The sequence below is a fragment of the Dysidea avara genome, chromosome 11 (genome assembly GCF_963678975.1).
Source record: "Dysidea avara chromosome 11, odDysAvar1.4, whole genome shotgun sequence".
Taxonomy (NCBI): domain Eukaryota; kingdom Metazoa; phylum Porifera; class Demospongiae; order Dictyoceratida; family Dysideidae; genus Dysidea; species Dysidea avara.
In genome coordinates, this window is record NC_089282.1 from 24001645 (window position 1) to 24072277 (window position 70633).

A 70633-nucleotide genomic window follows, 5' to 3' on the forward strand; every position below is an offset into this window, starting at 1 on the left:
TTTAAATTCAGATCCGACCATACTTTTCACTGTATAGGGTTTCTGACGACAAACCTTCCGAACCAACTCTTCCCAGTGAGTAGGTATGTATACCACAGCTGTGTCCTTTTTCTTCTCAATGTGACTAAAGTCACGGTCATTTGGAAGGTAGGTGTGGCCTCTGACGAGGAATTTGTGGTCGATTTGGCTAAAGCGACCCTGCACTATTTGCCAATTCCAGAAGCATATCATTTCAAAGTTTTTGTTTTGCCCAAAACAACTGTCTGAGTAACAAGTAAGCTTCTTCACTTGAAGTGGGAGATTGGATATGTACTGCATTAGACAAGAACAAATTTCATCGGCTCCTCTCTTGGCAACTAGTTCACTCCACATATACATTGTAGCAGAATCAGTTGTACAGTCATGAACACCGAAGTTGTATTCCCATAACTGACGTAAATAAAACATAGAGTTATGAGTGAAAGTAGGCACTGGCAGATTTTGCATCATATCAAATGTGATTATCGTACTATTACTTGCTTTTTTTACAGCTTCTTTGTCCTTGTGTAATGATTGGTACCCTTGACCTGCCGTTTCTTGGTGAGTTGCTAGTTCCTTTTGAAGACATTCCCTTTCTTGGTTAGACATCGCATTTCGGGCTGCCATATGTAGCTGATCACAGATTTCACAAGTGTCAGAGCGTGGGAATCCAAATCCCAGATTAAACTCTTCATTAAAGATTTTTCGATAAAGCCACTCTTTAACCTATAGCAAAAAAGAAGTGTGTATACTGGTAAGCAACAAAGTACGTAGGATACTCAATAAAGTGACTTACATGTGGCTTTGATTCAGAATCTTTAGCTTGTGGTTCATATTTGTCCAGATACATATCATACATCCGAGAAATACTAAGCTCTGCTGGGAGGAATTCCTTTCCTTTGTTTCTTGTGAATGAATAATGACTCTCTCTTCGTGGAATGGAATTGATGTGCTCACGCACTTTGGCCTTCCATTCTTCCTGAATTGCATGCGGACGATTTAAATGCCTCCCTCGTTGATCTCCAGCTATTAAAACTCCACTTAAGACTTTCTCCGTAAGATTTTCTACTCGACGTTTTCCAATAGCAAAGAGGTCACAAAATGATTTCTTGCACACTCGTACCATCCTTCAATCCAACATGATAAACAATAGTATTTGTCCGGCGTGTTGTCGCGCTTTCATTTCGCGTGTGCCTCTTTACTTCCTCCTTGCTAAGTAAACCGAACAGGTACTTATTTTGTTCATCATGAGCGCCCAGCTCGTAAAACTCAGTAAACAATCTTTGTCGCTCTTCTTCGTCCAACTTCCGACCGCATTGATACTGGCACCTGCACGTTAAATCCCTTATAGTTTTCAAAGGCTGAAGCGCACCACAATACGTTTGGTAGGTCTTTCCACTATCTTTCGATAACTTTATTTTCTTCCTTTTCCACTCGGATTCGAAGCGCAAACGTTTCCTTCCGCGCTGTCTAGACAAACTTACGGACGCCATCTTAACTCGTTTGAAATTTTTGCTCACGTGATACCATGCGTTTTACGTAAAAATTTATTACCTTATCGATTGAGTTTGCGCACGAAATTTTGTATAGATGTTCTCTGATACTTGAAGTTTGTTTCGCACAACAGAGTAGAAAAATGGTAAAAATGTCACTTATCCCCTTTTTCCACTGAGGTCTTCAATTGAGGTCTGTGCATTACCCCATAGATATATTATATCTATGATTACCCCCAAATTAATTTAGATGATGGAACACGTGATCATGCCTTCGATGCTTTCTCTAGATATAGGAGGTCTAGGTCTTGTGCTGACTATGCTAACTACAAGACCAAACGTAATATAGTCAAATGTAAACTTAGAACTGCCCAAAAGTCATACGAACAATCACTTTTAAATAAATTTAAGTCCAACCCAAAAGCCTTCTATTCCTACGTTAAATCTAAACAAAAGGTTAAGCCTAGTATTGGCCCTTTAGAGAAGACTGATGGCTCTTCCACTACCAGTGATGAGGAAATTACTGATGTTCTCAACAGATATTTTGAGTCAACTTTTACTCAAGAAGATCTATCGTATATTCCAGCGCCTCCTTTTAGATATGAAGAATCTATATGTGATGTCAACATATCTGAGTCTATTGTATTGGAGAAATTGAGTACTCTGAAAGATAATAAGGCTCCTGGTCTAGATAGCATCCATTCTTATGTTCTCAAGGCTTGTGCCCATACACTTTGCACTCCTTTAACCATGCTATTCCATCAGTCCTTGACTAGTGGAGATCTCCCTTGCGAATGGAAGAAAGCCCACGTAATACCAGTATATAAGAAAGGTTCTAAGTTTAAGGCTACCAACTACAGACCAATCAGTCTGACATCTACTGTGGTTAAAATTTTAGAATCTATTATTCGTACAGAGTTATTTGACTTTCTTTTAGAAAATAACATTCTTAACCATCAGCAACATGGTTTTGTGTGCAACAAGTCATGTTTAACTAATTTGTTGGAAACCTTTGAAGACTGGACAAGTGCGGTGGACCAGGGTTATGGGGTTGATGTGGTATACCTGGATTACAGTAAGGCATTTGACTCTGTACCACATCGTAGATTGATTTCTAAACTTGAAGCATACGGTGTGCGTGGAAACTTGTCCCTGTGGTTATCCAATTTTCTCACAAATCGTTTTCAGAGAGTAGTGGTTAATGGGTCTCAGTCAGATTGGGTTAATGTTCAGAGTGGAGTACCTCAAGGTTCAGTCTTGGGTCCCTTATTATTTATACTGTATGTCAGCAATGTGCCTGACCTCATTGAGAGTAATTTGAAGATGTTTGCAGATGACACCAAGATATACTCGGTCATTAAATCTTTTCATGACAGCCTTAAACTACAACATGATATCAACAAGTTAATGCAATGGTCAAGTGTTTGGTTGCTTAGATTTAACGCAGCCAAATGCAAAGTAATGCAGATTGGTAACTCTCTTCCTGCATCATACACCATGTACAATGGCACTACAAATGTATCTACTGACCTAGAACTAGTGAACGAGGAGAAGGACCTTGGAGTGTGGTGCACAAGTGATCTCAAGCCATCTCTACACTGCCAAAAAGCTGCGGTCAAGGCTACACAGGTTCTTGGGCTTATTAGGCGATCTTTTAGAATTGACTCTACTGATATGTTTATATTTCTGTATAAGATGTATGTTCGACCGCATTTGGAATATTGTGTGCAATCTTGGAGTCCGTACTTGGCCAGAGACATCGACACCCTTGAAAAGGTTCAGAGACGTGCAACTAAACACCTTCGCGGATTAGCCCACTTGACTTATGAAAGCCGTCTTGAAATTCTGGATCTCTATTCTCTGTATTGCAGACGTCAAAGGGGTGATATGATTGAAACATATAAGATACTTAAACGACATTATGACTTGGACCCATCTACATTTTTCACTTTAAATACTGCTACCACCAGGGGCCACTCTCTTAAGCTTTTTAAAGAAAGATCAAGATTACTTGTTAGGCAGAACTTTTTTACAAATAGAATAGTCAATCTATGGAACTCCTTACCTGACTTTATCATTTCAGCACCAACAGTTGCAACCTTCAAGCTGCGCTTGGATAATTTTTGGAAGCAATCTAGATATGGGCACCTTCAAAGGCCTGCGGCCTAGCCTGGCAAGTTAGCTTGCCTTGGCATCTACAAGCCCATTAAATAATAATAATAATGATCCGCAGTCCGTTGATCCGTGTTCCGCAAAATACATATCCCCGTTCCCCGACCCTTACTTCTGCTTTTAGCAAAGGGGCGGGTGGCTCCAGACTAGGGTGATATTTGAAATGAACGAGAGCCTTTATAACTTCTCAAATCCCACTTCAATGGTTGCAGAAACGAGCCGCTTCAGTTGTAGTTTACTTACGTGAGCCGTCTAGATCTAGAGACCAGCTTATAGAAGGAGAATATTACAAGAGCACTACAGCACCGAGACAGCGAGATCGCCAAAAATTGTCTAACGCACATAAAAATATTTCGAGTAGACTACACGCATAGATCTGTGAGCAGGATGATTGCGCTACTTATTGCTGCAGTTGGTTGTTTGGCCATTCTGTGGCTGTGGTATCGACATTATTACGAACCTTACTTCGTATTGAAACGTTCGATTGGTTTGCCTGGTCCGACACCTGAAATATTTTTTGGGAACTCTCGTCCCATAGTTGACAAAGGATGGATAGAATGTACGAAACAATGGAGTGAGCAATACGGACCAACGTATTTGTATTTTATTGGTATGCAACCAGTGATTTTCACCCAAGATGTCGATATTATCCATTCAGTTTTTGTAAACAAAGCTAGCCATTTTCTTGAGAGATCTAATCAACCTTTTATCTTTTCTGATAGTGGGAAACCGAATGGAATTGGTGGTGTGTGTTTACAAAGGTACGAGTGCATGTGTGCACAATCAATACTTATGACTAGTCATAAACCCAGCTTGTTCAGGGTTTCATAGTTGAATTGGGATTTAGTCTCACGTTCATGCATGCACAGAGGTGTATCCAGGATTTTTATAATGGGGTTTCTTAACTTACGATCAGTTATAACAATATTCTAATAAAAGCACAATTGAATTATTTTTGATAGTGGGACTTACAGTAAAAGTCTTAAGGATTATATTGTATTTGTACTCTCTAGCTAGATAGTATTAATAATTTTATTAATTGCACACTTACTAAGGCAAGTTATTTTATAAATTGATCTGTTGTCAAAGAGAACCCCCCTCATGCATCCTTGACGGATACCATTTGGTGAGGTGTAGTAAGCAATATCCTATCCAACAAATGGATAGAACATCTAATACTAAAAAATGATACAGTTCATCATAGCGGATCTATAGTTTTGTATTTTAGAAATGAATGTTATAGTTACCAGTTTTATACAAGGTGCTTCAGATACATTATTGTTGTACTGCACAATAAGGAGATTTCACTTACACACGTTAGATTCTAATATTCAAGTCATAAAATAATTGTTCAGTAGAGCCCACTAAGCTAACAATTTCATTTAGTAACTGATTGGTACAACACAATTTTAGTGGCATTAATGGCTGACAATACTGTGCATTACTGCAGCAACAGCAAGGTAGTCACAATGTAAGAAATGTTTAATAATATTTGCAAGTTTTATTTAATTGTGGTATTGATCTGATACCAATACATATACAGCATAAATTACATCCAACTCATATCAAAACTATTGTACGCATTTTGTCAAATTTGTTCTTTATAAATTTATTATGTTATAATATTATTTTCCTAGGCCAGATTGACTAGCCTTGCCTACCACCCTCAGCACCAAAGAGGAGAGGTGCTGAACAACTGCAAAAAAGGACTTCAAACTGTCCCTAGGACCAGCAAAGTGGCCCATTTCCGGAATGCATGGGCGCATGCGAAAATATGTTTATGAAGTACTATTGAAATTTATCTGCCTATGTAATATAAAATGCATTACAATTAAATGTCTGACCAGTGAGACCTCAGCTGAATGGCAGCAGTACCAAAAAGTAGCACTTTGGAAAGTCTGAATTTCATGTCCCCATTAAAATATACAGAGATATTAATACAAATGTTTGACTCACAAAGCATGGCAAATTTTAGCACTATGTAGGTAAATTTCACACCAAACAGCTGGTAGAGTACTCCAAATAATGCTATCTGTGATTATGGGGATTTCCCCAAGTGTGATTCAAAATTGTCATAATTTTAGAGTAGTGCGCAACCGTCAATAAAATGTATGGCAGTAATTTCCGATCATTTGGACTTTGACATACTAAGCAAGTTCTATCCGGTGTAATTGTGACTAAAGTGTATTGAACAAAAGAAAGCTAAAGGTTAGGTGATGATATTTTCGTCCGTGATAGATGGAAACTAATTTGGAAGGAGTTATGAGAAGTTGTATGTTTAAAATCTGTGTTTTGTGTACAAAATGTGCTAATAGCTACGCGTATTTTATTTTTTGGGGGGAAATTCGTAAATTAAACAAGTTTTAATATACTATCAAGAGTTAATCCTCTCCCTATTATTAACTCTTGGGACTATCATCAACTATATAAGGTCTTCAGCCTTAGTGTTTACACAAAGGAGATTGGTCACACCGACACAGTACATGTACAAACAACACCCCCAGATCCCAAAGCGGAAAATTTTTACCCTATGCAACACCGCACTGATAGCTACCATGTATTCTAATGCACTAATCTTACATCCATACCAGAGTCTCACATTCAATTAACAACATGGTTTCTGCAGGTTCAACACATCTATTGTAACGGCAGCTTTGCCCGCCTTTCTGAAAGGCCAGCCTCGATTTGGATGGAAAACACGCACACTTCGCAGGACCAGTTCATCAACTGTACATGGCCTTGTCCATCAAAACACACGGCACTTACAGTATTGTTAATCAATCAATGTTGGCATCAACACATCGACTACTGCTTATGTTGTCTCGGCGTATTGCACATTCCGTATTCTTTGAGTGAGGGTCTCGTGGTTGTATACGCATGCGTTGTTGCAGGATAAAAAATGGCTAAGTAAAAGTTGGCCCAAAAAAAAAATTCGCCCTACGAGGTGATAAAGTGTTAAATGTACCAAGTTTATTTTCTCGAGTCTATCACACTAGATCGATCTTTGTACGGCAGTGTAGTCTATTTTTTAGTCAGTCAGGCGGATCAGTCACAAGCTTACAAGTTCTGCTAGCAAGAAAGACAGGTGGGATCAGTTTCATACAATACGTGGCATTTGATTTCGCCGAGTGAAGTGAGTGAACGTGTCAACCTGTCAGCAGTGTGCTAGGACTGCAGCAAAAGCTGTGGGCCTGTGGCTAACGTAAAGTAATTTGTATTAACACTAAAATATTAACAATATAGCTCTATAGGACTGGATGAATTTGTTGGAGTACAATTGTGGCACGTGCGATGATGCTCGACGAATTATACCTCCATTGAATCATTGATACGTGATAAGCAAGTACTGAAATAGTTACGTAGCTAGTTGTGTAAGCTGTAATAATACAACACCGTATGTTGGCTAGCCCACCATTGGGTCATTCGCCCTTTTTGCAATCACGAATAATTTTGAGCGTTTCGTGGGGGCATGCCTGCCCCTCCGTCGTGTTCTGGCTAGCTACGCCCCTGGCACAGATTGTTGTCACCTTTGTTTACTAGAAAGAAGGTGATGCAAATGGGTCCACTGGTGGATATTTGCTGTACAAGAATGATGAAAAGACTGGACGAGCTTCTTCATGATAATGATACAGTAGATGTTTACAAGTTGTTTGGTGATTTTGTAATGGAGACTATATTGACAATAGCTTTTGGCCGTGATTTGGACAGTCAGTCAAACCAGGGTAAACGATTATCAGAATGTCTTGGTATGCTGGGAGGTAAGACTTCCAAATGGGGAGTGATTGGTGCGTCTACATTAATGTCACATGCTAGTTAGATAATCTTGGTGCTTCGAGCGTTACTAAAGAGATCACCAATTGGGAAAAGTTGGAATTACGTGATGAAAGTAGCTGTGACGATGGTTGATGAAAGGTGTGCGAATAAAACTAAAAGAGCAGATGTGCTTCAAGGAATGATGGAGTGAGCAAAGATGATGCGACACTTACTAAGCTAGAAGTTGATGCCAATGCAAAGTTTTTCTTGTTTGCTGGCCATGAAACTACTAGATTCACTATTAGCCTGACTTGTTATTGTTTAGCAACTAACCACAAAGTTCAAAAGAAAGCTTTTGATGAAATTGATAAATATTTTTCTGAGAATTCTGGTGCAAGTTTATACGAAGCAGTTGAAAATATTCCTTACCTTGAAATGGTTGTGTTGGAAGCACTGCGACATTATGTTCCTGTGAAAGAAGTTCGCCGCAACTGTGTTGATTCGTGTGCTGTAAGTGATAATCTGGTAATACCAAAAGGTACTCTTATTTATGTTCCTATACATAGTATAAACTTTAATCCAGATTACTGGTCTAATCCAGATGCATTTGACCCAGAAAGGTTTGACCCAAATATTGGTGATTACAATGCGGAAGGTTTTTTGAGCTTTGGTGCTGGACCCAGATTATGTCTAGGAAAAAGATTGGGCTTATTGAATACGAAAATGGGCGTAGTTTCAATTTTGAGAAAATACCGGCTTGATTTAGCAAATGATACCAATATTGAGATTGATTATACTGGAATGACAGCATCTCCCAAGTATGGAGTAAAACTAAAATTGATTCCGCGTTAATTGAATCTGATATCCACTATCACGACTGATGTGTGCTTGTATTTTATATATCTATATATGTAGTTGTATTGTACCATGTGCCTATGTGGTACTGTAGACTGATTTGTACTTGATACATATTTTAGTAACTTTTTTGTAGTTCTAGAACATTCTAAAATGTGTGCTGTGTGTAATACTTTCAGAGTGTGATTAGAGTGAGTTATAAGCTTATCAACCACGATCATTGTCAATCTACTCCAGCAATCCCTTCTTGTTTCGTAACAATCCCTATAAAATTTAATTTTTTTAGTATGTCTAGTGTATGCACTTATTTCCAAATCTACACACACAATTATAACAGATTCATCAGAATAATAAAGATTAACCTGAGTAGTACTGAGATTATTAGCTATATAGACACTTTATTGCATTTTTTTTTTTAAATTTTATTTTGTAATCTGTAGCTAGTTTGGTACAAATTAAGAGTATTGACACCCTGATTTATGAATGCATGCACAACACTCATTCCTATGAGCCAAGCCATTGCACAGCTATTGCCATACTTCAGTACAAGATTATCGCCTCAGCCATTCTTGTCATATTTGGTGTCTTAGTGCTGCCACGATACAGAAAAACTCTATATCATATATCACCAAGGTTTATTATGCAGTATGGTATCAAGACACACGGTAGTGTGTCGTGCGGCCCAAGTAGCCGGCGCGCCACACCGTGAGTATATTTACAGGAAGAAAGTAAACGCGATTTTCACACCTTTGTAGCTCCGTGATTCCTTATCCTATTAAAACCAAAGTTGCTACAGAAATGCCGGCGAGGTAGGGGAGTCCACATACCAAATTTGAAGAAAATCGCTCCAGCCATTTCCGAGATACGAGCGGCCAAAGTTTGGGTTTTTTTTCTTCGTTTTTTTCTTCTTTTCGCACACTTTGCAAAATCCCCAATAAAACACGAATGCGTGCTTGGATCGGGCTGAAATTTGGCACACTTAAAGGGCTCATTAAGGCGAATCTCAGTACCAAGTTTGGTAGGAATCCGATGAACATTCACGGAGTTATGACCGATTATCTGCGTAAAATAAGGTCGAAGGTCTGTCACGCCCACAGGGTAAACCGCTTGAAGGAATGAGCTGAAAATTGCTATGTAGATGGAGTAACTATCGTAGGAGTGCCTTTTTTCTGGTTTGAAAGGAATCCAGTTAAAGGCTATCGAGATATGACACAAAACCCAACCTATGTCACAATTACGCGATCGACTTTTATGAATAAAAAAACTATTAGTTTTCACGCCTACCAGCCAAACCGCTTAGAACAGTGAGCTGAAAATCGGTGTGTAGCTGGAATAATTATCATAGAACGTCCTTGCAGTAGTACAGAAGAATCGGATTACAAACCACTGAGTTATGATTCCAAAGCCAACTACGTGTAGCATATGCAAGATCGAGATACTCTAATAGAACAGTCACCCTAATAAAGCATTCAGCTACGTTTATAACTTACTCCATTATAGAATTTCTTTGGCATTGCAAGTTATTCTGTAGGGAGTTCAGCTACAAACAGTTAATCTTATAGACAATTCAGCTACAAGCAAGTCATCCTGTAGAGAGTTCAGCTACAAATATGTTGCTGTAGAGATTCAGAACATTATAAGTCACACTGAAAAGAATTCAACTATAAACAAGTCACCTTGTAGAGAGTTCAGCTACAACAAGTCACTCTGTAGAGAATTCAGCTACAAATAAGTCACTGCGTAAAGGGTTCAGCTACAAAAAAAGCTACCTAGTAGAGAGTTCATCTAGATCAGCTACAAACAAGTTACTTTATGCAATGTTCAGCTACAAGTAAGTCACTCTGTAGAGAGTTCAGCTACAAAGAAGTCACTCTGTAGTACAAACAAGTCACCGTGGAGAGAGAGTTCAGCAACCAATCAAAAAACCACCATGTAAAAGAGTTCAGCTATACAAACAAGATATAACTCTATAGAGAGATCAGGTAGAAACTTAACAGATCACACTGTAGAGAGTTCAGCTAGAAACAAGTCATCCAGACTGGGTAGAGAGATAAACTAGAAAACATCACCTTGTAGAGAGTTCAAATCACCCTGCAGATAGTTCAGCTACAAACAAATCACCCTATAAAGAGATCAGCTAGAAGAAGTCACCTTGTAAAGAGTTTAGCTACAAAGAAACTACTATGTAGAGAATTCAGCTATGAACAGATCATCCTGTCGAGAGTTCAGCTAGAAACAAGTCATCCTGTAGAGAGATCAGCTAGAAGTTACCTTGTAGAGAGTTCAGCTACAAAGAAACAACCATGTAGAAAGTTCAACTGCAAACAAATCAAACTGTACAGAGTTCAGCTACAAACAAATCAACCTGTAGAGAGATCAGCTAGAAACAAGTCACCCTGTAGAGAAATCAACTAGAAGAAGTTACCTTGTAGAGAGTTCAGCTGCAAACAAACCATCATGTAGAGACTTCAGCTGCAAACAAATCATCCTGTAGAGAGTTCAGCTACGAAAGGATCACCCTGTAGAGAGTTCAGCTAGAAACAAGTCATCCTGTAGAGAGATCAGCTAGAAGAAGCTACCTTGTAGAGAGTTCAGCTACAAAGAAACCACCATGTAGAGAGTTCAGCTGCAAACAAATCGAATTGTAGAGAGTTTAGCTACCAACAAATCACCATGTAGAGAGTTCAGCTAGAAACAAGTTATCCTGTAAAGAGATAAGCTAGAAGAGGTTACCTTGTAGACTGTTCAGTTATGAACAAACCATCATGTAGAAAGTTCAGCTGCAAACGAATCACCCTGCAGAGAGTTCAGCTACGAGAAGATCGCCCTATAGAGAGTTCAGCTAGAAGAAGTCACCTTGTAGAGAATTCAGCTGCAAAGAAACCACCATGTAGATAGTTCAGCTGTAAACAAATCATCCTGTAGAGAGTTCAGCTACGAACAGATCACCCGGTAGAGTTCAGCTAGAAACAAGTCACCCTGCAGAGAGATCAGCTAGAAACAAGTCATCCTGTAGAGAGACCAGCTAGAACAAGTCACTTTGTATGTAGAAAGTTCAGCTAGAAAAAAAAATCACCCTGTAGAGAGGTCAGCTACAAACAAATCTCCCTGTATAGAGATCAGCTAGAAGAAGTTACCTTGTAGAGAGTTCAGCTACAAAGAAACCATCATGTAGAGAGTTCAGCTGCAAACAAATCACCTGTAGAGAGTTCAGCTACAAACAAATCACCCTCTAGAAAGATCAGCTAAAAGAAGTCACCCTGTAGAGAGTTCAGTTACAAAGAAACCACCATGTAGAGAGTTCAGCTACAAACTAGTGACCTTGTAGAGACATCAGTTACCTTGTAGAGAGTTCAGCTACAAAGAAACCATCATGTAGAGAGTTCAGCTGCAAACAAATCACCTGTATAGAGTTCAGCTACAAACAAATCTCCCTGTAGAAAGGTCAGCTAGAAGAAGTCACCTTGTAGAGAGTTCAGCTACAAAGAACCATCATGTAGAGAGTTCAGCTGCAAACAAATCACCTGTAGAGAGTTCAGCTACAAACAAATCTCCCTGTAGAGAGATCAGCTAGAAGAAGTTTCGTTCAGCTACAAACAAATCACCCTGTAGAAAGATCAGCTAGAAGATGTTACCTTGTGGAGAGTTCAGCTACAAAAAAACCATCATGTAGAGAGTTCAGCTTCAAACAAATCACCTGTAGAGAGTTCAGCTACAAACAAATCTCACTGTAGAGAGATCAGCTAGAAGAAATTACCTTGTAGAGAGTTCAGCTACAAAGAAACCATCATGTAGAGAGTTAAGGTGCAAACAAATCACCTGTAGAGAGTTCAGCTACAAACAAATCTCTCTGTAGAGAGATCAGCTAGAAGAAGTTACCTTGTAGAGAGTTCAGCTACAAAGAAACCATCATGTAGAGAGTTCAGCTGCAAACAAATCACCTGTAGAGAGTTCAGGTACAAACAAATCTCCCTGTAGAGAGATCAGCTAGAAGAAATTACCTTTAGAGAGTTCAGTTACAAAGAAACCACCATGTAGAGAGTTCAGCTGTAAAGAAATCACCCTGTAGAAAATTCAGCCACAAACAAATTGCCCTGTAGAAAGATCAGTTAGAAGAAGTTACCTTGTAGAGAGTTCAGCTACAAAGAAACCATTCTGTAAAGAGTTCAGCTGCAAACAAATCACCTGCACAGATTTCAGCTGCAAACAAACCACCCTGTAGAGAGATCAGCTAGAAGAAGTTACCTGTATATTGTTCAGCTACAAACAATTCACCCTATAGAGAGAGCAGCAAGAAGAAGTCACTTTGTAGAGTGTTCAGTTACAAAGAAACCACCATGGAGAGTTCTGTAATAAATATATGTATTATATATATAATTTGTACATTTACTGATAAAATCAGAAATATTTAAAGTACATCTACTTCATCTTTTCTTCTTCCTGTAGTAAAGAAAAAAAAACATAGGTTAAAAAAGTCCCAAAGCTGGCCTATGGGCCGGCTTTGGGGTATACAAATACAAAAAGAAGTGAAATCTAATCCAAAACAGCCAGCTGTAAAAAAAAGTGTGCGGCCCTCAAAAAGGCTATGGTGAAAAAAGATGTGAAATCCAAGGTGGCGGCCAAGAAATGGCTGTGATGGTAGGTTAATGGTAAAAATTTTAATAACAGCAATTTAGATGAATTTTTTGCCAAGACCAAGCGGCACAAAAATTCACCTGAATTGTTGTTATTAAAATTTTTACCATTAACCTACCATCACAGCCATTTCTTGGCCGCCACCTTGGATTTCACATCTTTTTTCACCATAGCCTTTTTGAGGGCCGCACACTTTTTTTTACAGCTGGCTGTTTTGGATTAGATAGAACTAACTGTAACAATTGCAAGACATAATCCTCATTGTACGTTAAAACTTTAGTTGAATGTTTACCACAAATAAAAGTTACTCAGGTTTTAAGTACATTTTACTACCGTATAGCTGGAAATTCTCAAGGGACAAAATTTTCACAAATTCCGTGAGTAATGATAGCTTTGTGAAAATATAATTGTGAAATGTTTCAGGTTTATGCACATAGTAATTACCTTACAAAATCTATTTTTGTGAATTAAAAAATGCAAATGTCAGAGTTTGCACAGTTTCGCGAAAGTTTCATCCCTACAAAATATCCCACTATGTGGTACGTTGAGACAAGTAACTGGCATTGCATGGTTTACTTTGAGGTTGGCTAGTGATCACTACTAAACCATCAACACATCTATATAATATAGAGCTGAAAAGCCGTCTGTCTACATTCCTTTGACATCAGACGATTGTCTCGCCAACCGATGCATGTATTGAAGCAGTTGCTGTGCCAGACAAAGCGCTTATCATCTAAGAACTACATGATGCTTCTAACTGCGTCATTCATCATTTACAGCACAATTAGTGCAAGGGTGTAGACAAAAATTCATTTGAATTCTTTCTGTAAACCACATTCAAGCCACAAATAAACAGCTTTCCAGTCAACTTATTAAGCTGGCCTTTAAAAACAACTTATAGGCTTATGTAAACCACAGATCACATTTGGTCAAAGTAGTAGAGTGTTTGACTTTTGAGTGTTTAGTTTCCAGTTTGAATCCAAGTGGTTTATTTTTAAACCAGGTGCATGCCTGGTTTACTGAAATTGTTTTCCGAAAAGTGTGTGTATGTATGTATGTTTGTTTCTATATTTGTTTGTCTTTCCGCACACACGTGAGCAAAATGTTGTTCGCTGAAAACAACTTTTATGTGATAAATAAAGGCCACATAGAGCCTGTATTAAACTTCTGAGCAGGTAAGCTTTGGCTTAAGACGGTTAATACATGCTGGTTTGAAATACGGGTGAAATAAGTTTATAAGGACGCGGTGAAGGCCTTTCCCCACGGATGCCAAACAACCGAAAAACAACACAGCTGGCCTCCCAGGCTACCGGTATAACGAATTCCTTCAGGTTGAAAGGGGGTGTGCCCATATGTACGCAAACGAAAATAAAGAGCAACCCCGAGGCCCCACCTGGAAAATTTGCGTTAAAATGTTATAGATGAACTATAAACAGTTAAGAAGATATTCCTGTGCATTATTAGAGAGTTAAAGCATTTTGTTCGAGGTACGCCTCCTTAGCAGTGCTTAGCAACAGAATTACAAATTTTTTTTAAATTTTACGAAATACAAATTCTATATTTCAATTGTTTATGTCCAATAAAAATATTAATTTAGTACACTGTTAATTAATTCCATTTAGGTTTTTTAAAAGTAGTACGACATCAACTTACCTGACCTTTTTGGTTACAACTTTTTTTTTTGCTTCAACAACCCTTTTGGTTACAAGTTTTTCTTTGCTTCAACAATCTTTTTTTTGTTACAACTTTGAATTCTGTTTCGGCAACCTTTTTGGTTGCACCTTTTTTTTCTGTTAGATGTACTGCACGTACATGCCAACTATACCATTATTCTCTCACTGGACATTTGCTTACTTGTTTCAACCTTGTTTTTTTTTCTCAAGTGTTTTTGTCCTTTCAATCAATACAGCTTATACTTTACCGAGGAAGTGTTGAGGTGATGACAAGATCAGCTTTAGTACATTAATTACATTATATAGGCTAGCATTAATTGCTTCAGTGCTTTGGCCCATTTTTTTGTTTCACCTTATTGTTAGCTAAGTTAAGTAATTGTAGTCTCAAGTTCCAGTTTGTTAGGTTAGGTAATCCAAAGGCTGCAGCACATGTTGCTGTCATACCTTCAGTGCTGGTCACTGAAAGCTTTAATAAGTCATTAAGTATGCAGAAATTAATAACTAATGGCATGTAAGGAATGCACAGGTAACAGTCACAATAATCTATCACCTTACTTGAATGCATAACATGTGAAACTCCTGCACCATACCAGTAGTGCTAAAGGGCAATGTATACTGATGCTACATGCTACATTATGTACAAATTCATTTCTTTTCGTAGTCAGTAAGTCAAATATTATGTAGAATCTGAAATGGTATCATTACCTATATGGCCTGTATGATAGTTGCTAACATTGTGTTTATATTGTAAACACCTTTGTGGTAAACATGTGGAGGCTTAGCTTATGGAGTTACAGCCAGCTCACGTTCTTTAAAAGTGACATCACCATGCGTGCTACATAGTTACATGAATGGCACTGATGATTAATGCTTGGTTCCCATTGCTTAGTTAATGTGGAGATCGCTCTGCACATTTAGCGGACTTGATGAAATATGGGCTTGTATCTTTTTCACCTGTGAGTATTTTAACTAATTTGTACGCTGAGCACATGTCTCATGGCCATAACTAATAAGTAGAGCCTACTTTATCCAGTGAAACTGCTCTGCATGTACCAAAAGTAACCGAAACAAGGATCCCACGTGCACCCACTTCCATTTCCAATCCCAGTAAGTGTTATTGTATCCATGGTTATATTTAGCAGCATAACTACTATCAATGTATAAATATATTGTGGCAGCACTATAGTGTCCTTACTGAAAGCACACAGAAGATGCTATACTCACACAATGAGTATGCCATTCTTGTGGAGATGACATCTATTAGTATTATGGTTTTTAATTTTCATTTTAATTTGCATAACATTTGATTTTAACAATTGGTAACAGTGGCGAAGGAATAGCAGCAGGGGGTCCCACCCAGAAGGTATGTTTATCTTTCATGCTACTACATGTGATTACAAAATAAAACACGGTGCCTGAAATTAGCATTGTTGTTATGAAGTCCTTTGTCACATCATGTTTCATGTTCACAAAATGTGTGCATAATGTAGTGTTTGCTTCTTGGTTATATAAGCCTTACAAAGTGTTGGGCAGTTGAAAGAAGGGTTCTGGGAGCTGTAGTTTATCAATATCAATTTGCACATTAGAATACTTTATATCGATACTGAGGTGTCAGGGTTGAATGGGTTGAGCTTCTCTTTGAGATCACGAGATGTTTGATGACGCGTGACCAGCCTCCTCTGTAATGGAGTATATACATGACCAAAGTTGATTTGTATGTTGTCATTTTGCTGACGGACTCTACAACAGAACGGAGTTACTGGTGCTATTGAGCGGGACTATCTAACACATACTCTGACTCTCCTGAAGAGTGCAGTATTCAAAGATACAAGCATGATGACCATATATGGGCCATATAGTGACTTGCATTCAGGAGTTCAACAAACTTGCTGTAGCTATAGCCAAGGTATGTCATTGCAATACGTAGTGAGGCTAAAAATAATGATTATAAGTGAGTTCACATTTAATGGCCACCTGGTCACATCATTATAGTAACCATGTCTGTTAGTTCCCAAACATAACTAAAGTGTGAATACATCATGCAGACAGCAAGCAAACCCACTGTTGTCAACGTCTTCCTACATTATAACTTATACTATTGTCCTGTCTTAACTATTATAAAGCTATGATGAGACCTGTTATAGAATATGATGAGACCCCCACACGTCTACTAACATAAATCTCTTATAAGCAGTTCAATGATTAGCAGCAAGATTGTTTTATAAGGACTACTTTATAGATTCTTGAGTGTGTCATCTATGTTAGATAACCTTAATCTACCCACCCTAAAAACAGGAGGAACAGAGGTATATTACAAATGATGTACAAAATTACTGGTAACCTAGTCAGTATCCTAAATGATTTCTTAACTCCTATCCTACCTTTCTTGAGAAATGACTACGTATAAATACCAGAATTGACAGTTTTAAATTTTCTTCAGTTTTTCCCTTCAATGATTAAACTGTAGAACTCACTCCCCCCTAATATAGTCAACCCCCACTCACAATCAGTTTTGTACCCTCCCACCTGTGCCATTGTAATCACATTGATTTCTGCACAGTATATTTAAGTGTAAAATCATGGGGTCAAGCATAGGCATGAGACTATTATGCTCCAAAAATTGAGCATTATGCTTTTGAGCAGGGCTCAAAAATCACGTATTATACTTTTGAGAATTGCCCATTATCAAATAGTCTTGAATTTTTAAGCTGGTTGCTGTATTAGAGTATTTCATTTCAATGTAACTGCTTTATTAGAGTAAATAATATTCAGTGACTAGTTTCTGACTACTCTGTTAGAGTATCTCGATTTTTTGAGCGGAATTGTGCAATCTGCTGATTTTCCTACTGTTAAAGCTTTATAATCACCTCATAATGCTAGCATAATTCCTGATTCCCACACATACCTATTATGCCTGAAATTATGCTGGCATAATTGCCACATCCTTAGGTCAAGATACTAGAATAGCAGGGTAAAAAAATTGTTGATAAAACTTATCAGGGACCTCCATACCTAACAATCGCATCCTTAACCACTGATATTTTGGTTGATTAGCTCACTTTATAAATGAAGGTTCTGCTTATTAGTAAACTTCATTGATCTACCAATAGAATATTCTATGCATGTTCTATTACTAAAATGCTCTAACCAGCCTTACAGTTAATTCATTGGGTAGTCACTTCTATACAGTCTGTTGAAACACTTAAAGATTTAATCAAGCAATCAAGGGGCTTTTGTGTGTAATCAAGATGTCCACAAAACTGGTGATCAAGCGCCATTTAAAGTGAACTTGTAGCAACATGAAAATGTACTAATGATGAAAGATGTCTTATTTGGTTAAGATAATATATAAGTACAAGGTCCTAGACTCAAGGGTACATACAATGTACTGATAGTGGTCAGTACAGGAGCCCTGGCAAGACTTACACTATAATACAAAAAAAAAACATCAGCAGAAAAAGTTCACCTTAGGTGATCCAGGATACAGCAACGTGAGCAGCCTGCACAAACAGGGATCTTATAATTTTCTTCGTCACTTGACAAGCATTAGCTACTTGGGCAATTGTGTCTCAGGCAATCTCAGGGCATAAAATGGCCTAAACAATCAACAACTTTTACAGGTGATGATCCAGAATCAAGGCTCTCATTATGAAAGTGATCAAGATGAAATTTTGACCATCAAAATTCTTGATCCAGGTCACAAGTGTATTGACTGGAGGTATTGTAATAAAACATGCAATAGTTACAATACATTTATAACTCTGACTTCAAGAATCATCACTATGTCTGTATAAATAATAAGAAATGTGAGTAAAACCGGCTCTAGTGTCTGAGCATAAAACCTCCAGAGTTTCTCAATGTTGACAATAACCGTGTTTCTTATTCTGCTCATACTTATACACAAGGCATCATGTTATCAAACCTACATACTTACGACCAGTCCTAGAGTACACATCAGTGTTAGCTATGGTCACCACATCATCAGGTACATATTGATAAACTTGAGATGGTACAAATACAATCAGCAAGGTTTGTACTAAATAAGAAAGACAGATATGTTAGTGTTACTGATCATGAAATGATGGGTTTTTGGTAGTTTGCAAAGTAGAAGGACAAATACAAAGCTTTATAAAATAATATTGTTGACATAGATTTTGATTATGATATATATACTCATACCAGATACACATCATTATTCATGTGATCACTTGATGCAGCCTTACACAAGAGTGGATTTATATAAATACTCCTTTATGCCATCAGCAATCAGACTCTGGAACACTCTACCAAGAAATTTGGTTAATCAAAAATCAGTGAACAAATTTGATCAACCATATAGAGATGAAGCCATAGTGGTTGATCAAGTTAAGCTGTTTGTAAAATAGGACAGAAGTAGGACAGTTTATAAATATGGTGTTTGTACAGTACACATGTTTATATATTTTCAAAAATTACATATCACATAATGGGCTCAAGAACGTAAAGCCTTTGCATTATTTCAATTTTTATTGCTATATCAGTGGTACAAATCTTTTAAGGAAAGTGTGTGGGTGGTCAACAATGAACTTCATAAAATATTACAGAGCTTGATTGAGTACATGTCAGCTATAGCTATAGATTCATGATGGCTGACTTCACATTTCAGCAGTGTAACCAACATGTATTGTTCACTGATCTAACTATTTCCGCTGAAGACATGTTTCCAGCATCACCCTATACTCTACAAAATCATGCATAATTTCATTGATATCTCCTGTTGACTTATTCCCTATCATTTCTAACAACAAAGGCCACAATCAATCGTACCTATGGTAACACAAGGACAAATCAATATCATTTCCCCCAGGATCAATGGAATTCACTTCAACAACAATCACTAACAATTTTTAAGCATCAACTAGAAGTATTTTTGCTATCCCGTACAAAACGACAACCCCATAATATATAATTGATCACACTGTAATGAAATAATTAATGTATATTAAATGAAGGCTGCACATTTTTGGAAAATAAATACAATAATAGAAAATCCTTTAACTTTCAGTATCCTTTGAACTTGATACATTGATAAGAATAGTATTATGTGTTACTATGACATACTTGTCTATTTAATATTATACTTCAGTCTGAGTCAAGTGTAGAAGGAAGGTAACCGTTGATGGCTTGTCGTGTTCTACTCTTCATTGTTATAATTGCTGCCAGTGAAGTGACATCACTTCACTGCTCTGATCAACAGCTACATGCCAGTGCACGTGGTGATGATATTCCTAACCTCCAACAAGTCACTACCCTGCAATACTGCCTGGTTGATAATTGTACCATCATGACATGAAGATTGAGACTGGAGAAAGACTGGGTATAGTCTACACTGCCGATAGTCTACTTGTGGTTACCCCTAAAGATGGCCATACTTCTGTGGTGATTGCCAAGCAAGAAAAAGAGTTGCTATGCACTACGTTGAGTCCCATGCCCACTGATGGTAAAGCAGCTAGTTTTTTTGGTCAAATAGTGCTGTCTATAATAATAACGGATACAACGGTGGTGTTCACGTGTTGTTCAAAGAGCTGTGAGGCACATTTGGAATGCTACTGATGTTGTACAGTTTCTCGATCAGCTCAATGGCTACCATGATCACTGCTAAGCTGATAATGCATTACAAGGTAGCTGTAAACTCACAGCCTGTGTGTCAAATCACTATCAACACCTTCATGATCGCAAGCATGGCTATAGATAGTTTTGCCACCTGTGTCCTTATCCATCTTGCCTATATCATGCATTGCAATCATTGTTCCATACAGATTTCCAATAGAAGATCTAAATATGTCTTCAAGAGGTACATTGCTTATGTAGTTGGCTCTATAGGAATCTTCATTGGTGTGATAGTGGCTTACGATTTGATAAGCGGTTCTGGTAGGTTCACTCTACAGCCAGATGGGCACTGCATATTCTTCAATCAGAGCACTTGCATGTCATACTTGATCATGGAAGGCAACAATACCATCAATAAATTTGTCCAACTTGTAGCATTTGGTGTTTATCTATATTATTTTTGTAAACTCAAGAAAGCATTTCTGGGAAATATTCTCACAAGCTTTCGAATGTGGCCATTGGCATGGGAGCTACCATCGGTCTGTCTGAAACGATCTGGCTAGCCAGCTATGTTTACAATGACTACTACAATTAAGCATATAAGTGCAATGGGAGGTTTATTCTCATTTATCCAGCAATGTGTGATCACCATGTCCTTCATGTGTACAGATAAGATGTCTCAATTTTTCAAAGAATTCTTTTCAAGGAACCAAGGAGACTAACTGTGAATTGAGTAGATTTCGACTGCATTATTACATACACGTTTAGTTGTAGAATGTGTTATAGTACAGGAGCATACCTTCTATTCATACATTAATTGTTATACTTACTGTCCACTTAACAAGCTGTTTTAACCATTGTACCGCTGCAACCATTTAACCATTTATTTATTAATGCTGTGAGTATAATATCTCTGGAAACAGGGAGTCTGTCCGGTACTTCCAGATATTGTAGTCTTGTTAACTATCTACCATTTAAACCACACACCTGCACTCATAGGATATTTGTCATCAACACCTCACGATCAGCCTCGGCTTCAACAATATCCTACTCGTGGTGGGGTTTATCTATAACATATTTGAAAATGGTTTTCCAAAAGCATGGTGATTTTTGAATGATCAGTAGTACATGAATGGTATAGAACTCAATTTTAGATATGCTTATCTGTTAGTATGGAATTTAAGAAACCGTACGCATCTGATTACTGTGACTGAAAGCATCACGTTGCTTATCAAACATACTTACGACCAGTTCTTGAGTATACATCAGTGGTACGGTCACCACATTATCAGGTAGATATTGATATACTTGAGATGTGACAAATATGATCAGCAAGATTTGTACTCACATAGCTAAGATATACTAACTCAAATGATGGATTTCTTGGGTTGGTCTCGGTTTTCAAAGTAGAAGGATAATTAACAATATTGTTGACGTAGATTTTTATGATACACCATTATGATAATAGCTATATTCATACCATTTAATATACACGTGGTCACTTGGTGCAGCCTTATATACACGAGTATACATGTACACAAGAGTGGATGCATATAAATAATTCCACTAGAAAACCATCAATTATGAAATGATGAAAGTACATAAATTACAGCCATTACGTGAATAGGAGCGCGAACAGTCACTGGCAGTGTAGGGGTGTAGCTGTGTATCTATGCGGACATTGTAGATTTAGGCGCGCGCTAACTGGCGCTCGTATATTATAAGGGAGAATGGGAGAATGTGATTGTGGGTTTCTGTAGTCCGGCAACTGAAATTGTTCATTTATTGTTGACTAGGCTGTAGTTGACCTTTGCCTTTATTTGACCGTGGTCGCAGATCATAGTACAGTGCCTACAGAAGTGAAATCCCGTAGAGAGTCCCACGTGACTCACCCACCTGTCAAGGTCACGTGTACAGCTCCGTACAGATAAGGTATAGTGTATTAGGTTTTGTGATGCACAAATTGTAGCCTAGTTAATTCCCTCATACCCCCCTAGCTTTAACGTATTTAAAGGTAAGGCGGGGCAATTTCGTAGATAATTTGCTTTCGCGTTGATAACTTGTGATCAACACGATCAATTGCTACCAAAGTTGGATACAAATACCATGTGTTTATGTACTCTATGCATACTAAATTGTAAGTGATTCAGTGTATCTGTTAGGGAGATATGGCACAAAATACCTGGAGACGTCAAAAACCGCGTGGGGCAATTTCGTAGATTTCTATGAAGATCATCACCAATGCCAAGAAAACTATCTTACTTTGGTACGAAGCATACTACAGAGCAAGGTTAGTCCTAAAAGCAGCCGGATACTCTACAGTGCTGCATTTCTTGCTCAGTTGATTTCAACGCGCAATCATTCAGTTGCGTTGGTTGAGCCACAAATTAAGCTTGGTTTCGGAAATTGGTAGCCGCTAATTCTTAAAACTAAGCAGGTCGAAGTATTACAATGGCACTAATGATTAAAAGAACAACTTGGAGTGAGCTTTGATATGAAATAAAATTTTTGCAGCTAAATCGCGCTACACTGCTTCAATCAAACTGTGTTTTCAAAAAAAATGAGCAGAGCCAGAACCTACCGCTTTAGTGCAAGTTAATCCCCATAGCCTAACATATCTTCACCGTAAATGTTGACTGATTTGATAAAACCGATGAAAAGTTACAGCCCAGCAAATTTGAAATTACGAAATTGCCCCACCCTACCTTACTTAATTCACATGACAGGCACACCACACAAAAAGGTCCACTTTTCATCCAAAAACCTACCCAGTTAAAAGTGCTGGCTACAACCCTGGCATTCTGGTAGTCTTGTGTGGCCAGACCCTACTCTCCACATGGTGCTTACCGATTGAAGATAAACAAGTGCCTAATCTTCAATCAATAAGCAGAGAGTAGAGTCTGGCCACACAAGACTAGCATTCTGGGTTGCTCAAATGTTTACATCACTAAGGCAAACCATTGAACACATAACAACAGTATAGTCATCATGCTTGCTGTGATCACTTTGATCTGAAAACTAACAATCAAGTTCAATGGCTTTTGATGAAATCCATCCTATTATAACTGATAGTATTGAAATTCACAATAGTATTGCCACAGCAGTTCTAACCAAAAGTCAGTTGTAACGGTAAGTTATAGGCCACAACAAACTATCTAATAACAAAATTGGTGGTGTATATAGATAGCATTTGTCCTTTACTACATGTCATTAAGTGATTGTGGTCTCTTCACTCCAAACATCAATTGCTAATTGTACATGTTATACTGATATACCAAATTCCACGAATATTGAAAAATAGCTTACTTCATTTTAGACATGCTATCGCATTGTTTTGCATCATTTTTCTTGTCAGGCCACGAAAAGTTAATTATATGTTTCTGGTTCCCTTCCTGGTCATTTTTTTTTTGCTGAATGAATTGCACAATCACCATACAATAATTTATACCTGTTGAAGGTCACTCTTTTCTTATATAGATGCACTAATGTTATTTGTACTGCTGCTATGTCAAATGTAGTCAAAAAGTTGCAAAGAAAAACAAGCCTGGTCACCTGGTGAATTTTGGGGGATCTGTAGGACCAGAAACATATAATTTACTATGCATGGCCTAACATGGTTTAGTTATTATGTTATCATGTTTTTGACAACACAGAAACATTTTTCAGAGATGCATTTCACCTTTTGAAGCTATATTGAGTGAGTATGTGACCCACTTCATATGTCATCTGTCTGTAGGAGAAAAGAGATGCACAGAACACGTTAGTGATTCTCACAGTAGCAGCCATCTGTGCTCTTACTTGCTGTTCTGTTGCCATGGCATGTGACAGCTGGAACCATAATTTGTCGTAACAAAGACAAATATGCTGTTTCCCAAAAAGTCTACACCTTCATCACATGACTGGGTGCTTACTTCCTGTCAACACATCTGCTAAAAGGATCTGATTAGGTCATAATGACAGTTGTCAGTTTTTGTGGATGGGTATAAAAGCAACACACAGACCACCACAATGTTAATTCAGTGATGAAGTACCTTTTGTTGCTTACAACTGTTCTGGTGGCTCTGGTAGTCACTGGTCATTGCTACTACATTGGAGTTAGTCAATATGACATTACAGGACCAGCTGCTGAGATTAACATGGTAAGTAAATATGTGTGTGTGTTTATTTGTAGTGTACTTCTAAGGTGTATTATGTATGTGTGGTGTGATCAATGTACTGAATGTAGTGTTGTTCATGTTACACTCATCCTCATCTATGAGACAGGTACATCCTCCTGCAGGTTACTAGTCCTGCCCCAGGAGGATTTGTCTGCACTGACTCATAGTACCAGAGTAGTGCACAGGTGTCCCGGTGCTAGTTCACTGGCTGTGGTAGCATGGTAGCCAAAGACTTTACTTTTGTGTGTGTGTGTGTGTTTGTGTGTGTGGTGCATGCGTGCATGTGTGTGTGTGTGTGCTTCAAGGTAGTATAAAATATGTACACGATTCTGTCTCTCACCTATACAGATGGGTTATGCAAGCTTAGACCAAGTCACAGCTGGGATACACTTCAGGTTGTGGTGCAGAACATTCATAATTGCTAACAGTTTGTCCGGTCCACGAGTTGTCCTGGTAACTTTGGACACTCAGGCTGCAAGCCAGATCATGAAGATAGAGGTGAACACACAACAAACATCCACATGTAATATACACTCACTTTTACAGGTTGTGAGAAACTTACAAGCCACATATGGTAACCTGTACACTGATGACAATGTGTTGCTCAGTGGCACACACACACATTCTGGTCCTGGAGGGTATTGGCAGTATGTTCTGTTTGAGGTCACCTCATTGGGGTTTGTGAAGGAGAGCCTTGATGTGATTGTGGATGGAGTGGTGGAGAGCATTAAGATTGGTAGGTCATTATTTGTTGTCAAAATACCTCAGTAATTGGACCAACAAAGATGTGGTCTCAATAATGAGGTGGCCTACTTGAGATGGTCACTATAGTGAGGTGGCCTTATTAATGAGGTCATGAAGTACACTTTAGCTAATTTTGGGACCTACTTGACATGGCCATTATTCTTATTTCTGTGTATATAGCACACAACAACATGAAGAAGGGGTCACTGTTAACTAGCTCAGGAAGCCTCACAAATTCTAGCATCAACAGAAGTCCCTTTGCTTATGAGCAGAATTTGGACAAAAATGAGTGAGCTAAATTGCTGAAAAGGCAGGATATTGACCTGTTTACTGTTTATCACTTACCATAGTTACCCAACTGATGTTGACTACACTATGTTCTTGTTGAAGTTAGTCAGTGAAACAAATCAACCTCTTGGCTCAATAAGGTTTGATGTCATAGTCCAACAATCCAGGGTTCTGTCCTGAGTAGTCACCAAATTGAGTACTAAAGTACAGATATTTCAAGTTGTGCACAAGCACAACAGTGATATATTTTATTTAGTCCAAAGTTGTAGTTTTGGTCATTGTCAAGCAGTGGTGACCACTTTAGGCCACTGATGATAGTCAGAGCAGAACCAAATCTGGTGTGGCTGATAACTGATATTTCCTTTACAGCTGGTTTCCTGTCCATACCACAAGTATGAACAACACTAATGATTTAATCAGCGGTGATAATAAGGGGTATGCTTCCTACCTTATGGAGCAGCATATGAACAATGGAGCACTGCCTGGAAAGGTATTTCCTGAGTTTGTTTATGGTCTGTTATGTGGTGTGATCATTTTGTTGATCATTTTAGGGTTCGTTTGTGGCTGCATTTCCTCAGAGTCATTCTGGAGATGTCTCCCCTAACACTGCTGGTGCAAGATGTATTGACACTGGTCTCCCCTGTGATTATGAGACCAGTACTTGTAATGGAGAGGTGTGTGTATATGTGTGTGTGTGTGTGTGTGTGTTTGTGTGGTGTGTATACATGCTGGTGGTGTGGCTAATGGCAGCATCTCTGCATGATGGAACCTAGGAAAGGTCAAGAGTTCCCTCACATTGGCTTTGCAGGGCTTACATCCTGCACACATATGTCATGCTTTAGTGCAGAAGCCTTTGCTTCTGCAGATTAGCTTCCTGATCATGATCTGGATTCCCACTATTGACCTTTACCTATTCACCCTCCTGGGGGTCACCTCACCTGGCCTAGAGATAAGGAGGCTATATCACACCCGCTTGTCCAAGGATCAATCTTCCAGAGAATTGATCTCTGCTCCAACCCCCACACGAGATATCCACATAGGAAAGGACAATGAGTAATTGATTTACTCTGTGTGTGTTGTGTGTAATGCTGTGCATAAGTATAGTGTACCTATATACATCTTGTTCCCCTACATATACAGGCTGAGTTGTGTATAGCATTTGGTCCTGGTGTGGACATGGTAGACAGCACAAGAATTATTGGAGAGAATCAATACTACTTTGCCAGGGTATGCTCAACAACTAACCTACTACACACAACTCACATTATCATCACACAGACGCTGCTTGGAAATGCATCCAACTCTCTGTCAGGACCAGTCGATTCCAGACACGCCTACGTAGACATGACTAGTCTAACAGTGAATTTGGAGGATGGTACACAAGTATGAAACAATCTCACACCACCACATCAAATCTAGTGTAATATTTTAGGTCAAAACCTGTCCTCCTGCCATGGGTAGGAGTTTTGCAGCTGGTACCACTGATGGACCAGGAACTTTAGGTTTCAGTCAAGGTTGGGTACTGCTGGGTATTGTTGTATCTGTTGCTAATGTTTTGCTCATACAGCGGACACAGGCACGAACGCATTTTGGGATTTAGTCCGAGGTTTACTTAGTGCCCCAACCCCACAGCAAGAAGAATGTCATGCCCCAAAGCCCATTCTGCTCAACACTGGAGGGGTGGATATACCTTATGAATGGCAACCATCAATTGTACCTGTACAAATTGTACGAGTTGGACAGTTGTATGTTTTGGCTGCACCAGGAGAGTTTACGTAAGTTATTTAGTCTTAGAGCAATGTTAGTAGTTCTTGTCACCTTTGTAGTACAATGGCTGGCAGGAGACTCATTAACAGTGTTAAAAAGGTTTGTGCTAATATTTATGCATATTGTGAAGCCTGTTATGTGGATCGAGGATGCTTGAAGATGAATACACGTTGTCCTACATAATTTAGAGTTAAGGTCCCAAAGTATTCCTTATGAAGATCGGGCACCTTGATAATCAGGACACTTTTACTAGGTGTCCATATTACACAGGTTTCACTGTATCTTTACAGTTTAACATTACAATAATGTAATACTGTTTGTCTACTTGTTATTGCAGACACTGAGGGATAATGGAGTCACTGGAGATATCCATGTGGTTATTTCAGCATTAGCTAATACTTATGTTGACTACATTACTACTATTGAAGAATACAATGTCCAAAGATATGAGGGTGCCTCCACAATATATGGGCCACACACTCTATCTGCCTTTATACAGGAATTTAACAAGCTTGCAGCAGCATTAGCCCAGGTGCGTGCGTGTGTAGCGTAGCATAGTGTAATGTGTGTTTGTGCAGTAGTAGTAGTAGTAGTAGTAGTAGCAGTGTGTAGAGTATACGCACAGTGCTACATTCATTTACAGTATGTGGTGTTCTTGTAGGGTGTTCCAGTCAGTCCTGGCCCATCACCACCCAACTATCTTGATGAGCAGATATCACTGGTAACTCCAGTGGTGTTAGATGGTGTTCCCTTCCTAACAAGTTTTGGTGATGTCATATCTAATGCTCATTCAAGCTACAGTCGAGGGGTGAGTGTGACAAAATGCTATAAAGCCAATTCACAAGATCACCTACCTAAACCAGCCACCTCCCCAAAAGTGTCATTCGTGCACAACCACAGGTGTAATGTAGTCACTAAAAAGGAGTACTGAAAATTATTGCTTAATAAGATCTATAAGCTTAACCCAAGATTTGAACATGACTGGATTAGAATGGGTATCATGATATGTGCCTGTCAAATAAATGCGTCTTTGTTTATACTCTCCAGCCTTTTAGTAAACAAACTGTGTACCCCATGTCCTACATACATATCATGATTATTTTAATGTGAACTCTTTTTTTTTCATTTAGTCAACTGTCTTTGTGTCATTTTGGGCTGGCCACCCAAGAAATAACTTCATGGTAAGCTAGGTCGTGTAGCGAAATAATGGACTAGTGTATGTAAGCATGTTGTAGACAGGGAAAACATTCCTGGAAGTACAAAAGAAAAAATTGAATGGTGCCTGGGAAGTGCTGTACACTGATGCATCTTGGGAGACAAGGTTGGTATCCTAACTGTGGTCATGCTCAATAGAATATAATTGTGTTGTTACTTTACAGGTTTCGGTGGGTTCGTACTTTAGTCGCACTTGGACAAAGCAGAGTTGAAATAGAGTGGGATATTCCTAGCAACGCAGCTAAGGGAACTTACCGTATTAAACACTTTGGACACCGCAAACGTGTCAATTTCTTTGGATCCAGGATACTTTCTTACTCTGGTGTGTCGAGACAGTTCCAAGTTTATTAACAGAAAATTAACGTTCATAAAACTGCAGCTGATATTGTATATTTTCTATCACATTTTTGTAGTGCATGAAATTGCTGTGGTATCCATGGTTACTATCATTTTCAGTAATCTTATCGTGTATTTTCCGTTTACGTTGTCACGTGCGGCGTAGCGAGTTGAGTCGAGACTCGAGTTGAAGGATGGCGATACGCTATCTCCTTGCAATATTTGTTCTTGCTAGCGTGTCAGAGTCTTACTATGTCGGGGTGGGTCGCTATGATATTACAGGACCAGCGGCTGGGATTAACATGGTATGTATGGGACGTGTACAAATGATTTTAAAATAACTTGGTGCTATCGCTACAGATGGGCTATGCTAACCCTTCTCAGATATCGAATGGCATTCACTTGAGACAATGGAGCAGAGCGTTTATATTTGCTGAGTCGTCCAGTAGCGAGAGAGTAGTGTTCGTCAATATTGATGTTTGTATGACCACTCAGATAATGAAACTTGAGGTAAATCGTCTTTTAAAATGCTTGTCAAACACCATGCAGGGCTCCCTGGTTGCATATTTCATTGCTGATTAGGGGAATTGGAAATTCTATGATCCCTGAAAGCTTCAGTTTGATACTTTTTGTGTGTGCTTGTACATGTGTATGTTTGTGTGGCCAAGAAAGTCAGTGCAACAAATGTGTATCATTAGAATTATACCGTAGGGTAAGAAATTTTCGTGGGATACAGATTTTCATGGATTTCGTGGACATCTATCCACAACAATTAAATATTTGTACTGATGTAGAAGTTGTATGGAGATCGACATCTAAACCACACAAAAAAATTTCCGCAAAAATTGCCACATTTCTGCAACCCGCAAAATTACCATGAAAATTTCTTGCCCTACGGTACACCCTGTATACAGCACAATGGGTGACACTCCAGTACCAATGTTTGTCTGCTAGGCTGTTGTGTTAAACTTTTTGCTTGCACGCAAAATGATGCAGTCATCTACCTGTAGTTGTGCTGGTGAAGACCGAAAAATGTCCTACAGTGACAGACAAAATTTAATGTGTTCCTCAATGCCTTGAATTTAAAGTGTCTTGCTGAAAGGCTAACTAAGAATGACTCGCCTTACTGTTTATTATTTCTGCAACACAGTTGACCTTTAGTTATCTGGCTACTCCACTTCAATGGCTTTTCCCGTGCACATGGCACATCTTAGCAACACATGACAGTTAAGTCATATGATGTACTCAGCAGTTTTGATCATGAATGTTATGGGTCTGATATAATTCCCACATATCCAGGGGTTGCACAGGGGACCAAGTACACTTAACTTAACCCATTGATGGCCAAATTCTCCGAGATCACTAGCCGAATTGCCAAATCGCATCATATTAACCATCCAATACATAGAACCACTTAGTAACCATATATCTAAATACTCGCTATATACTAAGGATGTCGACTGTGTTGTTTTTGTTTACATAACAGTAACCACAAATTATCAAACAACAAACTCTAAGCTTCGGTAAAAATCAGCCCGAACAAACAATGGAATCCCAACTAACTATTTACTATGGTGTATCACACTCCAAAGAACTATTCTATGCAGTTTACTTACAGTGCAATCCATTCCATGGGTGATTTCTTCGTGATTTATCCCATTTCTGCTATTGTGCATGCATATCTGCACTCGCGTCCACCATGCCACATCTGGACCAACTGTCAACTTTACCTGTCTCCATTGATGTATAACACTTTCTCTGTTATCAGCTACTAGTTATCAATTCAAAGAACGATTTAATTCACCTATTATAAAAGGTTACACTTTATGCTATTACATAGAAAACTTGCACTAGTCTAGGAAGGATCTAACACAGGACCTCGATGGACATTTCCATTTCAGTACTAGTGCATCTTGCTATGAAACATGTTTTACAAGTTATAGCAAGGCTAAAGTTTATTCTATGACTGAGTTATGATGCCATGCCGCCATATGGCTGGCAGTGGCCATTAACGGGTTAATCTCACAGTTACATATATTCATAATACTTTAGCAACACCAGTCATATGACTCGTATCCACTCTAACATACTGTAAATACACTTCTTCATCAAAACTTTATTAAAATTTACTAGACTACAAGTTGTCTGGGATGAAGTCACCACCTGGTGTGGATTTTTTAGCTCCATTTTCATTGTCAAGACTCTAGTCCCTGCCATACAACCTTTGTACATTCCTAGTAAATCACGAAGGTAACGAAATAACCAAATACCAGACTTCAACTAAATCATTGGTGTGTTACTCAGTATTATTTCACTATCAGGTGGTGAAGAGGTTGAAGGCTCTCTATGGGACTACCTACACTGAGGACAATGTGTGTATTAGTGGTATACACACACATTCTGGTCCTGGAGGATACTGGCAGTATGTACTGTATGAGGTCACCTCACTGGGTTTTGTGAAGCAGAGTCTTGATGTGGTCGTGGATGGAATAGTGGAGAGCATTAAACTTGGTAAGTCCTCGATCTGATGTGGACTCCTTTAGACAGCTTATCCAACAGTGTTGTTAGTGGGATTTGTAGAGTGATCAACTAGCTAATTGTGTGGGAGGACAATAAATATACACAGCCTGCTATAGCCTTGCAGTCATACTTTTGCTAACAAGCACGCCTAAACAGTTTTAAAACAGTTACAGCAAATAAATGTTGTACCGCATTCACCGTTTACTTTCACCTGTTCATTGCCATCATTAATGATTGATTAATCGGCAAATTATTTCCGCTCCGTAACTGATACCGATACTTGTAAAATTAGCTAACATCGACTGTTAGCGATAATTCAACCGATTATTGGTCACTAGTGAATACGTATAATGAAAATTCTCTCTCAAAACAAATTTAGTTGTCATCAAAATTGAGGAAAGTTGTTTGAGTTGCTGAATCACTTCACAATTATTCAAAGTATTTTGAGGCACAAAATGAAAAGGTACTTACCTTACAACATTCGTACATAGTTCACACCAAGTTTCTATAGCTAACCCCTGTTATCCAAATACGTCAAGACTCTCTAACAGATTTCTGTGAGATATTGTCGTGTGGTATTGGGAATGAGAAATTATGTAAACTTCAAACATGTAGAAATGAGCTGGTGTTGTGATTGGTCTCAGTGTTATAGTCACTGGTGACATCAGTGGCACTGTTGCTAGGATACTGAGAGCTGGTAGAGTAACTGGCTTCACATTAGCAACTTGGTCACATGAAGGTGTTCGGATACTAAGTTGCTAAGTTGTATCCCAATTATGTAGAGCTTCATAGTGCCTAAGGGCTTCTGGTTTCATGTGGGATTAGTAGTGAAACCACTAGTGAGAAAGAGCAAGTATTAATGTTTTAGACATTGAGTATGTTAACTGTAGTATTGCTTGGTGCTACTGTAGCTCATCACAATATGAAGCAAGCCACATTGTTAACCAGTGTGGGCAGTCTGACTAATGCTAGCATCAACCGCAGCCCATATGCCTATGAACAAAATCCAGACAAGGGAAAGTGAGTAGTGTTATATCTTTTTTTCCGATCTTCCAACATCTCTCTAGCTATGATGCCAATGTTGACCACACGATGTTTGTATTAAAGATGATCGATAGCTCTAAGAACCCTCTTGGAATGATCAGGTATGACACACCAGCTCTGTTATTATCACCTTTAGATAATATTGTGACAGTATAATTCTGAGATAAGCCTCCCTAGGATACCTATTACAGTTTACTGCCCTAGATTATTTCTTGAAGCAGTTTAATGTTCATTTGTGCGTCTATAGTATAACTATATTGTCACATAAATGGCTCTTTTCTGTTCTTAGCACATCACTACCATACAGTTGTACAATGTGGTAGTGTTAGATAATGGTTTGGACAATAATAGGTTACATACAGAGGAGCTCCATTCAAACACTGTAATGGAACATGCATGTGTCTCTTGATGTATTCTGAACAGTCTTTTTCACATTGGGTATTGATGATGTACTGATAACTGTTTCATTACAATTTGTAGAGTTAACAGTTATCCTTCTCCACCCCATACAGCTGGTTTGCAGTTCATTGTACCAGTATGAACAATACTAATGGATTGATCAGTGCTGATAACAAGGGGTATGCCTCACTGCTGACCGAAATGAGCTATAATAAGGGGCAGCTCCCTGGACAGGTAGCTAACACCAACTTCTTCTACAGTGAAACCTGTGTAATAAGGTCACCCTATCAAACTTAAATTCCGCAATGTGTCATTTGTGTATATTTGCCTAGAGTAGCCACCTGTTTAATACAGTCAGGAATTTATATTTTGGTGACTGAAACAGACAGGTTTCACTGTGTATCAAAAACCTGTTTTACTGGTATAAATGGTAGGGAGAGTTTGTGGCTGCTCATTCACAAAGTAATGAGGGTGACGTATCTCCTAACACAAAGGGACCAATCTGTATTGATACTGGAAAACCCTGTGATTATAAGACCAGTACTTGTAATGGACGGGTGAGCTAACTGTAGTACGTTCTTTTTTATTGTAATATGTATATTCCTTGGGACCAGCTATTGTTTGTGTGTATGCATGCACACACTATTACAGTTATAATGAGGTTATCCTCTTTCAGAGGTACAATTGTATTGAGATGATAGACCTGTAAACTTTGTCCTTAGTGTACACAGGACAATCTGACAACATGTCTTTCTCTGTGTTACACTGAATTTAATACTGTTATTGTGTGTACAGTGGAACCTGTGTAACAGGTACATGTTGGGACCAACCTACAGTGTCCTGATTTTCCAGCTCGGTTTATGTACCTAGGGGATATTTTGGACCGTAACTAAGTGTCTGGATTATGTAGGTGTTCTCAAGTGTTGTCCACATTAACAGGTTCCAGTGTTATATGGGTGAACTTTCCTAAGTATGTAAGCATTTGTGTTCTTAGACAGTTGTGTAAGCATTGTTACTGCAATTTATTGTATTATTAGAATGAGAAGTGTATAGCCTCAGGTCCTGGCAAAGACATGGTAGACAGTACTAGGATCATAGCAGAGAACCAGTACTACTTTGGCAAAGTGTGTACTCCCTGAGTGTGTATAGTGTAGTGTGTGTGCATGCGTGTTGTGTGTGTGTGTGTGAGCGTGCGTGTGTGAGCATACTTGCATGAGTGTACACATGTGTTATTGCGTGTACGTGTGCGTGTAAACATGCGTGATGCATGTGTTTGATTGTGTCATGGGTGTGTATTGTGATGTCGTTTGTCACTATTGCAGACCTTGTTTGAGAATGCATCCAATCCAGTGTCAGGTCCAGTGGATTTCAAACACAGTTATGTGGACATGACTAAAGTGATGGTGAAACTTGAAAATGGCACAGAAGTAAGTAGAAACATTCACAATTAAACCTGAGCAGGTGGTTGATTTAAGTACATGAATCATATAAGTTCCCTCTTGTACAGTTACACTATTACCATGAAGTTTAATTTCAGTCTTTGTTGAAACTGTTCCTTAGCTATATTATACAAGTTACTAATATGGCAGATATTTTATTCAGCTACTTTGATGTATGATTGGGTACAGCTTGTGCCATGTTTGAGCAGTGTTTTGTATGGAATTGCTAGTAAATTATGCTGAGCAAGATTTCTGATGTATGGTGCTGTGTTTCAACAGTGCTTTTAACTTGTTGATTAGCTTGCTAATTAGTCATAGCAAAAGGTTTACACTAAAGTATCTAATAGAACAATCAATTCTGTCCCAGTGCAAACCATAATACTCTATTAGAACAATCAGTCTACTGTCAATGATGCAGCAGTCTTTGACATTGCACATTGTATTTTCTTAACTATACTACTGGTTTTGTTTATATGTTTTCAGGTGAAGACATGCCCTCCAGCTATGGGTTACAGTTTCGCTGCAGGCACTGTTGATGGTCCGGGAGCATTTAATTTCGAGCAAGGTTTGTATCAACTGCATTCCTTTGCTGTATGTATCTATAGTGGAGCCCTTAATGGGACCATAGACAAGTGTCCTGATTATCAAGGTGTCCTTATTAGTGAGGTGTCCTGATTTCAGAGGTCTAAATGTGTGTACACTAGTACAAATGGGACTATTGACAAGTGTCCTGATTATCAAGGTGTCCAGATTTCAGAATGTCATGCTTTATTTCTGTATTTGTATGCAGGAGACAATGGAACCGGGCATACGTTCTGGAACATAGTACGAAATCGGTTGCATAAGCCCGGCAAGGATCAGATAGAGTGTCACCACCCTAAGCCGATCTTGCTGGACATAGGCGACATGACAGTCCCTTACCAGTGGGCAGCAGCCATCGTACCAGTACAAATACTGAGGATTGGACAACTGTTCATATTGGGTGTGCCAGGAGAGTTTAGGTATGGAGAAAGGTTCACTGTGCAATAGTGTTACTGTGTTGTCCTGCAGCACAATGGCTGGTAGAAGATTAAGAGATAATGTCAAAAAGGTACTTAAATATTATTCATGTATGGCGTGAAGTGGCATCCTCTCTAATCTGAACTTTTGCAAAATTGCAAATGACCATTCAATTTGAGCTTTAATACAAATGGTACTTACTGCTAGAGTAGAAAATAGCTGAACAGGACTCTAATAGTATGGACCACATTGGACCCTTTATTATAGTGCTGAAACGATTATTCCATTACTTTACTATTCAGTCGGCATGATACCATTCGATTTTTTAACACACTATTCAAATAATTGTTAGCAGTTGGTACACTATATTCAGATGGAAAAACCGCCTTGAAACTTAAGATTGTGAATGAAGTGATGTATCTGTGCTGTAAAATTCTATTATAAAAAAGATAGAAATAGCTCTTATTTGCCTTGCTCCATAACAAAAGGTTTCAGTACTTATTCAATAGAAGTATAAGCTAAGTAATCGAATGTTTGGTCATTTTGTTCACAACTATTCAAATAGTAAAAATTGCTATTCGTTCAGCACTACTTTATTATCTGAACAGGTGTATGCTCTATTAGAGTAGTTGAAAAGAGCTCTATACAGTGTATGAATGAATGGGTTTAATGTTATTTGACCACTTTTTGTGATTAACCAGGCACACAAGTGTTCAGATAATGGGATATATTCCATTGACCAAGTTAAATTGTATGTTTTCACTTTGTTGACAGACTCTACAACAGAACGGAGTTACTGGTGACATTGAAGTGGTGATTGCTGGACTAGCTAACACTTATGCTGACTACATCACTACTCCTGAAGAGTATAGTGTTCAAAGATACGAGGGTGCCTCCACCATATATGGGCCATATACACTAGTGGCTTACATTCAGGAGTTCAACAAACTTGCTGTAGCTATAGCCAAGGTATGTGATTACAATACCAAGTTGGGCTAAAAATATTGTACTTTAATTCACATTTAATGGCCACATCATTAACAAGGCCACTTCTTTACAGTGACCATGTCAACTAGGTCCCAAACATAGCTAAGGTGGACCACCTCATTACAGTGACCATGTCAAGTAGATCCAAAACATAGCAAAAGTATTCTTCATAACTCATTTCTTTAGGGTCAGTCAGTTGATAAAGGTCCTGAGCCACCCAATGATCTCAGCAAGCAATGGTCCCTGGTCCCACGTGTCTTATACGATAGTGTACCAATTGGAAAGAAATTTGGTGAAGTAGAAAAAGATGTCAAACCATCATACGCTCGTGGAGTAAGCTATCATCACTTTCATTATGAGTTTAATAAAATGACATGTTTGTAGAATTCAACTGTGGTAGTGTCATTTTATGCTGGTCACCCACGAAATGGTTTGATGGTAAGAAAAGAAATTTAAATAGTGCTACATATTGTATTCTTTCCAACAGACAGGGAAAACATTTTTAACAGTGGAATACAAAAGCACTAACAGTGACTGGAAAGTAGTACACACTGATGCTTCTTGGGAGACGAGGTATGTCCCCAATAAAATGTACTCCTAATTTATCAAATGGTGTAGATTCCGGTGGAAGCATACGTCTGAGATAACAGGTGAAAGTTTAGCTACAGTTGAGTGGGACATCCCATCAAGTGCACTGACTGGGACCTACCGTATCCAACACTTTGGCAACCACAAGAACGTATTAGAGAAAATAACTCCATACACCGGGGTGTCTAGTCAATTCCAAGTCATGTAACAAACTCCTCAGTACTGTTTCATTTGTTTTTGTTGTTATTGTTATTATCTACTTTACCAGTTAGGCACTGGAGGGTGTACACAGAAGGCAGAGCCTGTTCGAGGTGTTTACCCATAGCCTAGGAGCCTAAGCGAAAATCTTTGAGCTAAATATCCTAAAGTGAAACGGGACAAATACCTAGAAGGGGTGAAAAAAAGCCAACCCCATCGTGATTTGTGACTCTGCTTGTATGTGAATATTTTTCTAATGAATTTATCAGCGATGTCAAAATTTGCAAAAGGTCACACCAAATCTAACTTTGGTGTCTGGTCACCCACCTGCATGGAAGACCTTGAACCCAGTTTATGAGGACTATTATTAATATTACAGGTGCTTAAGTGCACATGACCCAGCAAGACACTGATCTTTTACTGCAAAAGATCGAGATACTCTAATAGAGCAGTCAGGGATTCTAATAGAGCAATCATACTACCCAGTTTGCCACTCTAATAAAATGTTTCTGACTAGTTTTGTCCTTGATTATATAATTGTTATTAATGCTTCTGTTACCAGTAACCATAGTAACTTGAGTAACATTAACCTAATAGTAACAGATAGGCCATAGCTTTAACTTTCCTAACAATCTAATGATTAGTCTAGTGACTGACTTTCTTATCACTGAACACTGGTATGGAAAGCTGGTAACATTCAGTGATCTCAAACTTCAACTTTCCCACATGATCACTGAAAAACACTAGCCTGGAGTACTCAAGGACTCACAGTTTTGACAGTTGCTTTTCTCAAGGTTTACTGAATAAAAGTACATAGTAGGCTAAGACTACGCATTTGAATGAAGAGTTTCTGAGGTGTATAATTTCATTTTGAATCATTTGAACAACCTAGCTAGTAATACTTTCCTGACAAAGTTATTGAGGCATTTCACTCAGAAAGCTACACATGGGCAAGACATTTCCTCTAGTGCTTAGCTATATCGTGCTCATGAGCTGTGTAGCTAGCCATGATCCATCAACAATTAATTTCTTTGTACACTTTTGCAGAATTAGTATAACTAATGCTGTTAGTTAAGCTTGAAATCCAACATGAATTTTCCGCTAATTGAGCAAATAATACTATTTTGCAGTGTGTCATCACAGTGTACATTACTGGGTATATGTAAGATTCTATAGTCCTGATCATCCGTTTGCCTGCATCCATTTGTTAGCTAGGGAGTGACCAGAAACTAAGGTATGACTTGGAGTGGCCTGTATAGTGTGTAACTTGCGTAGTTCCAAAATGGGAACTGAGTGGACAAAAGCTCCAAACTTTCACAGTGTGTTCTTCTGGTGACAAATATTAATTTTGGGGTAGGAGCCACCTCCAAATATTGTTGCAATCACAGAAATATGAATTCATTATCTCTATTAGAGTACGAGTGTCTTATATTGCTGAGAAAATGCAATCTCCTCTATCTGTTTGTTACTTGTGATAGTTTATAGTACACCCAATATGCATAAACGGCTTTCAAACATATCCACAATTCATGTTAAAATCCAAACAAAGTGTACCAGAAATCATTTTCAATGGTTTTGTCTAAAATTCAATACACATTTTAGGATTTTATCTGTTAATTCAGTTACTACTATAGTGCTATGACTTAAAGATATACTGATGAACAGAGAAACATTTATAAAGAAATAAATGAGAAATATTTTACAAAACACTCTAATAATGCAGTCGTACCTATACTTAAAACGTTAATTCTACTTATCACAATTACAGCTGCATAGCTCAGTGCATTTCCACTGTGCCTTCTTACACACACATCTTCCTCCACAATCTCTTGAACTCTTACAGCCACATTTCACCAACTGTGTACAGGCTTTTGAGGCCACCGGAAGGGTAATCCAAACAGGAGACCACTTATTTTCTTCAGTTAATTTCCAGCCAAAGTCTGCTGGATTTGGTAGACTTACATGAGCAATGTCACTGCATGGTGACCCAAATGCCAGCTTGGTAGGCAACTCGTCTACAGTGTTGCAGTAAAGCATTTTGGGTTGGTGGAATTGATTCCATTGTCTTGTGTTTTTTTTTTTTTTTTTGACAAAATAACTCTCTTTGCATGGGCCTCATTAATTGACTTTAAGTTGCTAGTCTTGTCGTACATGACAATACAGCAACGTTCCAATAGCTTGAAGTGGTTACTGTCTGTAGTCATTGAAGAATGTGGGTGAGAGGCCATGTAGAGAAATGCACCAATGACATCAGGAAATGATTTCCATGGTGATTTCTTTGCCAAAAAAGAGGAGGTTGTATTGCAACCAGTAAAAGAGTGAAAAATAGGCAGTGAAGAAGATTTCCCATTACAAACTGTACTGATGCTAATGTGTTTAAGTAAGTTTAAACCTAATACCATGCAGTACCAAATGCTATCCATACATGCATCTGCAACAGGGTGTCTCTCAAGCAAACTGCACAACTTTCCAACAAAGATTACAACCATATCTGTATCAACAGTACTACATACTAAGCAGTATAGTAGCACCATTATCAAGTGCATCATTAAAGGCATGCCGTGTACATTCATGCACTGTTCACATGCCAAAGGAAGGTTACATGACATCACACTTATGAATAGCTTTAGCTAATTCATAATAGCTATTCAGTGTTCAGTGATGTGGCAATATATACATAGCTACATGCATGTTCTAATGAGACAAAAAAAAACTGAAACTGAAAAGGTTTGGCACAGCCTCGGGCACAGCCAGCTGACCAACTGACCAAATAATTATCGTTGATAAAGGACATAAAAATCCTTACATAGCTCACTACTGCTCTAATACTGTGACTGCTTTATTAGAGTGACTGCTTTATTAGAGTATCTCGATCCGCTCAGTATACTAAAAAAATTTGGAAGGTCAATAGCCCACCCCGCTATCTAAGGTGATCTCCAGGTGCGGCGTGCGAAGCTGATCTGCTGACCTGTTTTTCTATGAGAAGTTAGCTCGAGTTTATCATGGGAAGGTGGAAATTTTTGTCAGTTCTAATATTTCTAGTTACTGTGATTATTATTCGCGATGTCCGAAAATCAGACGCCTCTTCTTACAGAGCGGCAGTAGTCGAATTCAAGCCCTACACGAGGCCACTTAGTCTGATCCCTTGTAGCAAGCAAGAGGCTCAAGATGCCATGATGAAGAACGTAGAATCGTTTGAAGGGTTCGTCAAAGAAGCGCACACACACGGGGTACAGATTATCGTGTTCCCAGAGGATGGAGTCACGGGGGCTAAATTTGCCACTAAAATAACCCGCTATCCTTACATGGAGCAAATCCCAGATCCTTCAGAGGGGGTCAACCCTTGTCTAAACAATAAATATCAGGACAGACCTGTGCTACACAAACTCAGCTGTATGGCACGGCAATATGAGATGGTTTTAATAGCTAATGTTGGGGATACACAACCATGTACATCTGATTCAGATCCTAGCTGTCCACAAAATGGACATTACCAGTATAACACTGACATTGTACTTGGTGCTGATGGTAAACTGCTGACAAAATACCACAAGACGCACTTATTTGATGCTGAAGCTTGGTCTCTGGACTTCCCACCAAGTTTAGAAGTGGTAACATTCCAAACCTCCTTTGGAATATTTGGGATCTTCACATGCTATGATATCCTTTTTTGTGACCCCCCTTTTGACCTCATTCAGAAGGGTATGAAGAATATAATATTTCCAACATTTTGGGGCAGTCTGTATCCATTTTACATATCTGCCCATCTGCAACAAGGTTGGTCATGGAGAACCGGTGTGAACTTTCTAGGTGCCAATCAACACAACATCAAGAAAAATGCTGGTGATTTTTATGCAACTGGCAGTGGAATATATTCAGCCGGGTATCCTCTAAGTTATTACCTCACTGGAGCCACATTTAATGAACCATTTGGTGCACTTTCAATTGCTGATGTACCACTTGAGCCACTGAGTGAACCTTTGCCTGTAGTAAATGGAGTAATTGCAAATGTTAGTGATATTCTTATGAAAACTGCATACATAAACTATACCAATCATGTACTGACAGAACCCAGTGGCTACGTCAAGGTGTCTTACAGAAATGACGACTTGAATATTGCAATAACCTGTGAATTAGATTACAAACTAGATAGTACTGAAGATGATGTGTATGCGTTTACTGCTGCTGTGATGAAGGAGGATGAAAACCCACACAACAACTTAGCATACGCTATCTGTAGTCTGGTGAAGTGTAATGACAGAACAAGTTGTGGAGTTGACCTACACTCGACAGGTTATAAAACTTCAACTACATTCACAAAACTGAGCATAGCTGGAAACTTCTCTACGGAAAGTGTTGTAATACCAACCGTTGTGGGCAATGAGTTGATGTTACTAAGTCCTTCACTGTTCAGCCTAAGTGATTCCAGTCTGGTGCTCAAAAAGAGCAATGGAGTGAACCTATTATCAGCAAATTTGTGGACAAGAGTCGGCAAGAAATGTTCCTTATAAGAATACAGTTAAACATTATAGCTAATTGATTTGTAAACCCTTCTAATAGTCCCAGTGGGGTCACTGCACAATTTGGTGTATTATTAGTGTAATTGTATGTATACATATTGACAATTTTAAGACTGAGAATCACTTGATGATGAATCAGTCGAGCTACTACTGTCACTACTAGAACTGGTCCCATCACTATCAGAATCACTAGTCCCACTAGTGCTTTCTTCACTATCATTGTCTTCATCTTCACTACTACTGCTGCTGCTACTGCTGCTTGAATATTTCTTGGCTCTACAAGTGAAGTTATATCGTGTAACTGTCCAGTTTTACCACGCGAATCTCTTACCGTTTTTTCTGTTTTGAATTTTTCTCTGCTTTCGCCATTGCTGCGCGTATTGCTTGCCTACATTATAATGGTAGTAAACATACAATTACTACATATCATGCACATCCTCTCTCACTGTTCGCTTTCTTCTTGTTTCCTTTTCTTGCTCATCTGTTTAGTTCTGGACGGTCTGTACAGGTATTTCCTCTTACCCGTACACTGGTATGTGAAGTGTCCATATTGTAGACACTTTTGACAACGATAAGAACTCGCATCTTGTTTACTACATTTATATCGAATAGCGCGGGTTATAATATTTCAAGATATTTCTTACTTCTTCTGGTTTATAAGGTATAACCTCGCCGTAGATGACCCCACAGCTGACGGAGGAAGGCTGGCTGCCGACATAGCACTTGTTTTCAAGTGTGCAACAAATAGAACAATATGCGTTAATTAGGAATATTGCAATGATCAGGAAAGGACGGGTTCGAGGTAACTTTAGAAACATTGTGATAGTTGGTGGACTATTTTCAGCAATTGGAATCGTTCTAATACCGATCTACCTGCATCCCAAGCTCTACCCTGAAGTTTACAGTCAGTAAAATATGTCTCAGTGCATATAGCTAGTGTGTGTGCATGGCTAGTTTAACTCGCTCTTATACATTGCACAGATTTCACACATTTGAGGCTATACTATGTTGTTTAGAATATCAGCTGTTTTACTAGTTGTAGCATTCTAAAAGCTAATGGTTATATTTTACGCTGTTGCTATTGTTCCAGCAGTCACGTGAATAAAAATGAAACTTAGACAAAAAAGGGTCCTCAAACAAAAAAACAACAACAAAATACTCGACTGAGAATCAAACCCAGGACCTCCGGTGTGTGAGCCCAGAGTCGTAGCCACTGTGCTACATGGCTCCCAGCTACCCAGTTTCTACCTTATATATGTCCGAGTGGAGTAACTTTTATACATTAAAGACAAAGGTGAAGAAAAAACCAAAACTGAACCCGACCCTAACCTTACATTTGCCTGTGGACTACTTGTCGCGTGCCATAAAGTACAAGACACGAGGCAAACTACCCCTAAAGTTTAATACTGGGGGCATACTATATACTAGACGCGTGTCAACCCCTAGATCATGTATGTATTTGATAGTGAGAGAAATCTAGTGGACTACCGGAACATAGCCCTGGAAAAATATTTCTGGCTGCCAGAACAATAGCAACTTCGTACATTTTACTTACCTGTTAAGTAATATGAGACTTTTTGCACCAGCTGTAACAGATAACCTGCCCTCGATCCTGCTTATATAATAATCATAATTTTCATTTTGGATGTAATCAAGTTTGCCTGGCCTAATGCACCTACATAATGTCCTGGACTGAGGTGGTGAAATTAATATGAAACTGTTGCTCTACTATGGGATGTTTGACAGATGTTCAGTAAGTGCCTACTTACTTGTTGCTGCTACCTTCTATATATTAAATCTCCGTGTTGCAATTAGGAGAGAGTTTATTAGGGCTGTACTGGTTTCACTAAGTACTTACTTTAGAATTATATGCAAGAACAAGTAGCGACACTAAATATTTTGGCTACTTCATCACTGCACACTTTTATTTGTAATGTACACCAAAAGAACTCAGCTCATTCATATATCAACTTATATATATTGTGTAGAGATTTTTATACAAGTTCTAATGGACCTTATCCGTAATTATGTCACAACATAAAAATGGCCGACAGAGTAGGGGTACTTTGTACAGTGAGCCATTGGGAGAGATGGCGTTTCGCTATGATAACGTTTATGCTGTGCAGTGAGGGGCTAGGTGAGGCATACATATTTACTTAGAAGACGAATTAGCGTTGTTTTATATTGATAGCAAAATTTAGGTCTGCTTTCACATGGTGAATTATTTTGTACCACCAATCCATGCTAACTAGTCTTTTACCTTCATTATCTGATGGCTCCGTGTCCACAAAGTCATAAATAAAGTCTGTTTTGATGAATACGCTGCGAAGTACCCCCACTCTTTGCGCCATTTTGTCAATTATGACGTAATTACGGATAAGGTCCATGCAACTCATTGTGAATGAGTTCATGGTGAAGTAGCTAAGCAAATACTACACTGTCAAATTAAAGGTCGCTAGTGGGATAGCATTCACAGAATAAATGCCCCATAGGAGGGCCAACTAAATCCTACGTGCAGTCTTGAAAATTGACTAATGAAAAGCAAACGGACAGTTTTAATATTCTTACAAAGTATCCACTTAGTTATTATTTTCATGATGCTGCCTGTAATGAAGGATTTGCAAATGTACATTATGAAGTAGGTCACTTCATGTAGTAGGTCACTTCAATGTTGTTGTTGTTGTTACTGTTGTACATTTTTATAAACTGAAGCACTGGTACCTTAGCGATGGAAGGATCTGACTTGCAAAATTATATACATGCTGAGTCCAGGAATCTGATCACAAGCACTTGACTTACCATCTAGTTGCATTGTGAGCATATTATGCCAGCCATGACATCCTGTGATCTCAAAGGAAAGCAATGTCCATTCAACCCCAACATCTCAATGTTAATACTGAGTATTGTATTGAGTTGTGTAAATGCACTCATCACACCTTCCAGAGTTCTTGTTAACCACCCCAATACATTGTATGGCTTTTGTTGATACCAATACCAAGTGCCTTGTTTGGTTGCACTATACACTGTATGATGCGTTACCAGCCTCCTCTGCATATCTGCCTATTACTTGTGTATTGCTATGGTACAGGGTGGCTATGGTATGATGGGTATCCCAAGAAGATGTATGAAATTGTTTTTATTCTTAGGAGAGAAGCAGAAGGTGATCCGTGACAAGCACAGTCTAGAAGAGACCCAACCTGGAGGTATGTTCCTGAATCAGTGTATATCCAGTGTACTACTCATTCAAAGTATGTCTTCTATTAGAGTGTATGCTCTAAAGTGGAGCCCAACACCTTGAAGTATGGACACTTTGAAATTGTTTGTGGTCCAATTTGTATTAGTGCATTTAGATTCCTGAAATCAGTACACCTCAACACCTTGATAATCAGGACACTTGTCCATGGTCCTATCTGTAAACCTAGTGTTAACCCCTGAAATCATAACTTCATGACAATTCTGTATTTGACATGTTAAGTAGGTCCCAAACTTAGCTAGTGCACGCCGTAACAGTAATAAGGCCTTGTCATTATCAAGTTTTTCTCATACACATGGTCCCATTAGAAAGTATTGCTTTTACATTGAAAAATTCACCTATGTAGATTCATTAAGTTTGTTAAAGCTTTGTTAGCCAAAATTTTCATGCAGTGTACTATTTACTGCTGTTACTATTGTGTTGCTGCAGGTATGAGAGTTTGGGAGAACCCGTTTCAAAAGCGAAAGTCATGAAATGGTGATTGTCTTGGTTGACCATGATCTGCTGTGACTTTAAAAAGAAGCAACAAACAATTTTTACATTGCATTGTACAATAATTTGTTCATCAACTCTTACAGTTTATAAATTGACGGAACTACGATGTTATACGGTGTAATATACTGAGTGGTTAAGTATTGACCATTGCTGTTTTGCAAAACCGAAATGGGTGGGGCACGTCTCCGTTGTGCGTTTGGGCAGGCGTGAAGTTGATTCAACTACTAGTGTCACTGTGAATCAGCCTAATCAACTCTTTTAAACGCCGTGGACTGTCATTGTAAAATACGTGAGTGTTTTTTTGTACCACAACAATTGCCAGAGGGCGTAGGGGAATTACCGTAAAATGGTTAGGGAAGAACAAAAGGGTTCTGAAAACCATTCGATTACTGTATCCTTCGATAGCTCAGTTGGTAGAGCGGTGGACTGTAGTGGTATAGTAATCCATAGGTCGCTGGTTCGACTCCGGCTCGAAGGAAGTTTTTTTTTTCGTTTTTTGTTACCTTTTCGTCACCACTTTTTTTCAGGAATCTGACGATGGAGGAAAACAAACTAGCTATTCCACCAGGAGTAGTACCTTCAGAATCAAAAGAAGATTTGTACAGACAACTACAATCAGAAGAGAATCAAGAAGACATGTCTGTTTTGAAAGATGTACGTTAGTATTGATCATTTTGTAAGGGTACACAGAATGTGAGTTAAACTGGCTGATTACAGGATGTCCCCATGGAAACAAGTGAAAGTCCACCCCTGCAAGAGCAACTACCTTCTGAACGTAGTGACACTCCCACTGCAGCTTGGCTGGAGCATTCAAAAGGTTGTCATTTGAATTCATAACTGCAGGCTGATGAACATTTTATTCTTTAAACACAGAAGTACCTGATGACAATGACAACATGGGAGGATCATCTTCTGGAAGTTCTGGTAATTCTAGTATAGCTAGAACTTTTAAGGGGGAAGCAAAGTATTGAAAGATCAAGGCAAATGAATCAAACATTCAGTAATTTAAATTGTGTAAAACTTTCTAATACTATTCAGTTGCAACAGTCACAAAATTTTAATATTTTGTCCCTTTAAAAGATTCTAACTATACCGCTTTTAAATACCACTGTGGATTTGTAGATTTACTAAAAGAAGTTCTATCACATCAAGATCAGCCTTCTTCTCCCAAGCGACCACACTCACCACTTAGAAAGAAATTCAACAAAGTGGCACCCCTTGATGTGTCTAATAAGAACACAGACTCAAAACCATCACTGGAGTCTCCATTGATGGAAACTTCTACTGCCACTAATGGTATTAAACTAGATACGTATGAGCCGCAGATTGGTTCATCCACTGTCATCACTAACACAAGTGCTGTAACTGACAATGCTTCAGTATCTGAAACCGGTCATGAATCACTAAAAAGTTAGTGTAATTACATTGTGTAGTAGTGTGTGTATTCTATACTGTGTTACTAGCTAAGAATGAGCCTGTGTACAGTGCAATTGTTAAGGTGAAACCATCACACCATCAATTTGATTCTAGTAATATCGGCACATCAACTCCCACTAACACCAACCTTATTTCAGAGGATCATCAGGGCTATAGTTTACCAGTGACTGATCATGATGAAGTCAATCATCAACATTCTGTTAAACCCAAATTGGAGTCAGAAGTAGTCACTAGTCCTTCAGTTGATGAAACAGACAGTCACATCATTCCCGAAGAACCTGAAATCCCAATGTCCACACATGATCCTAGGACATATAACCAAAAGCCACCTCCAAAAGAGGCAATACAGTTGATATCTATCAAGCCTGTCTCAGATACTGCAGTAGTTTCAGACCACAGTTTCCCAGCTGGTAGTTCATATGACATGCAGCCAATACATTACATGGCATCCACTGGAGACAAGAAGAAACTGGCACAACTCATATCGGAACTAAACCCTGATGGTGATGACCAGGCTAGGGTGAGAGGGAGTATTGATGTGAGAGACAGTGAGGGACGTACTCCACTGATGCACGCCATCCACAACGAGCATTTTGCTTGTGTGAAAATGTTAATAGATGCTGGAGCTGACATCGACATTGTGTCAAATGGTAAATGTATATACAATACTCTTGTGTGATAATAAAGCCCTAAATATTGTATATAGATGGTAGTACTCCATTACATCATGTCTCCTATAATGGATCCTATGAAATGTTGGCACTATTGCTCAGCCTTGGAGCTGATGGGATGATTCCAGTATGTCATGTGATCCCCTTATGTGTTTGTGTATAATATGAGTTCATGTCATAGGATAATAATGGGAGATATCCTCTTCATTGGGTGACTAATAATTCTGATCCAAGATGTACCCAGCTGCTACTTGACAAGGTCAGTAAGGAAAAAATGGAAGCTTGGACTTTGTGACTTTGTGACAACAAAGTTTGGCAAGATTAAGTTGTTAGCAAAATTGAAGTAAAGTTATCAACCAATTGCAATTGTAGTGGCTCTACAGTGGGTCTCTCCAAATTTTCATTGTTTACACTACTTTGCTTTTCATAAACATTTACATGTACACCTGTACGCTTATTATGTGCAGTGTGTATGTGTGTGTGTGTGTTCGTTGGTGTTACTTGGAATGTATATAACTATATTAGGCACAATATACAAGACACACACATATATAGATATGGTTGTTCAAAAACATAATACCTAGTGTATATACTCTAACATCAACTGTTATATCTCTATAGGTGGCAGAATTAGATGTTAATGTACGAGACAGTAGTCTGATGACTTCTCTGATGTGGGCAGCCTTCCATGCCAGACCAGAACACATACAAGTGTTGAAACAAAATGGAGCAGGTCGTTATGTCAAGTTTTAAACTACGTTATAAAATGTTACACACTACACAGACACAACACTAGCAGATATAGATGGAATGTGTGCCATCCACTGGGCAATACACAAACACGAAACAGGAACACTGAAGGTGAGCTTGATACTTCACTAGTTAAAATGACTGTCAGTGACCTGTAGGAGTTGATCAGTATTGAAGCTACCAAATATCAGGACAACAAGGGTAGAACTGTGATGCATGTAGCAGCAGATGAGGTTAGTAAACAGTCAGACAGTGTTGTAATGTGTGTACTGCAGGGATGTGCTAAGGAAGTTAATATCATTAGAAGTATTAGACCAACCAGTGTACAAGATTTTGACAAGCAAGGGTAAATTGAATTTGTTAAATGCAAAATGACAAAGATGCACTTTACAAAGAAAACACTCAAATTAAACAATCAACTTTTACTAGGTATAATTGTATACATTATACAGGCGTACTCCATTACACTGGGCAGTTGTGTGTGACAATCCTGATGTGATTAAGGCACTTTTGGCTGCTGAAGGTAATATTACTTTACACTATCGATCACCAGCGCTTGTTAAATAATTATTGTTGTACCAGCTAACCCCAACATCAAAGATGTGACTAATCGCACTCCATTAGACTATGCTATGGAGAAGCAATTCAATTATTGTGCACTTTTGTTATCAAATGCACAACAAAGTGGAGAAGTTGGGTCAGTATAAGTCACTATTATGTGTGTGTTCTATTAGAGTGTTTTACCACACTAGAACTGATCAAGGACAATTTACCTTTACTAGTGCCCAACAACAAGGACAGTCTCCAGTATGTTCAGCAACAATTTTTACTGTAGTCAAGTAATGTCACATTACTGTCACAGGTAGCAATAAATACTAGTGAGCAAAATTTGTCTGAGGCCAGAGCTACTCTGTTGAAGGTAACATAGTACAGTGAAGTGACCTAGTGTAGTTATAACAATCACAAATCATAGAACTTGTCTGTCGGTTGTTGGATGTACAAGTTTACTGAAGATGGCAAGGGACCAATGCACAAGAGATTTTTTACTGTATTGATAGACAAACAGAAGGTACTGTACACTTACCCAATTGTGACCGGAAAGGGTCTTCCGCACGCATTCAATTTACTGAGTTTAATGACTCACACCTTCAGATTGGAAAAGGATATTGACTTGAAATTTGGTCAGTTGTGAGCACCAACATAGCTTGGTGGATGGCAAATTTTCAGGTTAATAATTATGTTTTTGAGATCTTCCAAGTTCATAGAATTGGAGTGTACGGAAAATTCTTTTTCGCAAATCCGGCCACAAATATGGTAGTACTCTCAAATGTTCTATTATAGCTCTGTTGGGCCAAATCAGCTGAGCCAGCTGATAAAGATATTAAATCAGGTAACCATATATTAGTAAAGAGGTATGCTACATTTTATCGTCTTCCTCCAGACAAATTACTAAATGTACGATCTTCGGTTAGCCCTTTAGTACAGGGTAGGAAAGATTTTGATCCAGTTGTGAAACATCGCTATGCTTTTACCATCTTGACCACTCACCGGTAACCCTTGTGATCATCAAATCACTTGTTAAACATCTTGACCACAATAGTGTGATCAATGCGATAGCCTTGTCTTCAGAAGACTACAAGATTTGGGTCAATGGACTACAGTTTTTACTGGAAATTGGTCCAGAACAAGCAGTACAGGTGAGATATAAAACGTAATATCTAATACACGTACTGTATGTGCAAATTTATTATTAGCTTGCTACACAACACTGATTGAAGAGAACATTATCAACATAACCAAGAATTAATCATAACTAGCTGTTTACTTATTCATTTGCATATCTGTAGCATGACTCATACATCTTAAAATTGTTTGATTGTAACATAACAATGCTGTGATGGTGGTAGTAATAGTATTGTAACTCGAGCTTTCAAAACAGCCAACCCCATGTAACAAACTTGTAAGCCACAGCTCTTGCCAAATCAATCCAAGAACTACTTTGTAAAGCAGTACTTGAGCTCTGCTGGGTGCTAGTACTTCTTTGCGTATTAGCTTCTCTCTGTGCCTTAACTTCTCTCTGTGAATTAGCTCTTTTTTGTGACTGCAAGATAGAAACTTCCACTAGAAAATCATCCATCATTTTTTCAATCTTATCCACACTAGTATCATCCTGTACTTGTTTCATCAATTTAAAGTTCATAGATGACAGAGCATTCATGAGCTTATCACTCTCCTCTTTAAACTTCATGATCAACTCTACTGCCTGGGTTACTATTATCTCATCATTGCCTTCATCAACATCATACTTAAATCAGTTTACATAGTCTATCCATCTCATTAGAACCAGCATAAATTTTTTTCTTGAGTTTACAATATCTAATAACATGTTGTATATGGTCTTCTAATTTACCAATCAGATCCATCCATTTTTCGATGTAGTATATTTGCATACTTATCAAGCCATGGCTAGTTTCATACTGCATTACTTTCTCCATCAACTGTTGATTATCTTTGGTCAACATCTCATTTAGATCCATTGACAACTGATATTGATCTGCCAAATTCTGAACTTCATCTATCAACTTGTGGTTTTGCTTTGTCAGTGTCTGATTTTGACTTACAAGTATCAGATATTGATATGTCAACTCCTTGAGCTCATGATTTTGCAGTGTCAATGTTTGATTCAAAGAATAAATTTCAGCCCACACTGCATAAATGATCCAAGCTAGTACAATAGTGAGGCACACCAACAAGTAGTGCTTCTTCCTCATGACCCACTGCACTGCAGCTGCCACCACATACTGTATGTGTAAGTAGAATGTACTCTAGCAATACTGTAAGAACAGTTACTTTAACTATAACAAATCCTATATTGCTCTGTGTGTGTATGTGTGTGTGTGCGTGCGTGCGTGCGTGCGTGCGTGCGTACGTGCGTGTGTGGCCTTGAACCCTGGATTGCTGGAACTGTAGGCCACAGTGGGCTAACCACTGTGCTACCGCTGCTAGCTACCCACTATCCCTACTTTTCTACCTTATAAATGTTACTCACGTAGTAGTCTCACTATATATAGTAAGAAGAATGTAACTTAAAGGTGAAGAAGAAACCAAAGCTGAACCCGACCCTAACCCTAATGCTACTTTTCGCGTACCCTAAAGTTGAATGCTCGGGGCAACTACTAGACATGAAAATAAAAACCTTTCGGTTCAGTAACCACTTCCAAAAATATTTATTAGTAATGTAAAGCCATTTAAATACCAGAACCATGCTTCCTTATTACATGAAAGGAATTATGATGCTTTAAAGATATGAATCTAGCACCAAAAAATGAGCTTGTAAGTATTGTGTAAATCTGGGACAAACTTATATAATAATGAATTTTAATTTAGAGACAAAAACACTGTATAATAACAAAACGATGGGATAGAGAATACATACATACATGCCTCTTAGCTAATGCATGAACTTGCAATCAGTCAATTTAATACTTAATTACTGGGTACTTCTGCTCTTAAGACAGAAAGCACCTTTTCTCTCAAATGCAGGAATGTATACAAGATTTTTGATGATGAAAATAATCAAAATATACCATATCAGTAGAGGGAAACTTTCGCGGGGGAAAACTTTAGCTAAATTGGCGATTCGTTACACACTAAATTCGCCAAAATTATGGAGATTAGCATCTTTATAGCTATGATTGAGTAATTTAGCTTGCTATTTGCCAAAGTTTACCCCACCAAAGTTTCTATCTATACAGTACCTTGATTCCAACTGCTAGTAAAAAAGCCCCATAAATGTTCACAAATTGGCTTTTTAAGGTGTTTGATCGCCTGTTTTAGGACATCTTCATTGCTTGATTCAACTGCTTGATTTTGATTCTAGTTGCAAGTAGCTAGCCCTACATGACTAGTGAATGCCTCTTGAAGTGTGCATGTCTAACTCAATGGAAGAGGTCCAGATGAACTTTGGATGCTCATGCTGTCACCTGCATGGCATAATTGAGGGTCCATCTCCCGAAACTGTTTTAGTGTCTGAAATGCAGATCTGCAATGTAAAAAATGATATTGCTAGAAACAAATCCCTAGTGTGTTACCTTTTGTGCCCCATCACTTATATAGCTATACCACCTTCAGTTTGTGATCGTGGATTTGGGGTGCTGAAGCACCCCCTCAAAATTTTACCACATGCAAGCTAGGTCTGATTAAGACCGTGTAGATACAGCTCGAGAAGACTTTAAACGCTTGATCTTTGACTTAATTGAGATCTGAGCATTCCTAACATCACCAACATAGGTATAAGCTTGAGAAGGAATCAGTGATTGTAGGGGCCGAATTATTTCATCAGAAGCAGGGAACTCAGTAGATGACAAAAAGATGGGATTAGAAATGCCCAATCCTCCCATTCTAGCAGGGAGAGCAAACAAATCTCTCTCAAAATCACCAGGAGGTGAACATCCATGGCCAGTAGCAGATGGTATAAAGTGGTGGTGAACACAATTCTCTAGAGGCTGAAAAAGATGACTAACGTTTGGAACAGTTCTGGCAATAAATAACCACTTACTAATGAGGCCACGAGAAAAGGCAGCGTGAGGCTGTGTAATTGCAAACAAAGCCAAGACTTTTAGCTCATCCACCCAAGAGGAAACTTTACCAGATACAACCATGACTCCCCTGATTCGGAGACTGTGGAGCCAGATCAGAACACACTACAAATGGTGAAACAAAATGGAGCAGGTCACTGCTATGTCGAGTTCTAACTGCAGACGCAACACTGGCTAACAGATATTGATGAAAAATGTGTAGTGCTATGATCAACTGGGCAATACATAAACACAAATTAAAACAATATAGATATTTATGGCTCCAAAATGCAGTGAGTGGTTATCTCCAGACCTGAACTGATTCAAACTGTATTAATTAGTGTATGCATGTAGCTATATCTTTATATTTCACACCTTGCCATGTCCATACGGGTGTTTATTTAACACTTCTCTGTGGTCACAGGTGACTGAAGACACATTCACACTTTTATTGTATATATATACATGTAATAGTTATACCACGGACACGAATGCTTTGCCTGATACACACGTGCCCAAGGGCCGCAGGCCCGAGGGCAAGTGCATATATACAGGCAAAGCACAAGTGCGCAGGCCCGAGGGCAAGTGCATATATACAGGCAAAGCACAAGTGCCCATGGTATAACTAATATGTTCTACTTTAGCATGCAGACTTACTTAATTGGCAAAATCTTTAGTTGGTATGTCCTTCTCTTATATAGGGAACCAAGGCTGTGATTGTGGGATTGAATTTTGCCAAACAAGCTGTGATTGTGGGATTCAATTTTAATACATCACAAACAGTAGTTTGATTTTACTTTTGCTAAAATAGTAATTTTAAGAGACTAGTGTTTATCATGTTTTAATTACTACATTTACAAAAGTAAAAAACAAACTACTGTTGATGTATTAAAATTGAATCCCACAATCACAGGTTATTTGGCAAAATTTAATCCCACAATCACCGACAGCTTGTTTGATTCCCTATATAAGAGAAGAGGATAACAGTATAACATCAAAGAAATCTGATGATTTCTGGGTATAGTGTGCAATGTATCGAGTTAACGAGATATACACACTGGTGGCAGTGTGTATATCTCGTTAAGGCAGTGTGTAAGAAGATATACACACTGGTAGCAGTGCATATATCTCGTTAACATTTTGAGTCAGTGCAATATGTGATATATATGCACTGGCTTTCTTTTGATCTGAGGTGTGAAAGTGGTACATATATATGTGTGTGTGTGTGTGTGTGTGTGTGTGTGTGTGTGTGTGTGTGTGTGTGTGTGTGTGTGTACATTCTCTCATTGTTTCAATGATGGTATATATCAATCGATATAATAATTTTCCAAGCAAAAGTAAACATTTTAAAGAGAAGATACACAGTAACACAGAAACATATAACAAATAAAGCTAAATGAACGAGTCAGGCTGGATTAGATCAATTGGCAGTGATGTTAGAGATTGACTAAAACATCCTTTAGAAGAATATATAGATCTTCGTAAACATCATCTGATGGCAGAACGCAGAAGGGAAAAGATATGCAGCACTTCACCCATCCCATTATGGCAGCATAATGTGTATCACACTTGTGGGAAAGGAGAGAGGCAAAATAGGAACACTGAAGGTGAGCTTAGTAGCTACTTCACAAGTATGATGACCAAGCATCTATGCCATGTGCACATGTCCTGTAGGAGTTAGTCAGTGGAGAAGCTACTGAATACCAGGATAACAAGGGGAGGAGTGTGATGCATGTTGCAGCTGAGGTTAGTAAAACTGTGACAATGATATGACCAGACAATGTTGTAATGTATGAATCATGAGGATGTGCTAAAGATCAACTAGTGCATGTACAAGATTTTAACAAGCAATGTACCTGTAAAGTGCACTTGCATGGAGTGAGATCGTGAGATCTGAGGTTAAAATGAGTGAGATTTGCTTATACTTATTGAGTGAGGTCTCCTCTTAGTAGAAAATTCCTATAAAATTGCAAAATTGGCCGCTTTCTTCAGTTATATATATATATATATATATATATATATATATATATATATATATATATATATATATTATAGTATATATATATATGAGAGGTCTGAAGTGAAATTAAATTACATGAGAGTCGCAGTGCATGAGATGAAAACCATGCATATGCATGAGACAACAATTCGATGCGTGTGTCTCACATGCTATAGTGAGAGTTGAGGTGTCTGCATTAGGTAGTTTAACCCAAAAGCACCCACTTTTAGGTAATTTTTTTACAATATCACCCGCAGTGCTTGTTAAATAATATTATTGTTGTATTAGCCAATCCCAATTAACATCATGCAAACTCCATTATAGACTATGCTATGGAGAAACAACCAATTATTGTGCACCATTGTTACCAAATGTGCAACAAAGTTGGGTTAGCTATTGTGTATGTTCTATTAGAGTATTATACACTGTACACTGCCCAATTAAGATTTTATGCTTGAGCTCTCACATTTTTTATTATAGCTCTGCTGAGCGTGGGTCAATGGGTTACAATTATTACTGGAAATTGGTCCAGAACAAGCAGTACAGGTGAGTAATGAATCATTCAATAAACTTTACATGTAATTGTTTTGTTAGCTTGCCACACAACACTGAAGTAAACAAGAAACATCATCAATACAATAACTATTGTGTGCCAACAAATGTGATGCATACCCCATAGTACATAATGGGCATCTTAAAATAGCTTGTTCATATTAATTTGAGTATATAGCCACTTAACTTATCATGTCAGCAGTGTGATTAAAGTTATGAGAAGAGCCACTTGCCCACCCATGATAATAACTTGTAAGCTACACCCACTGTAATATCTTTCCATGAACTACTTTGTACAGCAGTGGTTGAGCTCTGTTGTGTAGCAGGACCTCTATGTGAAGCAGTAGTACTTTCTTGTGTTTTAGCTTCAGCTTCTTTCTGTGCTTTAACTCTTTTTTGTAACTGCATGATGGCAACTTCATTTAGAAAATCATCCATCATTTTCTCAATCTTATCCGTACTTGTACTATCTTGTAGCTGTTTCATCTCCTCAAAGTCCATTGACCTTAAAGCATTCATGAGCTTATCACTGTTCTTCTTAAACTTCATAATAAGCTCTACTGCCAGGGGTACTATTATCTCATCATCGCCTTCTTCAATATCATATGCAATTTGCTGACGTAGCCTATCCATCTCTTCATAATCTGCGTAGAATTTGTTCATTAGTTTGCAATATCGGATAACATAATGTATGTGTTCTTCTAGTTTACCAATTGGGTTTATCCATTTTTTGATATAGCTTATTTGCCTAACTATTACACCATGGCTAGTCTCATGCTGCTCTCTTTGCTCCACTAACTGTTGATTATCTTCAGTCAACTTATCATTTTGATCTATCAACTTCTCATTTTGATCTGTTAAGATCTGGTTTTCTTCTTTGATTAAGTAAAGTTCACCTCTCAAGGATTTAATTTCAGCTTTTAAATTATTATCTTCAATCCAAATTGAGAAGATTAAATAAACAATCATCACACCAATGACAGGCACCAACAATTTTATGTTATCCTTGACCCACAATGTACAACTTATAATCATAGATTGTACCTGAATGGTCATTAAAATAAATAAATTGTAATAACAATAAGTAGATAAGCATGCATTAATTTTCTTTAGCTATACGTGCATAGGCTATACATGCCTCCATGCACGGTTCCTTCTCTAAAGCATGTAATTTTTGTATTATAGCCATTACTTTCAATTACAAGTTATACTATCCATTTAAAAAGCACAATTATAACTGAGCAAGATATGAGGATAGCTATAAGCACAATGGGGCTACAGCATAGTATAAAATTATTTACCTCTGCTGTTACGTACAATTACAGAATCTTGGGAGGTGATTTTGCTCTGGTGTACAATTAATATAATTGTGCACAAGGAACAGTTATAGTTGATGTAGCTATTTTCACCATGCTGAGTTTTCCCTATACATGCATGTATGCATGAAAAACTCATTAAATCTTTTTATTTCTTGTCAATATACCCATGACATGGCACGCTGGCTTGCTTGGCCTCACAACACTACCATGAGACTAATTACCCTTTTTACAGCTTTGCATGCATGGATAAAATATTGCTCTAATAAACAAGTACTGAATGTTCTATCATGCAATAACATTTTCACTGGCCATGCATGCAGGACTTACAGTGCATGTATACGCCTCAGATGCTAGCATTATGCTTGATGCTTCCAGGTACCTATTATGGTCAAAATTATGCCAGCATAATAGACTGATGCCTAAGCATAATCAATTATTAGTTTCTCATCCCCATTAATTAGCTGTAGGGTAAAATTAATAGGCTGGTAGCTACCTATCTATTTCTGCTAAATATCACGGGGGTATACAACATGGAGCCATGGCAAGACTTACACTATTAAATTACAATACATAATTATTATAGCATGCAGGAAAGTTCAGTTTAGGCAAACCGATAGATTCCAGTCTGGGGTGGCTCTAGGATTAAAAATCCTGTCAGTACTGATGAGCAGGAGACAGCAATGCAAGCAGCCTGCTCAAACAGGGATCTTATGACACTTCACAAGCATTGGCCACTTGGGCAATTGTACATGTGTCTGGCATAAAATGATCTAAACAACTAATCTCAATGGAAATGAATAAGATTAACAGATAAGCCAGAAAGCTGAAGGTCATATTGTAAACAGCTGTACCGATCTTCCTTCAAAGCTCTAGCAGCCTAAAGATGTTGCTGGGTATTGGTGGGGATAGTTAGTTTGAGCAAACAAATGGAACACCAAGTCAGGTCCGTTAAGGGTGGAGGATGGATTGGTTGGAATCAGTGGTGCTAGGAGGGAAGACACTAGCAAGATATCCTTATAGATCAGCATAGAGTTTTAAAATGTCAGGTAAGTGCTGTTGGAGTCCGTGAACGAGAACCTGAAGACTGAATCATGTCTCCAGGTAGACCCTATACTTACGTACAAAAAGATCAGTTTTACCAAGACTGTACAGTATGCAAGAAAATAATGGAAGAATACGGAATAACACAGGAGTAAGCGTGGACGGGAAACAGAGAATTTATTTGGAGTGGCCTTACGGATCGGTGCGTGTGAAAGCGGTCTTGTCTAGCGCTCATTGTCTATCGTAGTCTCTAGGCGTGAATATTAAACAGACATTTTGAGCTTACTTCTGGTTTTCTTAGCTTAGGAAGTTCCGATATCAAGTCAATAAGTGCACGAACCATCTTTATCCAAAAGAAAATATCCATTTTCAGTGCTCGGTAAATACAACTCTCTGACCACACAGTGATCAAGCAAAACAAGGGAATCGCCCAAACTCCGCCCAAACTCCGCCAATATGACGAGATTGGCAAATATATATAGCTAGGGTATTTCCCTCACGACAGTTTTGCGTGCACGTGTCACAGTGCATGCATGCATGCAGTGTGGCTATAAAGCACCTAATTTCATCGACTTTTCTTCTCCTCTTTTGTTCTCGCGTCCTTGATAAACTGAACTCGAGAAACACCTTGGACAGCGGTTTCGAGTTTTTTTTTTAAGGTGCCACCCCCTTCCAAACTCTGAATCCGCCCCTGGTTAGTCTCGCGTGGCCAGACCACTTTTTCTCCGTCACGGCGCTTATCGATTAGAGATTATAAGCGCCTACCCTTTTTCGGAGTAGGCGCTTATAATCTCTGATCGAGTAAGCGCCGTGACGGAGAAAAAGCGGTCTGGCCACGCGAGACTACCCCTGGTGAGGTATGTCTACCGTTAATGTTAATGAAGAGTAGCTACCTCCTGTTGAGAAGCGATTTTTTTTCATGCTGTTTCTTGTTCTACAGACCTTTTCCTTCTTCTTGCCCTGGTTGCGTCAGCCGCACCATGCATTTCACTGATTACGCAATTGTCATTCCTTAGGCCAAGAGTTCATAATATATATACTAAGGAGAGTATCCTACTCTCATATACCCCTGTAGAAAGGCGTATCGTGAAGTTATGACGTAACGACAAGATGTTGTGGTTTGTGACGTACAGGAAGCCGTAAAAGCGCAAGAATCGTTAGCACCGTTTCACACTTGCAACGCTCAGGATAGCCATATTCGCGAATGGCCTAGTAAGAAACGCCTACGAAGCGGTCTTAACCCATGAAGAAACGATTGTAGTTGGGCGAGAAACGCTTAGAGCTGGAGTTAATTTGGTAGCTAGCGACGTTGGTAGGCACGCGTTCAATCGATACCATGTTCAACTAATGACATCATTAATTATACAAAGAAAAACGGGCGAACTCAGAAGTGTTACGTCATAACTTCACGATACGCCTTTCTACAGGGGTATATGAGAGTAGGATACTCTCCTTAGTATATAGAGTGAAGTATCAATTATCGGACAATATGATGTTCGGACAGCTGCCACTCACTTCCTGGAAATCCTGCAGCTTAGGTTATTGTACCAAAAGGTAGGCTACAATAAGCAATAATTATCCTCCAACAATCATCTTTGTGTGATTAAAAGCTTAAGAGTTACAGCCAATAGTATGGTTAGTCCGATAAAATCTATGCTCGGATAAAACTATCAGTTGTCGGACTTTGATTTTTACTACCAGTAAACAATGTCCAATTTATTTCAAATTTGTATGTAAGATACCTGTACTCATTAGCTATTAATGGCCAAAAACTGGTTTCGTTATCTTTAGCATAGAGGGAGTACGAGCCTCCCAATTTTTAGCGGTATTGTCGGACGCCCTCCGCTTTAATTTAGCCATGCCCACCAACAGAGTTTGTATGCTTTTGCAACAAATACACCAGTGCTAAATCACAGAAGAAGGTAAATAAATATCTCTCAAGAGTAGAGGTGTGCTTTAAAGTTGATATTCAGGATATTTCCATTGGAACGCAGTATTTTTGGCTCCTAAATGAAAGAGATGCGCGCAAGGTGGAAAAATGAAGTTATGCAAAACCACCTTCTGACCACCTACATATACTAGTCTTGGTGTCCTATCACAAATACTGTCACGGAAATTGAAAGACTTTTCTTTCTCTGCCTTATATGGGTGAAACAAAAAGGACGAAAATGTTGCTTTGTGCATCCATAGAAGGTAGAAAATGGAACATCTTTTCATTTCTAGGTGGTATTCGTGATTGAGACACCAAGACTAACAAATATGGTTGGTCAGAAAGTTGTGCCTCGTAATTTCATTTTCCCACCTAGCGTGCATCTCCTTCATTTAGGAGCCTAAAATACTGCGTTCCAATAGAAATATCCTGAATATCAACTTTAAAACACACCTCTACTCTTGAAAGATATTTATTTACCTTCTTCTGTGGTTTAGCACTGGTGTATTTGTTGCAAAAAGCATGAACTCCGTTGGTGGGCATGGCTAAACTAAAGCGGAGGGCATCCGACAATACCGCTAAAAATTGGGAGGCTCGTACTCTCTCTATGCTAAAGATAACGAAACCAGTTTTTGGCCTTAATAGCTAATGAGTACAGGTATATTGCATACAAATTTGAAATAAATTGGACATTGTTTACTGGTAGTAAAAATCAAAGTCCGACAACTGATAGTTTTATCCGAGCATAGATTTTATCGGACTAAGCATACTATTGGCTGTAACTCTTAAGCTTTTAATCATGCAAAGCTGATTATTGGAGGATAATTATTGCTTGGTGTAGCCTACCTTTTGGTACAACAACCAAAGCTGCAGGATTCCCAGGAAGTGAATGGCAGCTGTCCGAACATAATATTGTCCGATAATTGATACTTTACTCTATCTAATCAAAAACAGCCAAGCTGTAAAAAAAGGTGCGGCCCCCATAAAGGCCATGGTGAAAAAAGATGTGAAATCCAAGGTGGCGGCCAAGAAATGGCTGTGATGGTAGGTTAATGGTTACATTCTAATAACAACAATTCAGGTGAATTTGGTGCCAAGACCAAGCGGCACAAAATTCACCTGAATTGCCGTTATTAAAATGTAACCATTAACCTACCATCACAGCCATTTCTTGGCCGCCACCTTGGATTTCACATCTTTTTTCACCATGGCCTTTATGGGGGCCGCACCTTTTTTTACAGCTTGGCTGTTTTTGATTAGATATCACTTCTTTTTGTATTTGTATACTGCAAAGCCGGCCTATGGCTGGCTTTGGGGCTTTTTTAACCCATGTGTTTTTTTCTTTACCACAGGAAGAAGAAAAGAACTTAAAGAAGAATTTTAGTACTTCAATTATTTTTGATTTTATTAGTAATTATACAAATTATATACATATATTTATTACATGCTCATTATTCCCCACAGGATTTTTTTGCAGCTGATTTCTCTACTGGGTGACTTGAAATATAGCTGAACTATATACAGGATGGTTTCTTTGTAGCTGAACTCTCTGTAACAGGTGATTTGTTTGCAGCTAAACTCTCTACATGGTGGTGTCTTTATAGCCGAACTCTCTACATGATGGTTTCTTTGTAGCTGAACTCTCTATAAGGTGACTTCGTCTAGCTGAACTCTCTACAGGGTGATTTTTTTGTAGCTGAACTCTCTGCAGGGTGATTTGTTTGCAGCTGAACTCTCTACATGATGGTTTCTTTGTAGCTGAACTCTCTACAAGGTGACTTCGTCCAGTTGATCTCTCTACGGGGTGATTTGTTTCTAGCTGAACTCTCTACAGGTGAATTGTTTGCAGCTAAACTCTCTACATGGTGGTTTCTTTGTAGCTGAACTCTCTACAAGGTAACTTCTTCTCTACAGGGTGATTTGTTGTAGTTGAATTCTCTACTAGGTGGTTTGTATGAGGCTGAACTCTCTACATGGCGGTTTCTTTGTAGCTGAACTCTCTACAGAGTGATTTGTTTGCAGCTGAACTCTCTACATGATGGTTTCTTTGTAACTGAACACTCTACAAGGTGACTTCTTCTAGCATGATCTTTCTACAGGGTGAATTGTTGTAGCTGAACTATCTACAAGGTAACTTCTTCTAGCTGATCTCTATACAGGGTGATTTGTTTGTAGTTGAATTCTGTACAGGTGGTTTCTTTGTAGCTGAACTCTGTACATGATGGTTTCTTTGTAGCTAAACTCTTTACAAGGTGACTTCTTCTAGCTGAACTCTCTACGGGGTAATTTCTTTGTAGCTGAACTCTCTATATGATGGTTTCTTTGTAAATGAACTCTCTACAAGGTGAATTCTTCTACCTGATCTCTCTACAGGGTGATTTGTTTGTAACTGAACTCTGTACAAGTGCGTTTTTGTGGGTGATCTCACTGCAGGTTGATTTGTTTGTAGCTGAACTCACTAAAGGGTGATTTTGCTTGTAGCTGAACTCCTTGCATTGTATCTAGTTTCTAGCTGATCTCTCTACAGGGTGATTTGTTTGTAGCTGATCTCTCTACAAGTTGATTTGTGTGTAGCTGATCTCTCTGCAGGTTGATTAATTTGCAGCCGATCTCTCTACAAGGTAATTTGTTTGTAGCTGAACTGTCTATAAAGTGATTTATTTGTAGCTGATCTCTCTGCAGGTTGATTTGTTTTAGCTGAACTCTCTACAGGGTGATTTACTTGTAGCTGAACTCCTTACATTGTGACTAGTTTCTAGCTGATCTCTCTACAGGGTGATTTGTTTGTAGCTGATCTCTCTACAAGTTGATTTGTGTGTAGCTGATCTTTCTACTGGTTGATTTGTTTGTAGCCGATCTCTCTACAGGGTAATTTGTTTGTAGCTGAACTCTGTACAAGGTGCTTTTTTGTAGGTTATCTCACTGCAGGTTGATTTGTTTGTAGCTGAACTCACTAAAGGGTGATTTGCTTGTAGCTGAACTCCTTACATTGTGTGTAGTTTCTAGCTGATCTCTCTACAGGGTGATTTGTTTGTAATTGATCTCTCTACAAGTTGATTTGTGTGTAGCTGATCTCTCTGCAGGTTGATTTGTTTGTAGCCGATCTCTCTATAGGGTAATTTGTTTGTAGCTGAACTCTCTATAAGGTGATTTGTTTGTAGTTGATCTCTCTGCAGGTTGATTTGTTTTAGCTGAACTCTCTACAGGCTGATTTGTTTGTAGCCGATCTCTCTACAGGGTAATTTGTTTGTAGCTGAACTCTCTACAAGTTGATTTGTGTGTAGCTGATCTCTCTGCAGGTTGATTTGTTTGTAGCCGATCTCTCTACAGGGCAATTTGTTTGTAGCTGATCTCTCTACAGGGTGATTTTTTTGTAGCTGACCTCTCTTCAGGGTGATTTGTTTCTAGCTGATCTCTCTACAGGGTGATTTTTTGTAGCTGACCTCTCTTCAGGGTGATTTGTTTCTAGCTGATTGCTCTACAGGTTGATTTGTTTGTAGATGAACTCTCTACAGGGTAATTTGCTTGTAGCTGAACTCCTTACTTTGTGTCTAGTTTGTAGCTGATCTGTCTACAGGGTGATTTGTTTGTAGCTGAACTCCTTACATTGTGTGTAGTTTCTAGCTGATCTGTCTACAGGGTGATTTGTTTGTAGCTGATCTCTCTACAAGTTGATTTGTGTGTATATAGCTGATCTCTCTGCAGGTTGATTTGTTTGTAGCCGATCTCTCTACAGGTAATAGCTGAACTCTCTATAAGGTGATCTGTTTGTAGCTGATCTCTCTGCAGGTTGATTTGTTTTAGCTGAACTCTCTACAGGGTGATTGCTTGTAGCTGAACTCCTTACATTGTGTCTAGTTTCTAGCTGATGTCTCTACAGGGTGATTTTTTGTAGCTGAACTCTCTTCAGGGTGGTTTGTTTCTAGCTGATCTCTCTACAGGTAGATTTGCATTGATTTGTTCATTGCTGATCGCTCTAAAGGTAATTGATTTGTTGCAGTTGAACACCCTGCAAAGTGTTTTGTTTGTAGCTGATCACTCTAAAGGGTAATTTGTTTGTAGCTGAACTCTCTCCACAGTGACTTGTGTGTAGCAGAATTCTGTGTAACTGAATTCTCTAGAGAGTGACTTAATTGTAGCTGAATTCTCTACACAGTGCATGACTTGTTTATAGCTGAACTTTCTTCAGTGTGACTTGTATTGTTCTGAATCTCTATAGTGGTATATTTGCTTAACTCTCCACATGGTGACTGTCTTCTTGCTGAACTGTCTATAAGATTAACTGTTTGCAGCTGAACTCCCTACAGAATAACTTGTGATGTAATAAAATTCTATAATGGAGTAAATAAATTAGCCGAATGCTCTATTAGGGTGACTGTTCTATTAGAGTATCTCGATCTCGCATTTGCTACACGGAGTTGGCTTTCGAATCATAACTCAGTGGTTTGTAATCCGATTCTTCTGTACTACTGCAAGGACTTTCTATGAAGATTATTCCAGCTATACACCGATTTTCAGCTCATTGCTCTAAGCGGTTTGCCTAGTAGGCGTGAAAACTAATACTTTTCTATTCATAAAAATCGATCGCGTAATTGTGACACAGGTTGGGATTTGTGTCATATCTCCATGGTCTTTATCTCGATTCCTTTCAAACCACCAAAAGGCACTCCTACGATGGTTACTCCATCTACATAGCAATTTGCAACTCATTCCATGAAGCGGTTTACCCTGTAGGCGTGACAACAAATCGATCTTGTTTTACGCGAATAATCGGTCATAACTCCTGAACCATTCATCGGATTTGTACCAAATTTGATGCTAGGATTCGCCTTTGGACTCCCTTTCTGTGTGCCAAATTTCAAGGCGATCGGAGTACGCGTTTGCTTGTTATAGCAATTTTTGCAAGTGTGCGAAAAGACGAAGAAGAAAAAAAACGAAGAAAAAAAAACGAAACTTTGGCAGCTCGTATCTCGGAAATGGCTGGAGCGATTTCCTTCAAATTTGGAATGTAGACTCCCTTGGCTGGCGGGCAACTGTGTAGCAAATTTGGTTCCAATCAGATAAGTGATCACCGAGATACAAAGGTGTGAAAATGACGTTTTCGTTCTTCCTGTCAATATACTCACGGTGTGGCGCGCCGGATTCTTGGGCCGCACGACACACTACCGTGTGTCTTGAACTCACGGTGTGGCGCGCCGGCTTCTTGGGCCGCACGACACACTACCGTGTGTCTTGATATTATGAACTCTTGCTTAGGCGTATGAGCTCAGGGGCGGATCTAGGATTTATAAAAGGGGGGGGCTAACTCAAGGTACTTCGCATGCTGGAACTAGGGGGGTCTGGGGGCATGCCCCCCCCCTCCCCCCCCCCCCCCCCCCCCCCCCAGGAAAAATTTGAAAAATAGATGCTAAAATACTGCAATTTGGAGACATTTCCACATAAAATTCATAATATTTTCTGCCTGTAGATATTTTATATACTGCCTTTAGATTATAGGTATGGCTCTCTGAAGCATTTTACTAATGGAAAAGTTTGGGTAGGTACAGACAACCAAGTCCCCTCTCACAATTGCACAACACTGAATAGGTGCATGTTAGAATAATAATGTTGAAAGTGGAAAATTTTGAAATTTGAACAATACAAGATTAAATCTGAGAGCATTTTCAATGGAAATTGTGTACCTGAATTAAGTATTGCCACACACATTAACTACACAAGTAGATGAATGTAGCCCTTTAAACAGACCATGCACTTCATTGTATGGGCAGATTTGGAAAAATTCCATAACAGAACCAACTACATGTTTCCAGTGAATGTTCTATTAGAGTAGTTAGCTGACTGCTCTATTAGAGTATCTCGATCTTGTACACCTCCAATGCTGATCCGGGTCCTTGTTGCATAAACATTAACATAAATCCACTAATAATGCCTTGGAAAGATGTTTATAAGGTGGTTTTATGAGTATTTGTATTATTGGTGATCATATAATTATGCTAAGACAAAATTTCAATATATTACTCAGCATATTGATCAAGTAAAGCCTAAATATGAAGGGGGGGGCTTCAGCCCCCAACCCCCCCCCCCCCCCCCCTGGATCCGCCACTGGAGCTTCCGGTTTAAACACACTGAGAGGACATCATGTTATAAGGAAAATCGCGTTGCCCATTATGCTATGCTAGCTATGTAGTGTGATGTAGCTAATTAGTCAGCATAAAGACCTAGCCGGTATTTTATTTGATGGTGACTTGAAGTTTCGTGATCACACACAGTTGCCAGTAAAGCCTGAACAAGGCAAAAGAACTCTTTATTTAACCTTAATCAGATCAACTTTATTGTATTGGTCTCCTTTGTGGCGGCCCAATCTCATTAAGGATATTTTGATATTGGAAAGAATTCAGCGACATGCCACTAAATTCATTTAAAAATGATTTTTCTATGGATTATAAGGCAAGACTAATTGATCTTAAAATTTTATCGTTAACGTATATATTCGAGCTATAAACATTCTATTTTTCATAAGTAGATCATTAAAGCCTCCTACCCCCAGTTTTAATATTTCTAACTATGTCACTTTCAACAGTTCTATTACAAGATCTTCAAACATCAAACTATGTCACAAGATTTCAACCAACTCAAGATGTGCTAACTCCTATTTTATAGACTTCCCAGATTATAGAATGCTCTGTCAATAATTGATCTTACACCCTTTCTTTCGACACCATTAAGCAAAAATTATAAAGAACTATTTATGGGATCATTTTTTAATTCAAATAATAATTGTACTTTCCATTTTGTATGCCCTTGTTGTAATTGTGCTAAGCTCCCTTACCCTTGCAACTATCATTGTAATTAATTTTAGTTGTAGTTAGTATTTACTGTAATTTTTAAGTTGTAGTTAAATAAGTAGTTTTTATAGGCTTTTGGCATTGATTGTCATTTCTCCTTCAGATCACTGCATGCTAATCGTATACTGTCTTATCTTCACCATCTTTGTAATTCTGCATGTGTATCTGTAAAGCAATAAAAAAATAATTGGCTTGGGACTAATTAGTAAATCCTTTGAGTTTCTTGAGCCAGAGATGGTTGGGAAATTATATAAATCACCAGTACGACCAATACTGGAATATAGCAATCTAATATTGGGACTAGTGTTGTTCCAGTATCAGCTAGTTATTACAGTTCTAGTTCCAGTTTTGGAACCATAATCTTTAAAATTACAGTTCTAGTTCTAGTTCTGGAACCATAACCTTTAGAATTACAGTTCTAGTTCCAGTTCTGGAACCATAATCTTTAAAATTACTATAACAGTTCTAGTTCCAGTCTGGAACCATAATCTTTAGAATTACGGTTCTATATAGTTCCAGTTCTGGAATCATAATTTTTAGAATTACAGTTCTAGTTTCAGTTCAGGAGCCATGACATTTACTTGATATTCTAGAACAACACTTATTTTAACTTAAGTATTATTAACTCTTGGTATTACCAAAAGCCCATAATGAAATATGGAGACTCACTATTAAGTTATATAAGCTAATATGCTACAGGTTTACTTGTTTCCAGTGTTGGGCAAGTTACTTTGTAAAAGTAACTAGTTACATATTACATATTACTTGGAACTGAACTATTTAGTTACAGTTACATATTACCCATAAAATAAAGTAACTGTAATAATATTACATATTATATTACTTTGTGTCCACAGTCTTAAGCTGTCACGTGTGAAACTACCACCTTATCACGTGACATGATTGCGTTGTTGGACAATATGCAAATCTTGGTTATAAGTAAGAAGCTGGTGAATAAGCTCCATTCAGTAGGCCTCGTTACTTCGTTGTGGCTAGGCGTTACTCAGAGGATAACTAACGAGATTAGTAACTTCGTTACTTGTAGTAATAATATTACGTAATATTAGACTCGTTACAGTAACTATATCACTTAGGTAACGCGTTACATTTGTAAGTAAAGTAGCTTGCGTTATATTACCTGTTTTTATAGCGTATTTCGTTATATTACTTTGTTACAAAAAAAGTAATAATATTACGTAACGCGTTACATAAGTAACGCGTTACATAAGTAACGCGTTACTCCCAACACTGCTTGTTTCATATATGTAGCTAATACTGTATAGTATGTATAGCCAATACTGTATAGTAGTTATCAGCATTATTACACTAACAACTATAACCCTAACACTCTATAGGGTGGTACTAAAAGACTTGTAGCTACATGTGATTATCAAACACTGAACCAGACCAGCGGCGGAGCAAGTAGTTGATATGAGGGGGGGCTGGGCTGACCCAGACTTATTTCTATAGTTTGGTAAGGTGAGACCAAAAAAAAAAGAAAAAAGGTCACAACCAACTGACAAGAGCTTTCCACCTCATCAGCTTTTTTTTTTTTTCCCGGGGTGCACCTCATCAGCTACCATTTTTAGCTGATAAACTACATAAAAATCCTTACATAGCTCGCTACACACTGACTACTTTTATTAGAGTGACTGCTCTATTAGAGTATCTCGATCTTATCACGGTTTTCAGCCCCACTCCAAGAAAGATAATTTCGGTGTGATATCATTCTGAGGGGGGCTAAGCCCCCTAGCCCCCCCTTTCCACCGCCTATGAACCAGACTTAACATGTGACTGAGCCAGCATTTTGCATTCTGTTCTAATATTATAGCTAATTAGTTGTTTCAAGCAGTTTTTAGCGCATTGATGTATACATGGTTGTAATCAACGTTGAAACCGGGTCACTACTGCTGACCCGGATGACCCACTGACAGGGCCGCCCACAGGGGGGGGGGGGGGGGGGGCAACTGGGGCATTTTCCCCGGGCCCCAGCCTGAAAGGGGCCCCAGGAGGCCCCATGAAGGGCCCCCTGAATACCTGTTTAAAAGATCGATATACTCTAATAGAGCAGTCAGATCTAAATACTCTAATAGAGCAGTCACAGTATTCTTCAGAGGAGCAGTGTAGCAAACTTATAGATAAGGAGATATGGTTGGTGATGGGCAGTTATATTGTCATTGCCAGCAGGTTGTGACCTTTTTTTTTTTTTTTTTTTTTTTTTGGTCTTCACCTTACAACTTGGGTCAAGGGCCCCACTTTAACTCTTTGCCCTGGGCCCCTTAATTTCTCTGTGCGGCCCTGCCCACTGACCCGGATTAATTAGAGCCGAGACGTGTTTCGGCTAGTCTCGAGCGAGCGAACGAGTCTACATTTTGAGCGTTCGATTCGTGTTGAGTAAATATTGCAACTTCAGGCTATAGCTAGGCATTCCAGCCCGATTTTTAAATTATGGAAAAACAGGCTTTTTATATGCTCAATAGATAGAGTATTGATTGCCGATCTCAGAAATATATAGTTTGTTGGGTTGGAATTAGTTACTTTGGCGTGCACAGTGCTTAAAAACTAAAAAAAGGTACATTTTTTCTCCAGGGCTCCCCATACATTTTAAAGGGAAAAATGGCACAATTGAATCAGGAAGCCATCTAGCAATCTGGACTATCTTGAAACTGCAGTTGCTTCTAGCTGCAAGTTTGTACATGTAATGAGAGTAACTTCAGGTCTTATTGGATCTCAGTGATCTTTGTATACTTTGTGGTGAGCAAATATGCTTCACCTATTGCACACTTCTCAATACAATGGTGTATACCCATATAGGCAAGTGGCTATCTCAAGTTGGTAAAAACATCAAGTTAACAACTTATAAAGGTAAACAACTAAAGTGGAGGTGCCACAATGATGCAACAATACCTAAGGTGGAGTTGTGGTTCAATTATGGCATTGTTATGCCGACTTTGAAGTGGTTCATACTTTTGAGCTGATGACTCAACCATCAGAAAATTGCTCTCGAGCTGAAAATCGCTAACCCGAGTGAAGTAACTACGCACTTTAAAGTAAGCACCAGTGACTACCTTCCACCCGACAGTAGGTTTTTTAAAGTTTTAAAGTATTCTACATATATTACAAGGCTTGAAAAGATTACAAAACAACACAAAACGTACTTATATGTAACGCACACGATAAAACTAAGATTTTCATGATGATCAGCGTGTGGACAAACCCCACAGCGATTTTCATCTTCATTGGAGCTCAGATGACGGAACAATCCCAAGTTAAACACGAGTTGTCATTTTGTGCCAGGGTTCTATTGGGGAAAATACGGAGAATTTTTTTTTATTAAAAAATCTCGGATACTGGAATGCCTACTATAGCTGTAGGTTGAAGACCAAAAAAAAAAAAAAAAAAAAAAGGCCTTCACCTACTGACAATAGCTACCCCTCACCATAGATACCCTCAGTTTCGTGCTACATACTACACTTACTAACAAATGGGCGTGGCTGAGCGTATGTTGGTAATGCGATAAGTGGGCGTGGCTCACGAAAGAGCTATGCGATAACGTTTATAAGTTTCCATGTCGTCAAACGAACAATTTTGTTTCTCACGTGATCCAATCCGGGTCAGACCCGGATAAATTGTAAACCGGGTCAGACCCGGATGACCCGGAGAAAATGTGACCCGGATGACCCGCCCCGGGCGAATTTTTTTTTTGGGCACACTTTGGACTTAGAAAATTTTCACGAAATATTTTTTTCCGGATAATGTTGTGTACGTATCCTGGATACTGACATGTTCAAGACTAGTTAGCAGTGCCAACAACGTCGTGCTCTCCGCCAGGCTGGCAGCCGCTAGAAAAGAAGGGCGAAAAAATTGAGCCAGTTTAGAAGAACTCTTAGTTTCTCCTGCCTTTTTTTCAGAAGGACTGTTCTTACCTTGTTTCTCTCACTGGCTGCCTTGCTGGCTGCCTCATCATTATGAACTGATTTGTCAGTGGCGTCTCGCATTATCTGGCAGCACAGAGCTATTCACAGGTATTGGTGAAACTGATTATGTGAGTGTGAAGCAGCTTGTGTTTTATTCTTGTGACACCACTATGTGATTCTTGTAACACCACTATGTGTGTGTGTGTGTGTGTGTCTCGTTTTTGTGCTATGTAATGTACCTATCAATGTCACGCCCCACCTACCCCAGGTCGGGCAGCAGGTGGGGATTTGTAGGGGATTTGTCACCCAAGCTCGTCCCCAGGGTAGGGGCATTTGCAACACGAATATCCGTACTTTTTCATACTGTTGTGATTCCCGGGATAATTAGTAGGGGATTCGTAACTCAAAAGTTGTCCCCAGGGTTGGGGAATTTGCATTCTCGCATTTGCAAATCCCCA

At 38.7% G+C, this 70633-nt stretch overlaps 8 protein-coding genes and 1 non-coding gene across 10 annotated transcripts in view; 6 read left to right on the forward strand and 3 right to left on the reverse strand.

Annotated features, from left to right (window-relative positions):
* LOC136239350 (uncharacterized) overlaps positions 1-1534 on the reverse strand; it is a 2039-nt gene extending 505 nt beyond the window's left edge. The window contains exons 1-2 of the mRNA XM_066030083.1: positions 815-1534; positions 1-744 (exon numbers count right to left, since the gene is read on the reverse strand). The exon at positions 1-744 is cut by the window's left edge and continues 505 nt beyond it. Coding sequence (XP_065886155.1) covers positions 1-744; positions 815-1144 — 1074 coding nt within the window. The 5' untranslated portion in view covers positions 1145-1534. The remainder of the gene's footprint in view (positions 745-814) is intronic.
* A 5093-nt stretch (positions 1535-6627) lies between these two features.
* Positions 6628-8498, forward strand: LOC136237784 (cytochrome P450 3A19-like). The gene is made up of 3 exons (XM_066027996.1): positions 6628-6816; positions 6927-7484; positions 7622-8498. Exons 2-3 carry the CDS (start codon positions 7234-7236, stop codon positions 8286-8288), a joined length of 918 nt encoding a protein of 305 aa, XP_065884068.1. The 5' UTR covers positions 6628-6816; positions 6927-7233; the 3' UTR covers positions 8289-8498.
* Positions 8499-24171: 15673 nt separating this feature from the next.
* LOC136237816 (uncharacterized) lies at positions 24172-28818 on the forward strand. Its single transcript, XM_066028029.1, has 17 exons — positions 24172-24327; positions 24694-24843; positions 24892-25081; positions 25270-25378; positions 25440-25517; positions 25747-25867; positions 25929-26051; positions 26518-26604; positions 26656-26760; positions 26810-26891; positions 26945-27152; positions 27204-27243; positions 27482-27676; positions 27806-27952; positions 28275-28325; positions 28380-28465; positions 28524-28818. Exons 1-17 carry the CDS (start codon positions 24211-24213, stop codon positions 28708-28710), a joined length of 2076 nt encoding a protein of 691 aa, XP_065884101.1. The 5' UTR covers positions 24172-24210; the 3' UTR covers positions 28711-28818.
* A 12-nt stretch (positions 28819-28830) lies between these two features.
* On the forward strand, positions 28831-36935 carry LOC136237817 (uncharacterized). Its single transcript, XM_066028030.1, has 17 exons — positions 28831-29000; positions 29056-29205; positions 31017-31206; positions 32127-32235; positions 32283-32360; positions 32772-32892; positions 33093-33215; positions 33696-33782; positions 33981-34085; positions 34581-34662; positions 34888-35098; positions 35148-35187; positions 35871-36065; positions 36270-36416; positions 36468-36521; positions 36571-36656; positions 36702-36935. The coding sequence occupies exons 1-17, from the start codon at positions 28890-28892 to the stop codon at positions 36877-36879; spliced, it is 2067 nt and encodes a 688-aa protein (XP_065884102.1). The 5' UTR covers positions 28831-28889; the 3' UTR covers positions 36880-36935.
* A 2848-nt stretch (positions 36936-39783) lies between these two features.
* LOC136237819 (pantetheinase-like) lies at positions 39784-41537 on the forward strand. The gene has a single exon (XM_066028034.1). The coding sequence runs from the start codon at positions 39872-39874 to the stop codon at positions 41378-41380; it is 1509 nt and encodes a 502-aa protein (XP_065884106.1). The 5' UTR covers positions 39784-39871; the 3' UTR covers positions 41381-41537.
* On the reverse strand, positions 41432-42182 carry LOC136237820 (zinc finger CCHC domain-containing protein 10-like). The gene is made up of 4 exons (XM_066028035.1): positions 42034-42182; positions 41836-41982; positions 41721-41777; positions 41432-41665 (listed from the first exon to the last, which is right to left on the reverse strand). The coding sequence occupies exons 1-4, from the start codon at positions 42105-42107 to the stop codon at positions 41497-41499; spliced, it is 447 nt and encodes a 148-aa protein (XP_065884107.1). The 5' UTR covers positions 42108-42182; the 3' UTR covers positions 41432-41496.
* LOC136237818 (ankyrin repeat, PH and SEC7 domain containing protein secG-like) lies at positions 42099-49921 on the forward strand. Of its 2 annotated transcripts, none has more exons than XM_066028033.1 (23): positions 42099-42293; positions 44536-44592; positions 45072-45486; positions 45543-45791; positions 45855-45954; positions 46011-46061; positions 46260-46547; positions 46601-47224; positions 47281-47372; positions 47427-47504; positions 47867-47978; positions 48030-48106; positions 48154-48228; positions 48271-48341; positions 48448-48518; positions 48578-48692; positions 48748-48802; positions 48858-48914; positions 48969-49064; positions 49337-49385; positions 49437-49545; positions 49596-49692; positions 49750-49921. In XM_066028033.1, exons 4-23 carry the CDS (start codon positions 45675-45677, stop codon positions 49765-49767), a joined length of 2352 nt encoding a protein of 783 aa, XP_065884105.1. In that variant the 5' UTR covers positions 42099-42293; positions 44536-44592; positions 45072-45486; positions 45543-45674; the 3' UTR covers positions 49768-49921. The 2 variants fall into 2 exon arrangements, with proteins under 2 accessions (XP_065884105.1, XP_065884104.1); XM_066028032.1 differs by having other exon boundaries at positions 42100-42293; positions 45072-45426; positions 45665-45791.
* Positions 45533-45615, forward strand: Trnay-gua (transfer RNA tyrosine (anticodon GUA)). The gene is given in 2 exon segments: positions 45533-45569; positions 45580-45615. It is a non-coding gene; the product is annotated as a tRNA-Tyr (tRNA).
* Positions 49922-55068: 5147 nt separating the features above from the next.
* Positions 55069-57919, reverse strand: LOC136238658 (uncharacterized). Its single transcript, XM_066029231.1, has 2 exons — positions 57770-57919; positions 55069-56167 (listed from the first exon to the last, which is right to left on the reverse strand). Exons 1-2 carry the CDS (start codon positions 57848-57850, stop codon positions 55337-55339), a joined length of 912 nt encoding a protein of 303 aa, XP_065885303.1. The 5' UTR covers positions 57851-57919; the 3' UTR covers positions 55069-55336.
* Positions 57920-70633: the final 12714 nt, after the last annotated feature.

Coding starts and splice junctions, on each gene's coding strand:
- LOC136237784 (XM_066027996.1), top strand. CDS start 7,234: ATGCAAATGGGTCCACTGGTGGATATTTGCTGTACAAGAATGATGAAA. Junction 7,485..7,621: donor ATTGGTGCGTCTACATTAAT/GTCACATGCTAG, acceptor CTAAAAGAGCAG/ATGTGCTTCAAGGAATGATG.
- LOC136237816 (XM_066028029.1), top strand. CDS start 24,211: ATGAAGTACCTTTTGTTGCTTACAACTGTTCTGGTGGCTCTGGTAGTC. Junction 25,379..25,439: donor CAGAATTTGGACAAAAATGA/GTGAGCTAAATT, acceptor CACTTACCATAG/TTACCCAACTGATGTTGACT. Junction 28,466..28,523: donor GATGCATCTTGGGAGACAAG/GTTGGTATCCTA, acceptor GTTACTTTACAG/GTTTCGGTGGGTTCGTACTT.
- LOC136237817 (XM_066028030.1), top strand. CDS start 28,890: ATGGCGATACGCTATCTCCTTGCAATATTTGTTCTTGCTAGCGTGTCA. Junction 32,361..32,771: donor AACCCTCTTGGAATGATCAG/GTATGACACACC, acceptor CACCCCATACAG/CTGGTTTGCAGTTCATTGTA. Junction 33,216..33,695: donor CCAGTACTTGTAATGGACGG/GTGAGCTAACTG, acceptor TTGTATTATTAG/AATGAGAAGTGTATAGCCTC.
- LOC136237819 (XM_066028034.1), top strand. CDS start 39,872: ATGGGAAGGTGGAAATTTTTGTCAGTTCTAATATTTCTAGTTACTGTG.
- LOC136237820 (XM_066028035.1), bottom strand. CDS start 42,107: ATGTCGGCAGCCAGCCTTCCTCCGTCAGCTGTGGGGTCATCTACGGCG. Junction 41,983..42,033: donor TACCTTATAAACCAGAAGAA/GTAAGAAATATC, acceptor ATATAAATGTAG/TAAACAAGATGCGAGTTCTT. Junction 41,778..41,835: donor AAACAAGAAGAAAGCGAACA/GTGAGAGAGGAT, acceptor ATTATAATGTAG/GCAAGCAATACGCGCAGCAA.
- LOC136237818 (XM_066028033.1), top strand. CDS start 45,675: ATGGAGGAAAACAAACTAGCTATTCCACCAGGAGTAGTACCTTCAGAA. Junction 47,373..47,426: donor GAGCTGATGGGATGATTCCA/GTATGTCATGTG, acceptor TTCATGTCATAG/GATAATAATGGGAGATATCC. Junction 48,693..48,747: donor CAACAAAGTGGAGAAGTTGG/GTCAGTATAAGT, acceptor TTACCACACTAG/AACTGATCAAGGACAATTTA.
- LOC136238658 (XM_066029231.1), bottom strand. CDS start 57,850: ATGGATATTTTCTTTTGGATAAAGATGGTTCGTGCACTTATTGACTTG. Junction 56,168..57,769: donor CTAAGCTAAGAAAACCAGAA/GTAAGCTCAAAA, acceptor ATGACCATTCAG/GTACAATCTATGATTATAAG.